Genomic DNA, 72,089 nt, shown 5'->3' on the forward strand with positions numbered 1-72,089 from the left:
TAGCCATCTGTTAAACGTCACATTAATTGTTAAGACTTTACCAAAAATGTTTTCATATTTTTGTTTCCAAAAATCTTGCAACAAATACACGTTACCAAACATGCTTTCACACAGTATTAAACACATTCCAAAACAAAAATATTGCTTCGGCTTCATATCAGAGTAAAAGCACAAAACAATTGTGGTTCCCAAACAGGCCTTTCTATTTTGGATTGTATTCTTGTAATCCAATGGCCAACTAGAGAAAACAAGAAGGTGGTGCAATTGACCACTTTTATGGGACCCTTTAGGTGGCGCCTAGCAATCCATTTCTGTTTCAAATCTATGGAGGTTGTACTTCCCTTGACTCTCTACTCTAATGAGAATCCATAACCATTTCTTGTACACCATGCCGGAATTTGCCTTTAATGTAATCATGCACCTAGGTAAGTTTGAAACTGGACTTCTATATTACAATGTGGTTTCCAATCTAGGTTTGTGGGGGTGGAGCCTAGGTCATGAGTGTCTTGATGATAAGGTCCAACACAATTATAACCTAGATAGAGTTTCGTTTCCATGAATGATTTTGTATGCACAATAAAGTGTGTGCATATATTATATGTGATCTAATATGAAATGAGTCTGAACCTATCTCTCTCTTAACATTTCATATGAGTTTTATGAAGGTGCAAGAGATATAGCACTTCCATAAATGAATCATGGTAATTGTGAATAGATTTAAGAGCTTATGTATTAGTAAATTGAATTCTCATAATACAAACATATTAATGTTATTGAATTTTAAGAAATACAAAAAAAAAAAAAAAAAAAAAAAAAAAAAAAAAAAAAATCCACTTTAATGTGACAACTTACTGAAGATGTCTATAACCGAATCTGAATTTGGAGTTGATGACAAGAAAATTAAACATACAATACCACTCTGTCCATCTCAAACTCTTAAGCTTGAAGCTTAATAAGCTTCTTTTGTACAACAACACTTTGCATCAACAATTAGTCCAAACTAAACTATTTCATGATACCATATCTACTGGGATGATGGAAGCGTAGATTCTATCGCGGGTCTTTCTTGCCTGCGAAAAGCAGAGCGCAGAAGATTAAAAGAAAACTATGCTGATTTAACTATCAATAATGATTTGATCAAAGGGAAGATTTGAAATTACTTGACGCTCCCAATCCATGTTCATGGTAATGGTTAAAAGCAGCAAGGCTTGGAGACCACTCCCACTTATGATTCCCATCCAAAGGCCCTAAAAAGAACGGACATCAATAACACAAGAAAGGCCACATATGCCCTAAGAAATTAAGATGGACATTTTAGTTTTTATATACCTTTCCTCCAAAGTGAAACACAAAGGTTAAGATGATTGCAGAAGGAAGGCCAACAAGGTAATAAGCTCCTAAATTCACAAATGCACCGATCTTCTGCCAACCACATCCTCTTGCAATGCCTATGAAGTTCTCGTGATGTTATAATTCAAGAAGGTATATGAATTTAATATAAAAACCCGAAGCACCCATGTTTCAGAACCATATAATGTCTATCAGAAAAACAATGTTCTAATTTAGAGAGGGATATATAATAGAAGCTCTAACCTGAGAGTACGGCTTGAATTCCATCCATGAAGTTGGAAATGGCAAGCACTGGCATAACAGAAGCTATATATTTTGCTACTTCCTCTTCATTGGTGTACAAATAGCCCCATAGTTCTCGCGCTGCAACTGAAGCTAAGCTTACCAACAGGCCCTCTACGATGGCCAGGAATATCACAACCTGTGCTGCAAGTCGGGCAGCCTGAGGTTTCCCTGTGCCTAATTTATTTGAGACTCTCGTGCTTTGAATCCAATAGAGAGGGAAGAATGTCAATGTATATAACGATATGTAGCTGATTAATGATGGGTGATGTAATACTGCTTTGTCAAACATACCTTACTGCACTGCCAAAACCAAAGGGGATTCTGAAGATCACTGAGCTTGTGTTGAGGCTGAAAAGATTATAGAAGTAAGAAATGGAGGATTTATGCTGATGGCATTAGAATCATATATAAGCTATTGGATTTGTCAACTTATGATAAGAAAGAATCGAAGTTCACAAGGCAGTGTTTTTTGTATTACATTTGTTCTCTGACATAGCTAAACATAACACCAAATCATTAATGCTCAGTTTTTTCTTTTTTTCTTTTTCTTTTTTCTTGAATTTAAATACATTTGGGATATTCTACTTCAACATGTTTTAGTATATATAGAGATGCAAACCATATAGACATCATCGATGTTTCTAGCTTTGGATTAGGCAGAATCCCCGACATGAGAACCAAAAACTGGTACGACCAAAATTCCAAGCTGATTCACAAGTACAATCAATTAGATTATTGTAGTAAACAACAAAAAATTACATGTACTTTATAGATAATTTTTGTCAAGTCCCTTAGAAACTTGACAAATTAACATGTATGTAATGTTAGGAAGATACTAGTTATGTAAAGGAAGATTCAAACTTACCAGACCATAAGAGCTGAAGGAATTCCCAATGAAAGAAAACAAACAAGATCTTTCTTACCCTCCTTAGAGAACCCTGTCCATGTTTTCTGACATGTCGGAGAGAACTTGATGTAAACTGCCAAAACCAACACATTAATCCAGTAGGAGATGGCAATCGACAGGGCAGCACCTTTGTTACCAAAGCCAACACCAAAAACCAGAGTCCAACACACCAAGACATGAACTAAACTTGTAATTCCACTGCTTATCAACAATGGTTTGACATTGTTTTGAGTCTGTAAGAATCTGAGTTGACATTGAAGGACGCCATAAGGAAAAATGCTAGGAATCAACCAAAGTGCATAGATTCCGGCCTGCGATGAAATCTCCAAGTCTTGTCCAAATATAGTGAAAATATACCCTGTGCAGCTCCAGAGGAATGCTATAGGAATACCCAGCAGCATAAGAACAAGCATAGCTCTCTGCATGTGTATTCCAAGCATATGATACTGTTTTGCTCCATAGGCTTGTCCACAGAATGTTTCTAATGCACTTCCCATTCCCAGCTAGTAAAAATAAACAAAAATAATAAAAAAAGTTTTGAGATAATAAAATCTTCTGTAAGCTATGATTAGATTCAATAAATGAATCTAAAAATTGTGTGCATATATGATCCCACGCATGAACATACATATACATACAGGGCATCTTAAGGTGGGTGTCTAAAGCATTGCATAGAAAATAAGGTCCCATTAGAGTTAGGTATCATTTTCATGCCAATTAGGTGGTCTCTCTATACTAATTGACATCAGAAAGTGTGTACCTATAATTGAACAATCTTCTTTGAGGAACCTTAACAGAAAATCAATGAGAAGATAAGAATAAAATGGAGAAACATACAAAGTAAATTAAAGAATAAATCATTTTTGTATTAAGATGAAAAATAAAAAATATGTCTTGGGATTCTTTTCTTATGCCTCTACTTGTATCAAGCCAGTTCTGATGCATATGTACAATGAATGTCCATGTATTGATATATAGGGACCAAAGATATGGTCATGAGGCGATAAACACCAGAAAACCACAGATACAATCGAGAAACGATGTAAAAAACATAAAATCATGCATCACAAAAATACAATTTTGGCAAAGAAATTTCACTATGCGAAAACCAAACAGAGATTACAAGTTCTCAAGAACTATTAGAGGATTTAAATATTAAATCCTCTAATATTTAAATGGTATAAACTGCCAACAATCACGGTGAAAATCGGTTAAAAATTTTCACTATGCGGAGAGCAAACAGAGATTACAAGCTCTAAAGCCCTTAACTATTAGAAGATTTAAATATTAAAATTTACAGCTTCTTTAACAGTTGAAGCTTTTAAGAGTAGATGATGGTTAACATGACATGACAGGTTCTATGTACGGTGTGATAATATTAGTTCTATCTCATTGGCCTCAAATCCTGTCTAGTTTGCCCGAACAAAACATCTCAAAGTTGATTATGATCATTGTGTATGATAAAAAAGTGTTGATTATCCCTGTGTAAGAGAGAAAGTGGTCAACAAAAAACTTGATTTTTAGTACTTCACTACAATTATTTAACTAAAGTACTTTCTCTAGTTTGTTTTCCATGCTTGTCCCATCAGCTTGTGAGGAATGATATGTTGGAAATAGTGGCCTAGTTACACACACAACACTATACTATTTGGAAGAGAATAGAAATGGAGGAAAATACTTTTTATTTCACTTGATAGAAAATGAGTACAATGCATGGGTTTATATAGGCTTCAAAACATAAATGTAAATGAAACTTAAAACCCCACTAACATATCATTTAGTAGGCAAAACTCCCACTAACCCACTAACATGACCATTTAGTAGGCAAAACTCCCACTAACATAGTATTTGTTAGGCTTAACTCTCGTGACTCTTTATTTTACATAACCTTAACTCCCACTAAGACAATTTACTACCCACTAACATGCTAAATTAACACATGCATCATGGATACAAAAGTACTTGAAAATACTAAATACTAAAATCAAGTTTATTTTCAACACCCCCCTTTAAACTTGATTTTGTAACTTGAAAAACCTTCTTATTAATTTTGGGGGCTTGATCAAAAGTTCGATAGTTGATCTTCAATTCCACCTCCTTCAATAGCTTCAATCTTCTTGGCCATTTCCATTGATGTGTAGGGTTTGTGAAACTTCTTCAAATGCTTGTTTGATGTCTTCACATAATCATATATCATCCTCTTTATACAAGCACACCATCGATCTTTTTTCTTCTTAAATTTTTTATGAATCTTCAACTTCACATATACTTCTTCTTTAGAGTCAAAAAATAATTCCATATTCACCCAACCTGTATCAATTACAAAATTCTCCAAACTATTTTTTAAAAAATAATATAAGAATTTCTTATCATCCTGGGCTTCAATCTCATACTTCTTTGGAACAACTTTCTTTAAGAGAAGTTCATCATTCTCCACAAAATAAGCATTATTTGATGAATATGAAGAAATAATAATTTCATCAAATAAGTCAAATATAACTTCTTTCAAGGTGGAATTTGTAACCATACCTGAAGATGTTAATTCACCAACTTGAACTTTTATCTCTTCTTTAGCACTTCCTTCTTCTAAATCTTCTATTTTCACTTCATCCTCCTTCACTTTTTCAATCTCTTCTTTAACACCTTTTCTTACCTCTTCCTTATTCACCATTTCAAATTCTCCTTCAACTTTTGAATCTCCAAAATCTTCAACTTCTTTTGCATGATACACCTCTTCATTCTCCACAACTTTGTCTTCAAGACTTTCATAATCATCTTTCGTAAACTCATCATTCTCAAAGCATTGTACCCAATACTCCATGGGTAGTGATTCACCCCTATGATTGGAAACGATGGTCTCGAGCATCTTCCAAATACAACTTGGAGTTTTGGACTCTCCAAAATACTCCCAAATTTCTTGATGTATTGCCTTTTGCAACACTACCAATGCCTTATCTTCTTTCTTTTCATGAAGCTTGTTGGACATGCCATTCTTTGGCTCTTCTCCAACAACATCCCACAAATCGCATGCTTTGAGGTATGAAGTCATGATGATTCTCATTCTCTTGTAATTAGATAACATCATCTTTTCACTAAGAAAATACATTTTCTCCCCTTCATCATCATCAAGGAGAAACATGTTTTTCTCAAATGTTGAACCTTCTAAGATCAACTTCGTCTGGCCTTCAGGATCGTCTAGGCTCTGATACCACTTTGTTGGAAATAGTGGCCTAGTTACACACACAACACTATACTATTTGGAAGAGAATAGAAATGGAGGAAAATACTTTTTATTTCACTTGATAGAAAATGAGTACAATGCATGGGTTTATATAGACTTCAAAACATAAATGTAAATGAAACTTAAAACCCCACTAACATATCATTTAGTAGGCAAAACTCCCACTAACCCACTAACATGACCATTTAGTAGGCAAAACTCCCACTAACATAGTATTTGTTAGGCTTAACTCTCATGACTCTTTATTTTACATAACCTTAACTCCCACTAAGACAATTTACTACCCACTAACATGCTAAATTAACACATGCATCATGGATACAAAAGTACTTGAAAATACTAAATACTAAAATCAAGTTTATTTTCAACATGATAAAGATAATCTCTAATAGCTGGCACCACTATTTTCTTCACAATTCTTCTACTCTGCTCAATCTCCTTATCATCTGTTATGATTTTGTATTTATTTTGTATATTATTATTGTTCATGGTTGTACCAGTGATTTAGTGTGTGAGAAAATATACTTGACTTACAAATCTTTCATTAACCCTTCTCCCTCATTCGACTTTCATTGTTCTCTCACTCACACTGCAAACTCTTGTATCTAACCAGAGACTAGAATTCAGGTCAATTCTAACGGGTGGGCGTTTGCCCATTTACCCAAAGTTCAAATTATTGGATAATGTTGTATACTCACCCATTTATACCTAATCATTTTCCCATCCGGATCCGATGTGAAACAAATAAACCCTTATAACATTAATCCACAACCAGCGAGACAAAAATGGATATAAAAAAAAAAAAAATGACATTGGATCAAGTTGTCACCGGATCCGAAATAAAATTCAGGTCACAACATCAACATTATGTAAGTACAAATGAGAGTGAGACAGCAAACAATGAAAGAACAAGACTTACCATGAGGCTGAAACCTGTGACTCCGGCAAACGAAGTAGCCATGGCAGCACTTGAAAGAGAGAGCTCTCCGAGACGGCCTACGAACATAACAGAAATCATCTGTAAACTGTACTGCAAGAAACCAACTACAATCAGAGGACCAGCCAACTGCAATTGCTCTTTCAGCTCAGCAATCTTCTCTGGCAAATCAAACTCAATACCCTTTTCAGGGCTTGGAATCAGAGGAGATCCAAGAAGAGTTTTGGAGTCTTCTTGGATCATCTCCCTGAATTCAAACGAAAATGGGGAAAAAGGACTCTCTTTATGCGAGAATGGTGTGATAGAACAATGTAAACAATTGCGTGGTATTCATATATATATATATATAGACATGCAAAATGCATGCATGCCATTTGTTGTTACATAAACTTTTATATATCTCTCTCTCTATATGTGTGCATATTTTTCTATTTATATATACCTCCACTTGTTTGTATGCATAATTATACAACTGCCATGATATCCACATTAAGCAACAAAGTTGGTTACTAGTCCAATAAAATAGTGAAAACTTGACCAAAAGTATTAAACATGACATAGTTAAGCACACAGTTATGCATGTGTGTCATGCTCACAATGCATATACGGGAGCACATGGATACTTGACCCATCCAAAAAAAAACATACTCTCATTGATGAGAAAGTATACAATATCTGGATATTTATTAAGTGGTATTCTCAGTCAATGCACAGTCATGCTTTTTCTTGAAAATTTTCTATTTTTATATTATCAATGCAAATTGAGAATTTCTATGACTATTCATTATCCCGGAGTGATACGTTTAAGTATCCCGGAATATTGTATACTTAAATCCTCAGTGAGTCAGTTTACATCTTCAATGAGTTTTTATAGTCATCATCTACACGCCACAAATGGACCATTGCATTATACAAGAATAACATGTGTAGTGCAATATGAGAGTGGCATTGTGTGCCGTAAAGGAGAGTCAGGCATGCTTTAAAAAAATGTAAATATGATTAGAATATTAAAAAACAAAATGTAAAAGCAATTCATAGCATAAGTGCTATGAGCACGAGTTTTGAAAATCTCTTTTGCTTCTCAATGCTTGCAGTATACAATAATAACATGTGTTTAGAAAATGAACACATTACCCAGAAATTGTCATTGATAACCATGATTTTACTTCACATTAGGACTGTTAATGTTAGTTCAAATGTTATGCATTGCATAATTTGGATTGAGTTTGATCTTTAGTTAATTTCTTTATGAGTATTGTTTTCATCATTCTAATTTGTGTATTCAAGGTTTTAAACAATCACATAAATCTCATTCAAGGTTATGTATATATAATGTATAAACGTGAAAGGCACCAACTAATGCCTTATTTTTCACCTACTACATATTTAGTCAATCTCTTAATGATATGACAAATTAAAAATGATTTTCTCACTAATATAATGTATTAATGTGAATGGCACCAACCAATATCTTTTCGACAATCATAATTCTCTAGAAAAAAAATTGCAGCCATGCATAAAACGCAGTAAGCATTCACATTAATTGTCAACGATTGAATGAGTATTTTTGGTACTCAACATTTCTAATTCAAACCCCAGGATTGAATTATTTGGATGAGAATAAAAAATTGAAAAAATAAAGAAAAGTAATCTGGTATTAACCAAGGTGACTCTCACTTCATCGCCAACCATTTTGAACCAAAGGATTTCCAGCCTCTAAAAGGTCCAACAGGACCAACACCACCATCAACAAAAAAATAAAAAAAAAAAAAATATATATATATATATATATATAGTTTGGCTGCCTTGAACCGATATAAATCTCAATACTAAAACAGAGAAAATGTATCATTTCACTAGTTTCCAATTGATGAAAAAACTATGGCCTACTTGAGGTACAAAATTCATATTCACCGTCATCACAGCTAGCCTGGAAACTATGGGCAGAACCCAATGTGCATGATAAGGAATGACTTTCATTATATGCTTACAGAACTGCACATACCATTTCAACATCCCAAACCGGGTAGTAGCATCGAACATCGATGAACCAGATCAACCTAATGAAGGTAAACACAAAGCTGGACCAGTATGTACACGAATCAAAGTCGCACAGGACCTGATACACGTATTCGAGAAACCTCCCATTCAGGCTTTATTTTGAACATTGATACCGGTCAGAAAGGAAAAATAACAATAGTAACAATAAAAAAGTAGTAACAGCAACCGCCACCAAACCACATGAGATCAAAAGGAGAGACCGTAAAAAGGTCTGATTCCAAAATTTGGAAAAATTCTTGTTATAAAATGTACAAACTATAAGCATCCTGCTTACACTACAAGGGTATCAAAAGAAAACAACACTGCATGATCCTTTGGCTGTTTATTTTCCTTTTAAAACTTATGAACATTTTCCAGAATTCTTCAATCTTCATCAGCTGTGCATGCCATCGAAAGGAAGTGGATTCTCAGAAAAATCAATCAGCAGAAAATGAAATCATAGCTGCTGATTAAGATAAGGGTCTACAGACGATTTTCCAACAGTTCCTAAATACCCAGAAACACCTGAAACAAAAGTCTTCAACCATGAGGTGCTTCGAGTTAAGTAATTGGTCTGCATCTGCTGCTCACTTACTTCAAGCATGCTCTTCTGTTCTTCCTCTAACAATATGTCAAGCCACCTCTTAGCCATAAAAACCTTGACAGCTTCAACCCCTTCAGTCACAACTTCGTTTGGAGGAATTACAAGAGGATTCTGCTCCAAGTTAAGCTTGTTCAGATTGTCAAGCCGACCAAATGTATCTGGAAGAGCATGGATCTGGTTGTTGCTGAGATCAAGTTCTTTGAGGTTGGTTAAGTTACCAATTGTATCTGGAAGTTCAGTTAGGTCGCTGAAATTACTGCTCAGATTCAGGACCTCAAGATTTGTCAATCTTCCAATCGCAAGTGGAAGGCCATGGAGCTCGTTGAAGTGCACATCCAGAAGGCGCAAAGACCTCATTCCACCAATAGAAGTGGGAAGAGAACGGATCTTGTTCAGATGGATTGAAAGCCTTCTCAGATTCCCCAGTTCATAACCAATGTTTGTTGGCAAATATGTCAGTCTATTGAAGCTCGCATCCAGTTCCACCAATGACCTGGAATAATCAAGATTCAAATAAACTCAATAAACATATGAAGGAGAAAAGAATTAATAGAGTTGGTTTTGCAATTAATAAGGTCTACCTGCAATAACAAATACTGTCAGGCAAGACAGTTAGCTTGTTTCCAGATACATCTAGGATCTTTAAATTAAGCAACACCCCGATGGAATCTGGCAATGACTCCAAAAGGTTTGATGCAAGATTAAGCTCCTCAAGGTTTTCCAGTCCCGCAATTGAATCAGGAACTACCTGTTTCACTCACACGGAGTATCGACATATCAGGAACAAAGTAAAAAAAAACAAACAAACAAACAAAAAGAAGCCCATCAACTAATACTTAGCCGAATCATAAAAAAGCCAATAAAATCAACATTTCATATTTCTTCTAATTTAAGCAATTCATCAACAGATCTATGCATTTGCACAACATCCACAAGGAAAACAAAAAGTTTCAGACAGCAAAGCCATGAGGTAGGGTTACAGTACCTTTTTCTACATAATTTTTGAGCTCATAAGTCCACTAGAAACAAATTAATACGAAAATAATATGCACACCATTTTGCATCCTCCACTAGAATCAGCTATACATGCAAAGGACACATCAAATTGATCTAGGGTCACAAGACTCACAACAGCTAAATAAAATTTACCATTTTTGACAGAACATCGATCCTATTTGCTTCACTAAAAGTATGGCAACGAAAGTATACTCAAAACTTAACACAACGACCTCAACATCACTATAGTAGTACAGATAATTGGGCTAGAGCCATACTGAAGATAATTTATAGCGAGGAAAAAAAAAAAGTTAACAAGAAGACAATTTTAATACTCATTAAATAAACACACACCAGGGCTATCATAAAATGCTAAAACCAAGCAACTTCTTAACTGAATCACAATGAGAAACTCAAAAGCTTTCCTTCATAAAATGTTAAATTCTGGTTAAGTGAAAATTAAACGACCTCTCTTATGTTTTCACCTTTTCATAAATGACAATGGCCTCTCTTGAGAGGTTATGAATTTTTTTTTCTTTTTCCAGATAAGTCTCTTGAGAGTTATGATTAGGTAACAGATTGTCCCTTCAATTTAATGGTCAACACTGGTCATCGTCAATTTTTGCTTATGTTGACGCAAATGAAAATTTTAGAATACCAACTTCGTCCTTAGAATCAGCATAAAGATAGTGGAGGTTTATAAGGGTAAAATAGTAAAATTATTTAAAGATGAGGGTGAAGTAGTAAATCTACAACCTTGGTCAACATCGTTTAAGTATGTGATTTGACATGGAAGGTCATTGTAATTTTTAAGAACACGGGAAAGATCTTTATATTTTCAGTTAACTAGAGGGGAGGTCAGTGTAATTTTTTAAATTTTATGATCCAAAATTTAAGTCCTTCATATCCCTTCCCAATAACCCCAACCTGGGAATGTTGCAATATTTCATATGGATGGTCAAAAAGAACATGTGCAAAGATGGTTTGGACATGTAAAGAAGACATATAAATGCGCCAGTTAGAAACAATGACACAATCCACATTGAGGGTAATAGTAGGGGAAGAGGAAGGCCAAAGTTATACGTGGTTTAGAGTTAGTAAAGAAGGATATGCTAGCTTGTGGTTTGACTGAGGCTACGGCCCTTAGATAGAGTGGAATGGAAACATAGGATTCATGTAACTGACCCCAAGTGGGTGGGAAAAAGGCTTCTTCTTCTTCTTCTTGTATAGTCAAAAGAAGATCAGCAACCAAAGCTTGTCAATTTGCAAAACTAATTATTTGAAACACAAGAACATCAGTTGCTTTTTTGGAAACACAAGAAGAGTAGACAATTGTGGCGACGAATTGCTTCTAAGTACCAACGAAACTAATTGATGAGCAAATGGCATGAACACGATAGAGAAGGTGTGGTATATGTGAAGCTTCTCTAGCTGGATAGATTAATTTATTTTTCATGGCAAGCAAAGAACCAATGGTGATCCTCATTCCCTTTTTTTCTTTTCTTTCAAAAAATAACAAGAACACAAAACTTGCAAAAATAAACAAGGAATATAATTTGGTGGGGCTTTACAAAAGAAAGACTTCCTTTAAAACTTATAAAGATTATTCAGGATATATATAATGAGACAGAGACTAGAGTTCTTACCATATGTAGAGAAAGTAATATTTTTCTACAAAAGTTATATGACACCAAGATCAGTGTGAAGCCCATCTATTCACAAAAGTATATTTGGAATATTTAGAATCAAATTGCAATAAATCCCTTGTATTATCAAAAAATTTCAAAATACCCCTCTACTAGTATTTTATTGTATTTTCTTTTTCCAACAAATACCTTCAATTTACCAAAAGTTGCAAATATCTCCATTAGTCAAATGCTGAAATTATGGTGTTAAAATGGTCAACTGTAACACACTTGACATAAGTTTCTTTTCAAATTTGTCACTAATTTAAAGACAATATTTACCCGGCAATACTTAGGTCAACAATAATCTCATTGCTGATGTTGATCAATAACAAATGAACATATCATCTTTAATTATAAAATTTTAAAAAATCAACGTATAATATTGGTAAATATGTACACTCTTATCATTTTTAATTTGGTAATTAAAGATATATCCCAATCATTTTTTATTTGATTCTAAATATTCCAAATATACTTTTGTAAATAGATGGGCTTCACACTGATCTTGGTGTCATATAACTTTTGTAGAAAAATCATTACTTTCTCTACATATGGTAAGAACTCTAGTCTTTGTCTCATTATATATACCTGAATAATCTTTTTAAGTTTTAAAGGAAGTCGTTCTTTTGTAAAGCCCCACCAAATTATATCCTTTGTTTATTTTTGCAAGTTTTGTGTTCTTGTTATTTTTTGAAAGAAAAGAAAAAAGGGAATGAGGATCACCATTGGTTCTTTGCTTGCCATGAAAAATAAATTAATCTACCCGTTCATGCCATTTGCTCATCAATTAGTTTCGTTGGTACCTAGAAAGCAATTCTGTCGCCACAATTGTCTACTCTTCTAACAGGATGGAGACAATCTAGCTGCATTCAATATGATATAAAATCAAATCAAATCAAATCAAATTAAATAATTAAAAGAATATTTTTTTATAGGATGCCTAGCAATCTGATCTGTAGCAGAGTGCTGGACCTTAAAAAAATTTAAGAAATAAATGCATTCATGCAGCTAAAATGAGAATGTTGAAATGAATTATAGGGCTGATTAGGAAAGAGAGGATTAATAAAAAAACATGTGAGAGAGAATAGGAGTAAGGCCAACTGTGACAGAACAAGAGAAAGCATATTCAGGTAGTACAAGAAGAAAAGTGTGGAAAGAAATAAGGGAAAAAACGATGAACATTATTTTTGTCACATACGAATTAGAATTGAAGAATTCCACACTATTGAGACCCTGTGTTCAAACCAATTAAACATGCAGCCATGGTTTGTCAAACCCAATTATAGATTTAGAATTTGAAGGGACATTAAGGTCATGTTGTATACATGGTTGATGCAGAAACAGTGTAGCGGACATGCATACTACTTATCAAAAAAATAATAATTTATCTGCATACTAGCGGATGTGCTGACTCGACTGAGTCCAAATGAACTCGGAAGAGACTCAGCCGAGTCCCAAGGGACTCGAACTCAGTCAAGTCCGTAATGCCTCAGCCAAATCACAAAGACTAGGCTGATACAAAGAACTATGACTTTGACTGCATGATTAAATGATCAAACTATTCTAATCCAGCACAATTCCACTTTGTATGATGACAGTAAAGCAAGTTCTCTTTTCTAGATAAGAGTATTGTAGCATGAATTGAAGCCAAACTATGCATTCTACCCTACATACGCAATCCTGTAATCTGTCCTATGTTCACTCTCTCTTTTATTACCTGCCTCTTACAGTTATCTAAAACCCCAAATCATTGCATAATGAGTAAATACAAATTCATCTTACTCAAGATGCAAGCTTCTTCACAAAAACATAGACTAGTACTTGAACTCAAAAATGGACGGTCGGGAAGTCTAATACCCTCTAGAAAGTAAAATGCACATTTGCTTTGCAAAATTATAATTAACAAGTGTGTCCAACAAGAAAGTCTAACATGCCTAAATTTTCACTCCACCCCGACAAATGCATAATCCAGCAATAAGTTTATTATCTCTTTCTCCCACTCAGCATTTTATATGCCTACAACCCTTGAACAATCAAACCCCAATTCCACATTAGCCAGGACGATTAGGATTTCCTTCACTGATTAAAGAAATCAACTTATTTAACAGGGTAATAAATATCAGGGCAGTCCAGCACTTACTGGTAGTAACATTGACGAAATTTTAACAATGAAAGAAAGCACAGAAACATAAGTAGGAAAACAATTTGTTTTGACAGCATGAAACAGGTAGTTTAGAAAACAACACTCTCCACCAGACAACTAGAGGAAACTCAATCAATGATACAAATTCAATGTCATATATGAGTTATTCCATTTCTAACTTCTCGAAGTGATTTACTTATCAAAAATAAATAAAATTCGAAGTGATTCCATTTCTAAATTCAAGAGTAGAGAGAGATAATTAGGCTAACCTCAAGCAGATTAGACGACAGATTGAGCATGACCAATTGTCGAATATGTCCAAATGCCTCGGGAAGAATACGCAACCGCCTACCGGACAGATCAATCCTCTCTATCCCCTTCCCGGACGCCTCCTGCAAAATCCCAACCACTTCCTCATTCATCTCCTCCGCCACTGGCTTATCCTCTGCCACCCCATTGACGCCCGCCGCGGCCGACTCATAAATCTTCACCAACTTCTCCTCGGCGTTATTCAACAGCTTCTCGTACGCGTCGTGCATTTCGTCCAGCTGAATCACCGCCTTGTACATCTGCTTCTCTCTCTCCGCCGCTTGCCGGACCTCCTTCTCCTTGTCCGCCAAGTGCGACCGCCACCCGAGGCGGTCAACCTCCGCCGGACGCGGCGACAGCACGATCCCTTCCAGCTGCTTGGAGAGACTCGACTCGATCTGAGCAAGCTTGGCCCTGGCAGTGTCGACGGTCTCGTGGTCGGGTCGGTCACCTAGGGTTTGGAGGACGGATCGGGTCTGGGCGACTTCGGAGACGGCGAATCGCATGGAGGCGATGACTTTGGGGTCGGAGAGGTAGGGCATCTGCGCCGTCAGTTCGAATGACGGTGAAGTCGAAGTGGAAGCATCGGACGGTGGTGGTGGCCGTTCGACGTCAAATTCATTGGCGGAGTGTTTGGGTCCGATACTGGGGAGTTTGGACAAGACGTAGGAGAGAATTGGAAAGGTTTTAGGGTTTGGATCCATCGGAATGCCCTAGAGAGAGAGAGAGTAAGAATTTGGAGAGAGAGATGGAGAAGGTTTAACAAGAATTTGGATTCTGGCGTCTATACAGAGAGAGAGTGTATTGAAGCTAACGAATTGAGAGTAACAGTTTTAAAGTAGTCGTGGAGTGTCCTACACTGTGGAGACATTTGGATAAGCATGTAACGGAGAAAGATAGAGACTCAGTCGCGAGGAAATAGATAAGGAATGGAAACGAAGGGGCAAGAAAAATGAATTGAGAATCTGTTTGTTTCAAAGGAAACGGATTGAGTTTTATCAGTTTGGTTGACGGAATTGTTAGGGGCTGTTTGGTTCTGCTTTTAATAACACTTTTTTATTTTAAAAAAATTGAAAATGTAAAATGCGTAATACTGTGGGCACTGTGTTTGGATTAGCACGCGACGGAGAAAGAGGGGGGACTTGTTGCCTTGTTGGAAGAAAAAGAACAGAAAAGAGGAAAGAGAGGGAAACTGGAATGAAAAAAACAGGTATCTGTTTGGTTCAACATTTAATAGTGATGCCGGAATGCAGATAGTCTAGCGAGGAAATGAAAGTGATTCACAAGGAATATCCTAGTGATTCGATTGTTGGGTGACCCTCAAACGTCATTCAAACAATTTCTTTAAACATTCTTTTTAATTTTTAATTCTCAAAAAATAAAAATTTGTTATCACAAAAGAACCTAACTTGTAAATTTGTTATCACAAAAGAAACAAACTTATAAATGATTTCAATGATGGGGAGAGAGCGCGTGATCCATATCTATTAGTTTAACTGATTTTATCCGAATCTATTATACCGCAATAGTAATTGTTATTGCGAATCATAATTCTCTATCGCAGTTTCATCAAAGACTTTAGTAAAATTTTCCAACAATGCCATCTTCTTGCCAAAGAAACTGCGTTCAATTTTGATGAAGCATGCGTTGAATCTAGTAAGAACCTCGGCTTGCACCCTAAACGACAGTTTCCGATCATAAAGTGACATAGCCCAAAATTAAAGTTAATGAATTATTTATATCAGTGTAAACTGATCGATACAGCCCACCTATTGAATTTGAAACAAAATCACATATTAAATAACCATTATGTGAGTATAGAAAGACTCCGTTAATAAAAATTTACAAAAAAGTCAAATAAACTACAAATATGGTAACACGTTAATAATAAAATATTTATAGGTAATTTTCCCTCCCAATACGATTGAAAAACGAATCTCCCTTAAAGTGGTAAAACGATTTCTTCTCAAGTACCAAAAAAAAAAAAAAAGGCATTCAACTGCTCCCTAGTGGAAACAAGTGGATAATGACGGTAGCAATTAGACATCATATTATATGGGTACTGTGCAAAAATAAAAATAAAAAAATCCTGAACTATGTTAAAATTTACAATCTCTTCAAATATATTTTGTTCATAATATTCTCTAAATTATTTAAATTTAATTATAAAATGCCCTAATATCTAATCTATTTTTCTTAATTATGAACAAAATATTCAAACTAATTTGACGATGACTTCTCCATTAAATTTGCATAAATTTATTTTTAATTTTTTAAATTAATTTTTAAATAAAGATCTTAAGTAGATTTTTATTAAACAATTTAAGTATTTTCTTAATTTTTCAAGAATATATTGCATAAAAAAAAAGATATTTTTTACTTAAGTAATTTATTCATTTTTCATGAATATATTGTATGAAAAAAATGTATTTTTACAGTAAAAAAGTTAAAAGTGAGTAAAAGAACTTTTATTATAAATAGAAAATTTTTAAAATAAGCTAATCATTTTATAAAATAAAAAAAATTAAGATAAATGGTATAATTAATATTTAAATAAGAAAAAAGATAATAAAAATAATTTAATAGAAAATAACAAATTTAATAAGAAGGAGTAAAATAGTCTTTTATGATCAATTTGTTCTTAATTGTAACAAATTAATAATTTAATGGGACAGATTGTTCTTGAATTTTTTTTATGAACTTCACCATATTATATTATATATATATCATACTTCGCCACATCGTCTGATAGATAACATATTGGTTGATATAAGATTTTTTTAAAAATTTGATATATAACCCGTCTCAACCAATTTATTAATTTTGTCCGAATGTGTTAAACTATAATTATAATTTATATCGCAATCATCAACCATGCTACAAGCCATATGACACGTTTATTTTTGATTGTGGTTTGAGTTAGTTCCGAGAGATCGATGTTGATCGCTCTTGATGTGCCATGACAAGGAAATATGACGTGGTGGATGGAAGTCAATTTCTTGTGGCAACTGGGAAAGTGATGACTCAATTAGATGGTGATTTTACAAGAAAATTCGACTATTTCGCCGGCTGGGGCATAGTCCTCTCCGTTCAACATTTTGTAACTCTATTTCTAATATTTAACCCCTTCTTATTTAAATAATAATATTGAATCGATATTTTCGAAAATGTAAATATTTAATCATATTCTTCACAGAAAAACAATTATTTATATATATATATATATATATATATATATATATATAATGAGAATAAATTATTAAAAAATTCATTCTCTCCCTTCTAACCAAAAATAAAATAAAACATAAAAATATCACCCCAATTAATTGTTTTGACTATTCTTAATATTTAATCAAACAAAAATGAAGAAAGGTGGGTTTGACAGGTGGGGGTCCAAAAATGCCTGTGAAAGCTCTCTCTAGCAAACAAAATTAAGGGTGGTCTAGATCAGATAGATTTTTCTGATAATCTTTTTCTATATTAAATTTTGTACTTTTGCTTACTTCCAAAACAAGATATTTAAAGGGAAAGAAAATTAACAAGTGGATTACTTGTTTTTCGTGTCTTATTTTTTTATATGAAAAGAAACTCAATTTTATTATTTTCACTTATTTAATAAAATGCCTATATTATACTTATTTTTTAATCTCCAATAATCTTTATGAATAAGAAGTACAATAATCAATTCCAAATAATTCGAAAAGGTAGATCATATTTGTACTCCCCTTTTCTACTGTTACACCCTAAGTTTTTTTTTTTTTAAGTTAAAATAAATGTATAATTTAGAGTTGTCGTTAAAACTCATTCAAAATTTAGATAGGGAGGCGATATTCGCACTCTACATACTTTTGTATAATTGTACTCCATTTATTTATTTTTATTTAAAAGAAATGATAAGAAAGTCCTTAAACTCATTGATGCGTCTTTCTCATTTTATAATACTACATTTATCATTTTCTCTACAAACGTTTTCTTCTTGTCTTATTTACTTTCGTTATAATTATTATTCTTTATTCTTTTCATAAAATTCATAGTTTTTTAATTTTATTGTCAAAAGAATTAGATCTTTATTTATCAACTATATTTTTTTTTTTCTAGAATTAATAGTAAATAAAATATATAAGATAAGAAGAAAAAGTTTAAAACTCATATCTTATATACTTTCTTTACTATTTTTTTTTTTTTTTTATTCTTTTCACAAAATCCATAGTTTTTTAATTTTATTGTCAAAAGAGTTAAAACTTTATTTATCAACTACTAGGTAAACTTAAATATTCAAATAAATTTTAAATTAATTCTTAAAAAAACACATACGAAAAAAAAATCAAATTAAAGTCAAAGCATAAAATTAAAAAGAAAATTTTAAAAAAACAAATTACCATTCCCATCACTATTATCATCATTAAAGGAGTTTAATGGTTCTTGAAGTTTTAATAGTTATTCGATAATTTTATGCTAACAAGATAAACTACATCATTAAACTTTGTTGTTTCTTCATTTGTGAAATATTTCATTATTATTTATAAAGATCAATATCAAACCCCAATGAGATAGAGAAGGGAGATTAATACAAATAGAGAAATAATTTAGAAAGGAAGGAAGCAAGAAAAGAAGAGGGGTTTAAAATAAAAAAAAATGATTGTGGTATTTGAGAAAAATAATTTTTAATTGATAAGTACTTAAATGTTACACATTTCAGCACCTAAGCTAAGGTCTTTGCCATCACGGTATACTCTTTTCATCATTTTTCATTATTCTCATTGCATATTGAGGACAATGTACAGTTTAAGTTGGGGGGTAAGGTCGATCATTATGATTCATTTTATTTTAAGTTGAGCTTTAAATGCATGATGAGATTTGAGATGTGTTTAGCAATAATTTCGAACTTCCAAAGCATAGTGCCTTTGAAAAACAAGTTGTTAGAGTCTAATACTTCTTGTATGCTCTAGGATGTCATTTAGGAGTAAATTTTTAATTTTTGATATTATGTTTGCTCTTGTGGTACGCATCATCTTGTTGGTTGAAAATGCTTTGAGAGTTGATTCTAGAATTCTACACTTGCACTTGCGCACATTAGCATTCAATTTGTAGGGTACATGCTTAGTTGATTATTGTCTTGATTTATCCCAATTGAGCTAGTATGCTTTGAAAGCTTTCATTCTTAATAAAATGACCTTGCAAAGAAGAGAAATAAAAGCACTCACCAAAAAAAAAAAAAAAAACTGTATTCTTTCAACATGTCAACTGATTAAAAAGGAAAACAATAAAAGAATGTAAGATGTATGATTAGTTTGAGTTTGTAACCTAGCCATTCTGAGTCATTACGCCCTTAGGAGTGTCTTTATACTTAACGCCTTAAGACCATCTGGTTTGGGAGTCGTTGGCTCAACGCTTGTTATATGAGGTGGTTAGAGAGCTTAAGGAACTTGGACATTGCACATGGTCATGCATATTAAAAAAAAAAAAAAAATGAAATCAATAAAAAAAAAAAAAATGTTTGATTGAATAACAAGGTTCATTCAATGTCTTGATGATTGGTATTATATTTGTATGCTAGTTTGAGGGTAAGGCTATGCCATTACTTTGATTTGTTAGGATAGCAACACATTTTGATGCCGATTCACTAAAAAAGGATGATAGAATTGATTCAATTTGCATGATTAACTTGCTTGATGTGTGGATGACCATTTTTGCTTACATGATGTTGAAATGTTGAGAATAGTTTAGAAATGGCAGAAATTTGCATACTTGAAGTAGTCTACTTTCAACATTTGTTTGATATGTGTCATTGATTCCCAAGTAAAAAGAGCTGTTGATGTTTGTAGGTATCATTTCTGGAAACCCTCACGAGACTTCACTCGTCCACTATGAGTAACCTAGGGGTTTAAAAGGCTTGTTGCATATGCTAAATGCAACCGTGATCCCTATGAAAGTGGTGTTATCTTTATTTGCTTTATTAGTTCATAGTTATATATATGTTTGTTTCATTTTCATACTGTAGTTCATTACTAGGGACTAGTAATATCAAAGTTTGGGGGTGTAATAAGGAGATATGTGCCAGAAAGTGAAGTTCCGAGCATCCTTGTGTTTTGTCACACACTTGCTTGTGGTGGGCATTTCAGTGGAAAAAAGACCGCTTTGAAGGTTCTTCAAAGTGGGCTCTTCTGGCCCACTATCCACCGAGATGCCTATAACTTTTGCAAGGTGTGTGTTCGGTGCCAAAAGTTAGGATGAATGTCAAAGAGAAACATAATGCCTTTAACTTCAGTCTTCGTAGTTGAAATCTTCGATGTATGGGCATAGACTTTATGGGACCATTCCCAATGTCTTATGACTTTCAATATATTCTCGTTGCCATTGATTATGTGTCAAAGTGGGTTAAGGCTTGTACTACCAAAAAGAATGACCACTCCATGGTAATTACATTTGTCAAATCAACTATCTTTGCTCGTTTTAGTATGCCAAGGGCTATGATAAGTGATGGAGGAAAACATTTCCGTAATCAATTCTTGAAGCAATTTTTCTTGAAATACTCTGTCACACATAAAGTGGCCACCCCCTACCATCCCCAAACAAGTGGGCAGGTCGAGGTGTCAAATAGGGAAATTAAGCATATTCTTGAGAAAACTGTCAATCCGACTCGAAAAGATTGGTCAAGGAAATTGAATGATGGTTTGTGGGCTTATCGGACAGCTTACAAGACTCCAATAGGCATGTCTCCATATAGACTTGTTTATGGGAAGCCTTGTCATCTTCCGGTTGAGCTAGAACACAAAGCACTTTGGACAATAAAAAGGCTCAACTTTGATCTTGATAAGATTGGAAAAGACTGTTTACTTCAACTCAATGAGTTAAAGGAATTGCGAAATGATGCCTATGATAGTTCAAAAATCTACAAGGAAAGGACAAAAGTATTTCATGATAAACATATTGTGAAAAGTCCTTTGAGGCTGGCCAAAAGGCTTGGTTATTCAACTATAGGCTCAAATTCTTCCCTGGAAAGCTTCGAACCAAATGGGAAGGCCCTTATCTAATCATCTCCATCTCACCTCATGGGGCGGTTGAACTTCAAAATCTGAAAGATGAAGGGACCTTCAAAGTTAATGGTCAAAGGCTTAAACCATTCATTGATGGACAAGCTTTTCAAATAAATGTGGAATCCGCTCTTTTAGTGGATCCCATTTACTTTGAAGATTGAGAGCATCTCACGTCTTTCTAGCGACGTTAAACACTAGTTGTATCGATTTCTCCATCGTTACATATTAATTTACATTTTATTATTATTTTATTTTTTTTCTTTTTCCTTTTGTACATTTATGCATTTTTAAATTTGCAAAGAAGAAAAAAAAAAATATAACAAAAAATAAAAATAAAAAAAAACAATTTAATGGGTAGTGTAGGTTAGTATTTGATTTTACTTCTATTTATTATTATTTTTATATATTTTCTTTTATTTTAGTATATATATATATATATATATATATATATATATATATATATATTAGTTTTCCTTAAATTAAAAAAAGAAAAAAAAAGTATTAGTTAATATAAATTGGTAAGTGATTTTATTTTAATTTTATTTATTATTTTAATTTTTATCTATTTTTTATTTTAGTGTATTTATTCTTTTTAATTTTGTTTTTAAAAAAAAAAATTTTAAAAGAAAAGAAAAGAATTGATTCCACAATGAGAGATCACTCCCATACTTTGGCAGAGAGCAACCAAAAAAAAAAAACGGCTCGTGTGGATCAATCCCCCAACCACAGGGATCAATCTCCTTTCACTTTTTCACATTACATAGTGAAAGGGAAAATTTTTTTGCATAAAATTAACGATCCCTCACTTGGTTGATCGAGCCCCTTAGCTTGCCCTACCCTCCATGCCTCCATGCCCAAACAAAATTTTCTTCCTTTCCCCGCGCATCTCTTCAACCCCAAATACATCAAATTTTTTTTTTTTCCTCCGAATTCCTCATCGGTCCAATTCCTTCATTCGTCATCACCAATTCTTCTCCTTCCCTGTGAAAACCTTACCCACCTCCAATCCAAATTTCTTGGTTCGCTCTCACTGTTCGCTCTTCTCTTCCGCGGCATGGAAGGTATTACATTCCGGCGCCATAGTTATCGTTCTTTCTCCGGCCGCCGGTTTAAGACTCGGCCTGTGCTTCGCCCTTTATTTTTCTGACGTCCCGGCTGGATTCTCTCTAGCGATTCCGGCTTGGTCCTCTCCGGCGAGTTTGTAGGTCTGAACAAAGAAATTAAAAAAAAAAAAAAAAAACAGTCGCATCTGGGTCGTTTTCCGGCGTCGCGGCTGCTTCTTCTCCAGCGATCGCGGCTGGGTTTTCCGGCTATCAAGGCTGGGTCTTTGCGGCGTCGTGGCTGGGTCGCTGTTTTCCAGCGATTTCGGCTGGTTCTTACTGGGTTCGTCTTCCGGCGTCGCATCTGGATCGCTTTTCGCCGGCGATTTTGGCTTCGCCGTTCTCTCTTGCTTGTCCATAAATAAATAAATAAATAATAAAAAGAAAAATACATAAAAAAAAATAATAATAATAAATATTAAATAAAAAAATACATAAAAAAAATTTTAATAAATAAAAAATTGAATTGTTTATTCACAAAAAAAAAAAAAAAAAAAAAAAAAATTGCATTGATGATTTTAAAAAATAATAATAAATAAATAACAGTTGAATTGTTGTTAAAAACAATTCCATTGATAATTTTGAAAAAAAATTTGAATTGATTTATTTTAAATAAAAAAAAATTTCCACTAGCATTCCGTCTTGCTAGAGACGTTAAATTTAGCCCATTGTATATACATGTTCTTTTTCTTTGTTTCTTTTTTTTTTTAAAAAAAAAAAAAAAAAAAAAAACAAACAAACAAAACAAAACAAAAAATTTCAAAAAAAAAATTTCAAAAAAATGTGCTACCGATATGCCCTTATGACTGGTTATGAATGTTTTCAGATTTTATCAAGGGTTTCATCTCATATCTCTTTGCATTGTGTTATATATTATTTTGAACTGTATGCATTGCTTATCCCATGTGATATTTGATGTGAGTTTGCTAGTATGGGTATACAGATATGTTTTTGCATCCAAGTTTTGGGGAGACATCTTTCCTACTGGATTATTGTCGGAATTCATAGTCTTTGCCATCACGGTATACTCTTTCCATCATTTTTCATTGTTCTCATTGCACATTGAGGACAATGTACAGTTTAAGTTTGGGAGTAAGGTCGATCATTATGATTCATTCTAGTTTAAGTTTAATTTTAAATGCATGATGAGATTTGAGATGTGTTTGACAATAATTTCGAACTTTTGAAATATAATGCCTTTGAAAAGCAAGTTGTTAGAGTTTAATACTTCTTGTATGCTCTAGGATGCCATTTAGGGGTAAATTTTTAATTTTTGATATTATGTTTGCTCTTATGGTACACATCATCTTGTTGGTTGAAAATGCTTTGAGAGTTGATTCTAGAATTTTACACTTGCACTTACGCACACTAGCATTTAATTTGTAGGGTACATGCTTAGTTGATTATTGTCTCGGTTTATCTCAATTGAGCTAGTATGCTTTGAAAGCTTTCATTCTTGATAAAATAACCTTGCAAAAAAAAGAAATAAAAGCACTCACCAAAAAAAAAAAAAAAAAAAAAAAAAAAAAAAACTGCATTCTTTCAATATGTCAAATGATTAAAAAGGAAGACAAGAAAAGAATGTAAGATATATGATTAGTTTGAGTTCGTAGCTTAGCCATTCTAAGTCATTATGCCCTTAGGAGTGTTTTTACACTTAACGCCCCAAGACCATCTGGTTTGGGAGTCGTTGGCTCAACGCTTGTTATATGGAGTGATTAGAGAGCTTAAGGAACTTGGACATTGCACAAGGTCATACAAAAAAAAAAAAAAAAAAAAAAATGAAATCAATAAAAAAAAAAAAAAAAAAAGAATGTTTGATTGAATAACAAGGTTCATTCAATGTTTTGAGGATTGGTCCTATATCCGTATGCTAGTTTGAGGGTAAGGCTATGCCATTACTTTGATTTGCTAGGATAGCAACTCATTTTGATGCCGGTTCACTAAAAAATGATGATAGAATTGATTCAATTTGCATGATTAACTTACTTAATGTGTGAAGGACCATTTTTGCTTACATGATGTTGAAATGTTGAGAATAGCTTAGAAATGGCAGAAATTTGCATACTTGAAGTAGTCTACTTTCAACATTTGTTTGATATGTGTCATTGATTCTCAAGTAAGAAAGAGCTGTTGATGTTTGTGGGTATCATTTCTGGAAATCCTCACGAGACTTAACTCGTCCACTAGGAGTAACCTAGGGGTTTAAAAGGCTTGTTGCATATGTTAAATGCAACCGTGATCCCTACGAAAGTGTTGTTATCTTTATTTGCTTTATTAGTTCATAGTTGTATATATGTTTGTTTCATTTTCATACTGTAGTTCATTGCTAGAGACTAGCAATATCTAAGTTTGGGGGTGTGATAAGTGCTTAAATGTTGCACATTTCAGCAGCTAAGTTAGGGTATTTTAGTCCTTATATCTATCTTACTTTCATGTTTTAGTTCTAATTTATATTTTTGTCAATTTCAGGTCAATAAGGTTCAAACGGACTAATTTCGGTTCATTCACTGCAAGAAAAACAGTTTTTTAGAACGCCCTTTTTACCACGGTTTTAAAAAAACCGTGGTAGAAAGTTTTTCTACCACGGTTAATGAAAAACCGTGATAGTAATTATACTTTCTACCACGGTTATAATAGAACCGTGGTAAAAAGTTAATTTATTTCACCACAGTTATAAAAATAACCGTGGTAGAAAGTGAATTAAATTTCACTTAAATTAATTCAGACTTTTATACCGTCTTTCTACCACGGTTAATAAAGAACCGTGATAGTAAGTTATTCTACCACGGTTCAGGCACCATGGTAGAAAGTGAATTTGGATTAAGGCTCAAGGCTGTAAATGGGTCTTATTCCCGCTACTTTCTTAAAATTTTAGGGCAAATTATTTTAGACCACACACACCATACCACACATGTTAGGGCAAATTATTTCAGCCTCCCAAATCGCCTCCATCTCTATTCTCGTTCTCAACTCTGAACTTGCCCTCTCTCTGTCTCTGCAACTGCAAACTTGTGACGGCCCTGGTTTTTAGGCCAGTGCGTCAGTGATGAACCGAAAGGATGATTCGATAACGGATCCGAATGCGTAAACGAAAACAAAAAACAAGACTCTAAGAAGTCAAAGTGACCTTCCACGAGGTCATGGAACTTAACAAGAACTGATGCGGAAGCAAAAGATCGAAAATATGACAAATAAGCCCCCAGGGGCAAAATAGTCATTTCTGAAAACTGTAGATTCGGGTGCCACCGAGCACATCGCTGGAAGAACAGCGAAAAACTAATCAAGATGGACTCAAGAATCGCATGATTCGGAGTCCAGACGAAGGAGAAACGACATGACGAAGAAAAATGAGCACTTAAGGCAAAAAGGGTAAACTGGTAATTATTTAGGAAGAACCGGGTGGAACCGAGCACACCGTTGGAAAGACAGCAAAAAATTAGTCAAGTTCAAAAAAAAATTCACTTGAATCGGAGTCCGGACGAAGGAGAAAAGCCCAAAAGAAGAATTGACATCGCGTCGGCTCGACGAGGGGCCATGACAGCCCCATGCGCGCGACCATGCATGCCACGCACGCGTTGGGTGCACACATGGCTGGCAGTAGCCCATAAAGCTGCTGTGTGGTTTTTTTTCAGAAAAATCCAGAACAGAGGCTGAATTTGGAGGCCTAGATAAATTTTTTTGCAAAAACACAAATAAGAAACCCCCCTCAAAATTGAGTTTTCTACGTGACTTTAGGAGAATTAAAAAAAAAAACTCACTGCAAAATGGCCTAAATGCCCTCCCAAGAAATCTGGTCAAAAGAGCTAAAAAACTGCTAAAATGAAAACTGGAAGCTGAAACTTCACAAGGGATTTCCGGTACCAAGATAATGTTTTCTGGAAAAACACGAAGAAGAAATCCTCCCTAAAATCACGTTTTCTAATTGACCATGTCGAAAGAAGAAAATAAAATTGATGTGATAGGTCTAGAATACCCCTAGATCAGATTATGCAACAAAACCTCAAAATGAGTTCCTAGGAGGCTCAAATTGCCAAGGAAGAGGTTTTTCTTGAAAACGACATGCACGTAAACGTAACTTACCTATTTGGACGCGCTACAATGGTCCATGGCTTAAAAATACCGCCGATGCAAAATCCGACCCCCCAACGGCTGAAAAGGCAAAAATGGACTTGAAATGGAAAACATGAAAACCAAAAATTGACAAATGATTTCAAATTACCGTTTGGCCCTTGGCCACACTTCAAACATGATTTATGAGACCCTATGAAAGAATGAAAATGGAATTCCCACACACGATGCAAAAGTTATGACATAATATTTCATGAATTTTCAATATTTCTATAATGAAGTTTGTAAGTAAAAGTGCATAACATATATAATATATGATATTGGCCTCCGGCCTCATTACATATACATCAAAATAATGTCAAAAGGTGCACTTAAGTGCACATTACGTGGCTTAAACAATAAGTACAAGTTTTGTCAAAATAAACAAAAGTAAACATGGTATGCTACCATGTGCATATTCAATGTCATAAAAAATACTTCAATACTTCTAGCATGTCTAAGAGTGTTGTGTATCCCACAACAAAGCTTTTTTACTTGCAAAACACCTAGTAACTTCGGGGTGAATAAACAAGTCTAACAAGTTTATTCGTAGGGGACGATCATGCATGACTCGATTTCTTTAAGATTTTTAGACAACATGAATCATTTCAAAAAGGGATCATGTCACCTAACGTCTATGTCAAAGATTAGATTCAGGGATGATCCTAAGCTATCTTAGATCATTTCTAGCATAAATTACATCATCTATGCAATTCAAATAATATGGAAGCATGTTATACAAAGCAATAAAATAAAGATTCTTAAAGGTATCAACTTGCAATCTAAAATACAGAAACAACTAAAGTGATCATGCCACCTAACGTCTATGTTCTAAATAAGTCTAAGGAATCATTCTAGACCATGTTGAATAATCAAAACATAAATTGCAATTTCAATGCAATCTAGCCACATAAAGGCATGTTATATAAAGCAACAAAATACAAATTCTTAAAGCTATCAGCTTGAAATCTAAAGCACGAAAACAACAGAAGTGGGTCATGCCTCCTAACGTCTATGTTCCAATTGAATCTATATGATCATTCCTAAACTACATTAGAACATCAAAACACAAATCACAATATCGATGCCATCTAACCAACATTAGAACTTCTAATACAACGCGTAAAATATGGTTTCTCAAAATAAACATCCTGAAACTTAAAATGAGAAAACAAGTAAAAAATAACAAGTCATAATATCATCTAGTTATCAACTTGAAATGAAATGCGAAATCAAATAAAGTGGATACTTGGACGTCACGCCGGATCAAACCGACAATGTGGTTACTTTAGGGTTACTAGCCCATGGGTAACCTCCCTATGTGCGTACTAGACTATATAGAGGGACCATCCCCCATACTAGAATCATGTCCTAGTCGTAACCAAACAACGACATCCCCAAGTTTCCAAAATCAACAAGTTGTGCAACAACGTATATATCAGTATGTATATACAAGATAATCAACTATCTACCATGCACAACCAAATTTGGAAACCTATACAATACATGCTCTAAGTCCACAATTAATGTGATATGATGAATGTCGAATCTTTAGTGTGCAATTCGTTACACGCTATGCATGAAAGATATTAAATACGAAATGTGCAAATCATTACACAAGGCAATAATATATATTCAATAAGGAAAACATATTTTCATGAGTATAAACATAGCAACTATGTTATTTAATGCTCAAAACATAACCAAATGAATATATAACAAGTCCATGTCCAAGATTTTGATATAGAAACGACTTTCAAACACAATTAAATCCATGGCTCAATTAGATAGAATTTAATTAAATAAAAAATAATTAAATTCCCTAAATTCTAATTCAATTCCAAATAACCTCAAATTAATACATATTAAAGAACATGGCATGGTCATCACCTATATCCATTCTAAAACTCAATTAGGTTATTGGAATAACAAAGTAGAACTCTAATTAAATCATGCTAATTTATTTACCAAGATTCTAAAGCAACTTCAAATGGTCCGCAATTAATATATATTAGTAAACAAGTCATGGCCAATACAAATATCAAGTTAAAATCTTAATTAAGCTAATGGGACCCAAAAATAGATTTTAATTAATTCTTTTGATTAAAATTTCTAGATTTTCAAACTTAACCAAATGCTCTCAATTTAACATATCTTAGAGAACATGCTAAGGACTAATGTAATATTACATTACAAGTTTATTTCATTTTATTTACGACCATGTGAATTAAACTTTCACTAAAATTAAATATAAAATAAAAGTTGCAATTCTCATGCAATTAATCCCAATTTAATATTTGTGAACAACCATACCAAAGCCTAATTTTCTAGCATGCCACAATTCAATTCCAAGTTGTATATCACCATGAGGATTAAATCTTAAACAAAGAAATTAATTAAATGAAAGGTTTCAAAACCTCACCGAATATTCTAAATCAAATATATGTGAAACTATATGGCATATAGATCAAGAAAATCAGGTCGGAATTCAAATGGAGTGAATAGTGCACTCGGGGCAAATTAATTAATCAAGTTAATTAATAATTACTAATTTTCAAAACACCTCCAATTACTTTCAAATTCAACTATGTTGAAGAGCATGCTAAGGCCAAATATAATATGCTATCAGACATTGATTTCAAGCTAGTTAAGGCCACATGAATTAATATTTTATTTAAGATAAATATTAAATAAAATCTTAATTTCTTATCCAAATGCTCCAATTTTAATATATGTTAATCAACATATCAAGGTGTAATATAATGTCAAGTCATAAGTTTAAAACATGTTATAACTCACCGGGAAAATTAAATTTCATACTAGAAAATAAATAATCAAAAAATCTAGATTTAATATCCAAGCATGCAATTGAGTTGAATAAGCATCACAAGCATGTAATAGAGCAAGAAAGTAAATTATAACACCCCCTACCTCAATTTGAGATGAAAACCTTAAAGGCCCACCGAAAAAAAAGTGTTCCGAATTCGCCGAAACCGAAGGGTTTTGTCGGGGACAACATGATCTACATGAATCCGAAGGAAGCTCCATGAAAATCACAACTTGACCTCAAACCCAAACTCAAGAAATGGTCGGAAATGAATTCTAATAAGGGAGAATGGTAAAACACGTTGAGGAGAACAAAAAATGTGAAGGCCGAAGACTTTTCACTTAGGAAAAGTAGATCAAAGGAGGAGAGAGAAGGTGGCAGCTCCATGGGCATCCATGGCTGCTTCAGGTCGTGCAAGAGGAGTGGGGAAGATGAAAAATGAAATATCTCATTCCTGTTTTATAGAAATCTCAAAAAGTGCCTCGAACCGGCCTTGCCTGGTCCGGAAAAGTGGATTTTGAGCAAACGCGTACAAACGGAAAAACTCTGTAAACAAAAAAGATTCAAAATGAGAAAATATGAATAACGGAAGAAACGGCGTCGAAAACCGAGTTCCGAGCAGGGAGTTATGACCTGAACAAGTTCGGCAGCAATTAGGGCCAAAAACCCTGAAACTGGAGAAAAACGACCAGAACGGAATTCTAGGAGTACACGACTCGACGAAATGTGAAAAAGAATCCTGTATGAGGATTCAGGCTCCAGACGAGATATTTTGCAATAACTTTTGTTAATTGCACAATGGCCCCTACAAAAAGGGTTAATTGCGAAACTGCCCCAGAATGAAAGTATCTTCCAAAAGATATTTTCTTGGATGCCGCTGACATAAAATATCTTCAAAAGATATTTATGAAAAAAACCCCAAGAAATGAAAAAGATTCTAAAGAAATGTGCATCCATACCCCTATGGACACCGGGAGCAACCAGAGTACTTTCTTGAAAAAGTAAAGATACGTATTTCGAGAAAACCACTGAAGATGAAGACACATGAAGTCAAAAGCTAACTCAGAGCACGAAAAGTAAGGTTGTGCCAAAAACTGACAAACAGAGATAAGACAGAATAAGGAAAAGGACGAAATAGTGCATAGTGTCCGAAAAGTGAAAATGCGAAAATGACTCGGTCCTCAAAGGAAGTTGTCAATCCACACAAAAGAGTCTCAGAAACCATTTTCGAGCACTCGAGAAGACACTATGTGACAAGAAACAGAGCTCAGAAAAGAAAATTAAATGAAAAAAATTTATCTGTAAAATTTCAGGAAAAATGAAAGGAAGGCAAATGACCGGGTCGTTACAACCTACCATCCTTAAAGGAATTTCATCCCCGAAATTAGGAACATACCAGAGAGAACATAATAATGACCGAACAAAAGGTCAAATCAAGGACAGCTCACAACGCACTGAAGGACAAATCCTGAAGTCTAAAGATTAACTGAAGGAACGCGAAACCATGAACTGAGACAACACCCCATACGAATCGGCACATTAACTCAACGTCAACTACCGAGAGAATCCCAAGACAACGAAACGTTGAAACATGATAGAAGAAGAGAGTGACAAGGCAGTACGAACAGTGACCAGAACCCACCTACACTTACTCGTCAGCAAGATAGCATGACAGTATAAGGCACTAGTTCGTAACATGCCCCAGAAGTGAACTTTTCGAAATAAATGACATCAATGTCAGAAACGATCATTACCAAAAGCTCTACGGGAACCAGGCATCTGCGAGAGTTGGGGTAGCTAATCCCAAAACTCTGACAACAATGACACTGGCACTATACGCTTAAGGCCTTAGATCTAGAAGCCACGAAGGAAAAGAAAATGAATCGCAGTCCTCTACGCTCACATGAGCCTTACTTGCATCGATTGACAGAACAGATAAGAAGGTTCCCGACATGGGTCCTTACAGAATGAATTTCTCCTATCCAAAGAGGAAACTCGTGAAACAAGAATGCATCCAAGGGATACGAAAAATCCTAAGAGGCAATGCCAAAACCAGACATAAAAGTAAACAGCTAGCATGGATCATAGCAATGGACTATCTACTCAAGGTGCCATATAAGCAAACATGTCAAACAAAGATGCTTTTAAACATATAAGCATATAAGTACGGAAAACATGTCATCACACCGAGCATGTTATCAAATGAAGCACGTAAACATGTTGTAATACCAAAACATGTTATCATAGGCATATAAATATATCAAGGTACACCAACAAAAGCATGATATGCACCCAAAACCCATCGTCCTAAAGTTTTTGAACCTATGAGCTTTGATACCACCTGTGACGGCCCTAGTTTTTAGGCCAGTGCGTTAGTGATGAATCGAAAGGATGATCCGATAACGGATCCGAATACGGAAACGAAAACAGAAGACAAGACTCTAAGAAGTCAAAGTGACCTTCCATGAGGTCGTGGAATTCAACAAGAACTGATGTGGAAGCAAAAAATCGAAAATATGACAAATATGCCCCCAGGGGCAAAATAGTCATTTCTGAAAACTGTAGATTCGGGTGCCACCGATCACACCGTTGGAAGGAAAGCAAAAAACTAATCAAGATGGACTCAAGAATCGCATGATTCGGAGTTCGGACGAAGGAGAAACGACATGAAGAAGAAAAACGAGCACTTAAGGCAAAAGGGTAAACTGGTAATTATCTAGGAAGAACCGGGTGCAACTGAGCACACTGTTGGAAAGACAGCGAAAAATTAGTCAAGTTAAAAAAAATTCACTTGAATCGGAGTCCGGACGAAGGAGAAAAACCCAAAATAAGAATTGACGTAGCGGTGGCCCGACGAGGGGCCATGACAGCCCCATGCGCAAGCCCATGCGCGCGCCCATGCACGCCGCGTGCGCGCTTGGTGCACACATGGCTGGCAGTAGCCCATAAAGCTGCTGTGTGGTTTTTTTTCAAGAAAATTCAAAACAGAGGCTGAATTTGGAGGCCTAGATGAATTTTTTTGCAAAAGCACAAAGAAAAAACCCCCCCTCAAAATTGAGTTTTTTACGTGACTCGCCAAAGAATTCAAAAAAAACTCACTGAAAAATGGCCTAAATGCCCTCCCAAGAAATCTGGTCAAAAGAGCTAAAAAGCTGCTAAAATGAAAACTGGAAGCTGAAACTTCACAAGGGATTTCCGGTACCAAGACGATATTTTCTGGAAAAACACGAAGAAGAAATCCTCCCTAAAATCACGTTTTCTAATCGACCATGTTGAAAGAAGAAATAAAACTGATGTGAAAGGTTTAGAATACCCCTAGATCAGATTATGCAACAAAACCTCAAAATGAGTTCCTAGGAGGCTCAAATTGCCAAGGAAGAGGTTTTTCTTGAAAACGATAATGCATTCAAACGTAACTTACCTATTTGGATGCGCTACAATGGTCCATGGCTTAAAAATACTGCCGATGCAAAATTCGACCTCCCAACGGCCGAAAAGGCAAAAATGGACTTGAAATGGAAAACATGAAAACCAAAATTGACAAATGATTTCAAATTACCGTTTGGCCCTTGGCCACACTTCAAACATGATTTATGAGACCCTATGAAAGAATGAAAATAGAATTCCCACACCCGATGCAAAAGTTATGACATAATATCTCATGAATTTTCAATATTTCTATAATGAAGTTTGTAAGTAAAAGTACATAACATACATAATATATGATATTGGCCTCCGGCCTCATTACATACACATTAAAAGAGTGTCAAAAGGTGTACTTAAGTGCACATTACATGGCTTAAACAATAAGTACAAGTTTTATCAAAATAAACAAAAGTAAACATGATATGCTACCATGTACATATTCAATGTAATCAAAAATACTTCAAGACTTCTAGCATGTCTAAGAGTGTTGTGTATCCCACAACAAAGCTTCTTTACTTGCAAAACACCCAGTAACTTCGGGTTAATAAAAAAGTCTAATAAGTTTATTCGTAGGGGACGAGCATGCATGACTCGATTTCTTTAAGATTTTTAGACAACATGAATCATTTCAAAAAGGGATCATGTCACCTAACGTCTATGTCAAAGATTAGACTCAAGGATCATCCTAAGCTATCTTAGATCATTTCTAGCATAAATCACATCGTCTATGCAATTCAAACAATATGAAAGCACGTTATACAAAGCAACAAGATAAAGGTTCTTAAAGGTATCAACTTGCAATCTAAAATACAGAAACAATTAAAGTGATCATGCCTCCTTACGTCTATGTTCTAAATAAGTCTAAGGAATCATCCTAGACCATGTTGAACAATCAAAACACAAATTACAATTTCAATGCAACTAGCCACATAAAGGCATGTTATACAAGGCAACAAAATACCAATTCTTAAAGCTATAAGCTTGAAATCTAAAACATGAAAATAACAGAAGTAGGTCATGCCACCTAACGTCTATGTTCCAATTGAATCTATAGGATCATTCCTAAATTACATTAGAACATCAAAACACAAATCACAATATCGATTCAAAATGAGAAAATATGAACAACGGAAGAAATGGCGTCGAAAACCGAGTTCCGAGCAGGGAGTTATGCCCCGAACAAGTTCGGTGGCAACTAGGGTCAGAAATCCTGAAACTGGAGAAAAATGACCAGAACGGAATTCTAGGAATACACGACTTGACGAAATGTGAAAATGAATCCTGTATGAGGATCCAGGCTCCAGACGAGATATTTTGCAATAACTTTTGTTAATTGCACAATGGCCTCTACAAAAAGGGTTAACTGCAAAACTGCCCCAGAATGAAAATATCTTCCAAAAGATATTTTCTTAGATGCCGCTGAAAAAAATATCTTCAAAAGATATTTATGAAAAACACCCCAAGAAATGAAAAAGATTTTAAAAAATTGTGCATCCATGCCTCTATGGACACCGGGAGCAACCAGAATACTTTCTTGCAAAAGTAAATATACGTATTTCGAGAAAACCATTGAAGATGAAGACACGTGAAGTCAAAAGTTAACTCCGAGCACGAAAAGTGAGGTTGTGTCAAAAACTGACAAACGGAGATAAGACAGAATAATGAAAAGGACGAAATAGTGCATATTGTCCGAAAAGTGAAAATGTAAAAATGACTCGATCCTCAAAGGAAGCTGTCAATCCACACGAAAGAGTTTTGAAAATTATTTTCGAGCATCCGAGAAGACACTATGTGACAAGAAACAGAGGTCAAAAAAAAAAATTAAATTGAAAAAATTTATCCATAAAATTTCAGTAAAAAAAGAAAGCAACGCAAATGCCGGATGGTTACAAAACTACAAAAATCTACAAGAATTAGATCAGTCTCCCAAATCGCCTACATCTCTATTCTCGTTCTCAACTCTGAACTTGCCCTCTCTCTGTCTCTGCAACTACAACCTACAAAATCTACAACAATCAGAACCCATATCGGCATATCATTTCAGATTGTTTATAAAATTAAAACCCATATCCTTCAGTTTCCGTCGCCCGCTGTTCCAGTTCAGGTTCGCCGTTCGAAAGCTTCAGCCTCAGGCCCATTGTCTCTCAACTCTCAAGCCCTCTCTACTCTCTCATAAGGATGATGTTGAGTAACGACTTGAAGATCGGCAATCGACCAAAATGTTGAGTAAATTTCTAGGGTTTTTGAGCCTTGTCTCACATGGTGATTGATTAACAAAAAAAACCCTAGCGATATCTGTTTTCTCTCTCTAGGGTTTTTATCTCAGATGGAAGGCGTCGATGATGATTTCGGCGATATATACGCAGATGTTGAATTTTTGCTTAAATATGACCTAGAAAATGAAGAAGCTGATGAACAGAGGATTTAGAAAGCCTTCATCCTCTTCATCCTCTTCTGTTTTTACTTCAATTTCCTTATCTAATTCTGATCCTCGTAACCTTCAATAGAGTTCGAACCGTTCTTTGTCTTCTACGTACCAATTCTGTTTGTGAACAAAGAATTTAGAAAGCCAGCAAGTTGGCGGCCAGGTGAGTTCAGTTGTTTCGCCTTCTTCAAATTGTTGAAAATCTACATCTATAATCCAAGAATATATTTATATATGTATCGTGTGTGCGTGTGTGTGTGAGAAAGATTATATGGTATATTTACATTCTATATGAAACAAGTTGTCTGATTCTTTCAATTTGAATACATTTTGTGAACCCAAATATTATTATATATTTGCACATTTATATAATGGAGTTTTTACTTTAAAACTGTGAGCTTTCCATCGGTGATTGTTCCTTACTGTTGTTTTTCCACATGTAGCATCAGAAAATTTTAGGGTTCTCTTTGTGTTCTAAGTACTCTGTTAATGGGTTGTATGAAACTGCAATTGAAAGCTGAAATTATTGTGTATACTGCCATAGACAAGTAATATTATTTCTAAAATTATTAGCGTTATATCAGTGAGTACTTAATTATGATAAAGGCATCTTTTATTCAGGTTGAATTTCCATTGATCCACCTAAATTACACTTTTAGGTGCCTCCTCAAGAGCATTGTTGTCGGCATAAACAAAACAACGCATAGAAGAGAACAACCCATCCAAGGAAGTACTATAACAGTTTATAACTGATCCGATTGCTATGATTGTAGTCTTACTCTATTGCCATTTACTCTCTCTCCCTTTTTTTTTTCTTGTAATTTAATGAAATACATTGTATGATTGTATTACTCTCTGTTATTATTATTACCACCAGGTTCACCACCACCACCCCATGATTGGCATTGCATTAGCTTTAGGCTTCTAATCATATATATACACTATCTCATTTTTTAGGCTATAGGCTAAAGGCCAGTAGGAAGGTGAATGGTAAGGTTATGGAAATGGGTTTTAAAGTTGGTTATGTAGTTTGAAGTTCCTATCTATGAAGTTGCATTCCTCTGATGTATATTTGGGTGCTTTCCATAAAATATCCCTTGCCCATGGATTTCAAATGCTCTTTAGGAACAAGACTGGCCAAGAATGGGTGGCCATAGGCCATGATAACCATAACCATAATCCATTCCTTTAGAGAGTGTGATAAGTAAAGATATGAGTCAGCATACTTCTTATTTTCTTTTTCTTTTTCCTTCTTTTTATCACAACTTGAGGGGGATCTTCATTGTAGTATTCTGTTTCTGCCCCAACTAATTCTGGATTTAATTTTGGTGCCTTTTCTCGATATTTATTTTAGTGTCTTATGATTCTATCTTGTGTGAATGCACGTCGTACAGTTTCAAAATGTTATCTTCAATTGATGAGAGAATTACTGGTTTATTTTTTGTTGTTCTTTATTCTTTCAACTTATTTTAAATAGAAGAAGACAAGCATAGTTTGATAATCCTTATAAAATTTAATTGTCATGGCAGGCTTCCTTACTTTCACTTCTACCAACGCACCTGCTGAAAATATCAGATGTCACAAAACTGACTGCAAATGCTTTGGCTCCGCTTGTCAATTGTGTATGGTGTTTTTGTTAATATTTTTTATTCTTTTGTTCTATTTTGTTATTTATTTTACCTTTTCTCTTCTCCTTTTGCTACTTTTTGTTTTCTATGTAGAGACCCTGTCTTTTACTGTTTTTCTCTATTTATTATTTGTTGTGCTTTTTTGCATCACTTGCAGTTTCATAATAATTTTCATATTAGAACTCCATGAAGTACAAAGAGATCATTTCATTCAGCCCTCGCATTTGCTCTTGAGACTCGTGAAGGGACTCCAAATGAGGTATAATTCCTAAAATGTAATTTATTTTTTGCATTTCCTTATTGCAGAATTTAAATTAAACATTGAAGGATGCATATAAACTGTAAGGGATGTAAACTATAAATCATCCGGCTGGTGTTGGACTTTCAGCTTGTTATGTCAGTTCTACAAATTTTATTTTATTTTATTATTTATTTATTTTTTTGTTAGGCTTTCAGCTTGTTATATCTGCTCTACCATTTGTTTTTAAGTGTTCCTCAACTTGTAGAAACAATATTTTCCTTAATGTCTCCCTACTTGTAGAAATTGTGCAAAATCATTTGTTCTTTTCGCAGCGCTTGCGAACAGCTTTCCTTCCTGTGGTTATCTGATTATGTATTTGCCTTTTTGGAAAAGAGTCTAGTTGCTATTTGCTGCACAAAGCGATTTAGTCTGTTGTAATGTACATGATGTTTTGGATTCCGAGGAAAACTTACATTCCTTTTTCTTTTCTTTTTATTTTTTATTTTGGGGTGCAGGTGGCTGCATTATCTGCTGCACTATTCAGAGCTTTGAATCGTACAACCCGGTACGGTGTTATAACAAAACTGAGAATGGTATTTTCTTTCTTTTTTTTTTTTCAACAATCAACACCTTTTTTTATTGTTTCCTTTTGTTGCTTTTGTTATTTTAAAAATTAGGTTTTGTTTTCTCTTTTTCTATTCCTCTTTATTTATTTCCTTATTTTCTGCATGAACATCTTGTCCTACACTGTAAGCAATGAGATTGCAGCATGAGGCATGCTTCTTCATACTTCTTTTTACATAAAGCTCATCTGGATATAGCATGTTAGCATCACTTACTTCCAATGTGAAAACGCTGTTTGCTCCATGAAACAAAAAGGGCTTTGATGTGATTTGAGTTAGAAAATTTACTAGGGTGTTTAAGGAAGTTAAATTGCACATATATATGGTAAGGCAGTGAAACCTCTTTGAAGAGGTCATAATTTTATTTTTTCTTTTTCCATCTATAAATCTTTACTGCTATATGAAGCCAATCTTTGCTTTAGTCTTGTCTTCTGCTTGTAGAATTTTCTAAAGTGACATTAGGCTTCATTTTGAAATCACTTCCACAGTTGCTAGGTTCACGTAGTCTCCTTTCTGTGACAGACCGACATGTTTAAGGTGTGTTTCTGTCTAGCATAAATATGATGATGAAGATATTGGTAAAATTTATTAAAATACTATAGTGCTATACATTGTTAAAATATGTGTATCCTTCTTGGCATTCTTAATGGATTATATTTTACCTATCGAAGAGATATATGTTAAAAAATCATATACAAATGATGAGATTTGAGAATCTATATCCTGTTATGCTCTTTCTTAAATTGTTACTATAGTTTAGGACTGATTTGCTTTTTAGATGTTGGTTGTTGCTGGTGCTCCTTATGATACAAGAGGAAGTTATTGGTATCAAAGACTCATGCGCTGGGTTCCCTGAAAGAATTTGGAGTGAACTACCGGGAAATTCCATTGATATATATATATATATATATTTGTTTAAACTATCGGGAAATTCCAGTAAATGAAGATGGTTGGGCAAGCTTGGCGGTGCTACTTCTTTTTGCAATCTTTTGTTAGCACTTGGTTTTTTTTTTATTTTTTTTTTTTAACAATGATGGAGACTTTGTACTCCAAATTATTCAATGAATGTTTTGGATTAATTTTTGGTGATTGTTCTTTTTTTAACAATGATGGAAACTTTGTACTTCAAATTATTTAATGAATGTTTGGGATTAATTTTAGGTGATTGTTGTATATATATGCCTTTGGCTGCAATTTGGTTGTGTATGTGGAGTAGGATATGAGTGATATATGTTGTTGGACGACAGGTTACCCATTTATATATATATATATATATATACACACTTTATGCTATGGGCTTAATTTAAGGTAGAAACTATCACATTAATTCTACCACGAGAAGAAAAAAAAGAGGCTTCATAAGGGCTAAATTATTATTTTTTAAAAAAATTATATAACATTTTTTACCACGGTGACCGTGGTAGAAAGAAAGACTTTTTATCACGGTGGGAAACCGTGGTGGAAAGAATCACTTTCTACCACGGTGCGGAACCGTGGTTGAAAATTGACTTTCTACCACGGTTCAAAACTGTGGTGGAAAGAACCACTTTCTACCACGGTGCGGAACCGTGGTAGAAAGCTTTTTTCACCGTGGTAAAAAGTTATTTTTTTTTGTAGTGATTAAAGTCTTTTGGAGACAAGCAAAGACAATCGGAAAAAGCTTAGAAAATGACAAAAAGAGGCCGCATCCCATTGTTCGTATAGTGCGCTTATCCTTCAAAAACGGTCAATTCTACCTTTTTCCGGGCCTTTGATGATGTTCCCAACGATCAAAAAGCAAACCGATTAGCCTGGAGCCAAAATGGAGTTAAATGAGGCTTAAAAGAGATTTCTAGCACTGGGGGATCGATCCCCCACTATTGGCAGAAAGGTGCAAAAAAATACCCCTCGGGGATCGATCCCTAAGGTTGAGGGATCGATCCCCCAGCCCCTGGCTGCATTGCAGGATTTAGCTTTTACTTGGCTACGGAATTTTCTTGTTTGGGCATATTTTGTGAACTATTAGCCTCCAATAATGTTGGTATTAAAGGAAAAACAAAGACTCATTGTAGAGGGAGTTTTGATTATTATTATTTAGTTTTTAGTTTTTCTGTAAGATATAAGGTTCACTCTGGAAAACACGAAAAGAAGAAAAAGTTAGGGTTTTGAGAAATATTTATGGAAGAAGAAAAAGGAGTCAAAGATGGGGATTGGCCTTGTTGACACCATGATCATCTCCTCCATGAGCTAGTTCTTCACTTAGGGCTTGGATGAGTCCTAAGTTCATATAACCTAAACTTTTGTATTTCTTTTCTTGGGGAATTAATATATTGTAATTAATTGTATGGCCTTGTGATTTATTTATATATACATGCTTGATTTGACAAATTAGGGCTTGTATTGATGAATTTTTCCATTGAAATCTCCAGTTGATTATATGTCTATGTATGTTTAATTAGGGATTTTATTCTTCATTAAATGATTTAAAATTAATTCTTTCATTAATTCTACATGTAATATGCATGTCTATGTGTGATTACTTTAGAATTATATTCTACGCTAGATACTTCTTGTATTTGTGTTTAGTGATGGCTATAGCATGATACTTATGTGATACAATTGTCAATTAATTTGATGGATGAAGGCTTAATCTTGATGAGTTGTTTTACAAATTAGCTTACTTGTCATTAGTTAATTGTAGTTAAGTAGGCAATTTGTGCTTGATTATGTTAATCCACGCTTCTAATTACAATTAGTATATCCTTTTGATTGATGCGTGCTCTTATTGGATACATTTGTGAATGTGTATGGTGGGTTATGACGTAGTCTTGAATGGGTTTTACACTTTAGTTTAATTGTCATTAGGTAGACAATTCATTCTTGATGTTGATAATCTATGTTTACAATTGTGATTTTTGATGATAATGTGACCACATCTATGATTACACTAATAAATTCCCCATTAATTGAAAGCATATAGTTAATTGCATGAGCTTAGTGGTGAATCCTAACCCTAAGACTCTCTTCCTATCTCGTTAATTCTTAGTTTAATTTAGTTAAATTTATTTGCATTGTTATTTCCATTTCCATATTTTTAATTTTACTTTATCTTAATCACTTCACCAAACTCTTTTTCTCTCAAACTCTCTCTCTCTCTCTTTCTTACCATTTCAATTTAATTAACATTAAAGTCAAGTTAAATTCCAACACGTGTTCAATCTCTTGGGACGATCCCTTCTCACTTCATACTACATAGCGGTTTATAAATGTAAACTATGATGCCCGCTTGATACAATTTCCAAAACTAAAGTGTTATGCATTATTTTGTGCACACGCTATGACCGCATCATTAATTTTTAAAGTTAATTTTTAATTTTTAATTTGAAAAGGATAGGCTTCTTAAAAAAAAGTTCCTATTTCTTGAACTATTAGATTATAAAGTCAACCTCTTAGCTAATCAGATTCCTATACTATATTTTACTACAAAGTTAACCCTTTTTTTTTTTTTTTCATCCTTGATAGCATTTTTGAAGCGGAAAGAAAGTGGGGGTCTTCCCTGTACAACGAACAGATCCTAATTCAGCTTATAGCTTTCAATTCCTTTTCTCTCTCTCTCTCGTCGATTTGGGAAGCAAATCTCTCACTTCAGTAGGAATTTGGCAGTCAAGGTTCGCCATATGGGCCGATATGATATAGAAACGTGCAAAATCCTAGTGGAAAGTCATGTGAAAAAGTAATAAAAATGGCAGAATGTGGACCAAACCGTTGTGGTAAGGTGAGCGCAAAATATGGAAACATGGGACACGTGTAGAATTTCTAGTGGAAGAATGGTTATTCCCAATCAGTGAAAAGTCATGCAGAAAATAGAAACATAGTCCCACACATGTAAACCTCATACAATAAGTGTCCTAACTCTATGGTATCTTTTGTTTCATTACTTATTGAACAATCACAAACACCTTTTTGATTATGGATCGACTACAAAAAAATTTAATGTGAATAAGAGAGACTAGACAAAATCTGATCAAATCCACGTAACTGCCAATGGAACTGCCTACAATAACTGTCATCAGAGAATTCTATAAATAGGCAACTTTGTTGTAACTATAAAGACCTGTTCAACACACAACTCAAACAGCATTTTCAATTCAATTCCAGCTATCTTTACATTCTCGATGTCATTTCAATATTTTTAGTTTTAGTCCACCACTTTGATACGTTTCAGTGCTTTACTTTCAAGCTAAGTACTTTAAGTTTAACCGTTGATAAATCCTAAATCCTTTTATGGAAGGCAAAAAAAAAAACTCAAGAGGCGTCATTCTGAATTTCTTCACAATTGCTTAATCTCACAACTTTCATTTTTGGAATATTATTTGGTCACTCCATTTAGACTTTCATGGTTCCTGGCACGCCCTTCCAGTTCCCTTGGAACTAACCATTTTTACGAGCCAAGCACACATGAATTTTGGAGTTTTACCTTTGAATTTGCATGAAACCTGTGTCAGTTAATTAACCTATTGTTTCATGCATTTTAATTGTGATCTTTAATGGATGTCTTTGAAGGGGGATTATAGGACATAGTCTGACTTTTGTCTAGAAAGAAGAACAGAAATATAGACAAAAAAAATCATGCCTCTCTTACATGTGTGAATAGAGAAGGGAAGAATCTATTAAAGATCTTTTCTAGGTGAGTAATCAAAGATTTGTGGACGAAAAAGAGATGAATTATGTGTTGTTTTAAGAGGTTAGATACCGTTATCATCATTCAAAAAAATTAATAATAATAAATTTCCTTGCAGTCCTTCAAAGTGGGTAATTGCTCAGTGTATGTAGAATGTGAAACTGCATGTGCTTGATGGTAAATTATGGAGAAGCCCGACACCACTATTTAAAAAAAAAAAATGAGTGTTTTGAGACAATTTGGATTCAGAACAGGGTATGTTATGAGGTAGAACATAGACTTTGACGTGTGGATACTGTACAGATCCAATCTTCCAGATTAAGCTTATTGTTATGTCAAGTCAAATGGATCATAAATAATTTATAAACAAACTTGTGTTGTTTGATAAAATCAAAAAGTATAAAATCTTAAGAATTGAATTTTTTAATGCTGAAAATTTTAAGTGCTAATTGAAAATTGAGAAATTTTGTTATACTTGCTTGAATTATCTATTACTTAAATTTTTATCGTATTTAAGTAAAACTTATTATTTTAGGTAATATTTGAATTGCAGTTTCATTATTTTTTTACAAGTAAATACTTAATTGTATTATAGAAATCCTCAGCCCTTGAGTCAAGGCACAGGATACTGTAGACAACCAAATAAGTTGTGAACCATGCATTGTGTTGAATTGGTAAGTTAAAGGGACTTATTTTCGTTACAAAACCTTGGTCTGATTGCATTTTACATTATTTCTCCACAGATTAAGTATGTCGGATATTGTATTTATAATAGTTCTCAAGTATATAGAATTTACAATTTTTTTTTTAAAAAAAATTAAATTTGTAAAAGTAGGTTTCATTAGTTTGCAAAATCTGTAAATTAATTTTACAAATTTAGGAAAATAATTTTGTGATGGGAATCTTTTCGTAGATAATTATTAGTATTATTATCCTTCTTTTTCTAAACTGCTTTTGGTTGGTCTAATCATAATCAGTTTGGCTGGCGCAATGGAGAAATTATTATCTGGTCCAATTGGGGGCTTTTGGCACTCAGATCAGCACTTAATTCAAAATTAATTGCTTATTAAATTAAGTGTATTTGATAAAGCAATTTGAATATCAATAAATACCACTTAAAATGAAGTAAATTTTTAAATGATAGGGTCATAACTTATCACTTAATTCACTGAAAATTCAAAACATATCAAAAGAATATTTATTTTATAATTACATGAAATTTAAGTATTTAATTTTCAGTTTTATCAAACAGTACCTAACACTCTAATCCACTAACCATTGTTCAGTAAAAAAAGAAAGAAATAATAATAATAAAAATAAAAAATAAAATTAACACTTTGACACATTAGCAAAAAAAAAGTGAATGATATTTCGACACATTTGCTGATGTGTCAAATGTTGATTAGCCTGATAACAATGGTTTCCGACTATGTAATAATTTATAACCCTACCAATTAATTTTAAAAAGAGAAGTAAACTTGGTTAGTCATACTTGTACCTGTTTATTGCAGTGAATTAATTTATGATTGATTAGAGTAGTGATACTTGCATCGATTTGTTATAGTAAATGGAGGGTCCCACTTCTTTATTTGTTGAGTAGATGGACCAATTAAAATATGGATAAATTCCACTTACCTCATCTGAAGTTTAGGCAAATCTCACATGAGTGTAGGGATGGCAACGGGGCGGAGTTGGCTAAACCCTACCCCGCCCCATTAAAAAATTCGTCATACCAACTTCGCTCCAATTCCGAGACGGGTTTATAATTGGCATACCATCCCTGCCCCTACTCCAGTTGACAAAATACCAACTCCACCTCGCATACTTCGTTTAATTGCGGTAAAGTTGAAACTGTTGAATTAATTCCTGAACTTGGGATAGAATACTAAGATCTTGAATCTTTGAAGATTGAATCACGTGCACAATTGTAGAATTTTAGTAAGTAGTGAGTCTAGCGAATATTTAGTCAAAATATATTAATAAACACTTAAATTATATATATATATATATATATGTAATCGGGGGCGGGGCGGGGCGGGGGTGGGGTGGGGTGGGGGCATCACTAAATCCGCCCCCACCCCAAACCCGCTTCGGGTTTTCAATTCTTTTACCATATCCATCCCAAACCCATTTATGGAGCTACCAAATTCGCCCCATTAAGAACGAAGCGGGGCGAAAACCCAGCGGGTTGGAAGAAATTGTCATCCTTACATGAGTGGAGTATTTGAACTTTATTAAGATCTTCCTTAAGACTATAAAAATTCAATTATACCCTTATATGTAATATATTTTTATAATACAAAATATATCTAAAAAAACCAATTATTCTATCTTATCTCTTTTATTATTTTATCTTTCCTCTCTACCACCATTGCCCTCTTCCAAAAAAATTCTTGTAAAAAGAAAAGTATAAAGACAACTTGAACTTTATTACGATCTTCCTTAAGACTATAAAAATTCAATTATACCCTTATATGTAATATATTTTTATAATACAAAATATATCTAAAAAACCAATTATTCTATCTTATCTCTTTTATTATTTTATCTTTTCTCTCTACCACCGTTACCCTCTTCCAAAAAATTCTTGTAAAAAAAAAAAGTATAAAGACAACTTGGTTATTTTAAGAATTCTTTTTACAAGTTTTAATGGAGAGGGGATTGTTGAGCATACATCCAAATTTTAAGAGAGACCAAAATAATAAATCTTTAATGCCAGTGAGATTTGTACAAATTTTAGGGGCAATTACTGTAATTTACCTTTAAAATAGAGCAGTGATATTTGTACCCTTAAAATAAGTCACTGTATTGTAATTTATGCACAATACAATTAAGTAGAGGGTGTCTCTTTTCAGTCTGAAAATAACAATTCCGTTAGGTTTTCGTGATTTCAGAAAGAAAGCCGTGTGTGAAGCGTTAGGCTTCGTGTTCGTGAGAGGCGTGAGAAGATTGATCGCGAGTTTGCGAAAGGTACAAATTTTTTTATTAATTTAAATTCTAAAAAATGATTGTATTTTTTCAACTGTTGTTTGAAAGGATTTTCTTATGGAAACAATTATAATAATAATTATTTTTTTGGGTTCTTCGTTGATTGTAATATCTAAAGTTGGGACGAAAACTTGAGAAGATCGTTGGAGTCTATTCTCGGTTGGACCCTAATCCTCTTCAGTGAAATAGTTGTTGTCCAGCTTGTAATAACATCCTAACCCTTTTTATTCCAAACACGATTTACTGTTCACATGAGGGGATTTTCTTCCATTTTCGAGTTTTTTTTTTTTTTTTTTGAGTAAATGATTACTGCATCTTGTTTTTCTTGTGTTGTTTATTTTAATAATTGATTTGGTGGTTTATCTAATTGATTAATTTTGGAGTTTTTTTTAAAAGTAAATTATTACTTGTTTTTCTTGCGTTGTTTATTTTAATCATGGATTTGGTGGTTTATTTAATTGATTAATTTTGGATTTTTTTTTTTTTTCAAGTAAATTATTACTGCATCTTGTTTTTCTTGCGTTGTTTATTTTAATACGAGTAATTGATTTGGTGGTTTATTTAATTGATTAAATTTGGAGTTTTTTTTAAGTAAATTATTACTGCGTCTTGTTTTTCTTGGGTTGTTTATTTTAATCATGGATTTGGTGGTTTATTTAATTTGATTAATTTTTTCTTTTCTTTTTTTAAGTAAATTATTATTGCATCTTGTTTTTCTTGCGTTGTTTATTTTAATCATGGATTTGGTCGTTTATTTAATTGATTAATTTTCTCAGCCAGCAAAACAAGGAAGAGATGAGTAGTCCTAGTAATGAAGAAGAAGATCTTTTCAATAGACTTCCAGATATTATTATGACCAAAATATTCTATGAACTTGATGATGAATCAGTCTATCAATTTCGCATTGTCTCCAAGCGATTCGCTTCCATTCTCTCCGAAATTATAGTCAAGACCTTCTATGGAGTTCCCCAAAACTCCGTGTGTCAATGTCTCATGATCTCTAAGCGATTCAATCCCATTTTCTCAAGCAGCCTTAGCTTTTTCTCCGTCAGCTTCATTAGACTACGCATCCAGGATTTTGAATTCCGTTATACACATAGCCCTGCCGAGATTTCTCGCACTAAATTTCTGCGAATTCCTTACAATGCTCGGCTCATTCTCAACTATCTCCGCGAACACCCTATGGGTGTCCAATTCTTGAGAAGGGAATTCGATGCGTTACAGTCTCTCCACATTGATTATCCCTTTCCTTGCCTCCTCCATAACGTATCAGAAAAAAGTAACTCTTTTTGACTTTCTCAAATATAACACATCAGGTAACTGTTTCGAATTTTCCTTGCCTTGCCACAAAAACAACAGATTTGTCAAGTGGGAGGCCGAGTTTGGAGCCAAACTCGACAATGTTGTGATTCTGTCATCAGCTTCATTACATAAATTGGAGGAGGAACCGCAAAATTTGACCATAAAGAGAACAATGAAATCAATTTTTCGCTCTGTTCTTGATTGCTTAGAGTTGGCGGCTTTGAGGCATTCCATGTTGAGAATGGTTGTCTCGGAGCTTGCACCTTTTAATCAGAAGCTCCAGAAGGTGCTTGTTACGGATTTGGAGAGGGAAGGAAATGTTTGTGTGAGAGGAGATCACCTTGCTCAGTTGATAAATTCAAAGATCATGTATACTGAATGTTCCACACTGGGTAGCCTTCATGTTCCCAAGTATGCGAAGCTGTGGTATGTTCCTTTGTTACGATTATCGTCATCAGGGTATGTGATGAAAGAGGTCTCAGTTGTGTTGATCAAACGCACCGAAGTTCGAAAGAAGTTCAAAGGGGTTGATGCTAGAATATTAGCAAATGGAGAGAAACGCACCAAAGTTGGGAAGAACTTCAAAGGTGTAGATGATGCTAGAATATTAGCAAGTGTAGGAGAAAACATGTATTTGTTTGAAGATGGTGATGATAAGGACGATATTAATTTAGTACTTAGTGCTTTCGAAGATGAAGAGAGGGTTTATGGAGAGGCAGTGAGAGATTTTGAGAAATGAAAATACAATTAGAAGAATGTTCTCAGCATGAATATGGGGTACTGAACAAGGGCATGTCTATTCTTAGGTTTTTGTTGTATTAAAGGAACCATGTTTCTTGAACCGGGACAAAGATACCTTATGCTAAATTTTCTTTTCTTTTTAGTTGTTTTCAGTGATAATATATATATATATATATATATTTATTCTGTCATTAAATTGTTTTTGTACAAAACAAGAGAAAAACTATACTACCATGCAGAAGCTGAGAGAAAGGCACAAAGCCTAACTCAACCAACGTATTGTGTGTGGCTTGGACAACTCCAGAATGAGGGGAAACAGAGACATTTTGAAAACTAGTACTCTGCTCCATTTGGAATTGACACTGACATTATTCAATTTTACAGTGATCTTCTCAATAACAATGAGGTTGCTATTTATCTTTCTGATTTCATTACACTGCCACCAAAGGTGCGTTCTTCCCGGTCCTCTCGTACTAGGGAAAGGTCATCTCAATGCTCTAATGCCCACACTGGATATGGACCGAACTGTCTCATGATGTTCTGAACTCAGCTTACGTGCCGCTCTAATGGGCATACATTCCAACCCTTGGAACATACTTCAACCCAGGTGACGAAGAGCCAACATCGAGGTGCCAAACCTATCCGTGGATGTGAGCTCTTGGCGAAGATCAGCCTGTTAGTATTAGTTAGTGATCCTGGCTTAGTGAGCTTTCTTCTGTGATGAATGGTTGGCACTAGTCCTACATTTTGTCTCTGTGGATCGAGGAGAAAGGCAGGAAGCAAGGAGGTCCACCTCTTTCAAATAAATATACAACATGGATTCTCGCAATGCAATGTAGTTGAACTCTCATGTCGAGTCGATCCGAATGAATCTTCCTTTCCACGGAGGTAAATATTTACCTACTAGCCAAGAGGATGGCAAGTTAAAAATTCTGTCTCGGTAGGCCCCACATTACCGGTTGATAGAGAATCAAAATAGATTGCCAATGAATCACGAAATGCTATGGTTCTTACATATGATTTCCTAATTTATTCATAAGTAATTTGCGAGAGCATACACCTTTCTTTGCTAGCTATAACGGAAAAAGTAGAGCTTATGCACACACTCCCTTTCCAAAAAAGATACAATACACCAAGCACTAAGCTTAGATTTATTGGATTTGTCGCTAAAATATCGGTATTAAACCCGAAACCCCCGGCAGATGGCCAGTGGCCCAAGGAAACGAAAGAATCGGTTACATTTTTGATATGATCTCCTATTATAGATAGACTAAAAAATTGAACAGAGTTCTTTTTGTATCACTCTTTTTGTATCACTTCGACAATAATGGAGATGACGATGGAAGCTTGATGACCTAACACAGTGCTAGGGTCTATTTTAAACTTCGAACACCTGTACTCTTGAGTTTGATGAGTGCTCTATTGTGCTAACATGGTTTCGAGCTCTTGTTCATTCAAAGTGCCACTTAAGCTATGTTTCTACTTTTCGACATGCCACGTGGCTGGCACTTTCTGACACCTACAAGTTCTAAGATTTTTCATGTCTCTTATACAGGTGTGGATAGAGAAGGGAAGAGAAACTAATACCGGGTAGATCAAGGTTCTTTTTTAGGTGGGTATTCAAAGATCTTCTCCTCCAATTCAAAATTAGTGCTCTCAGAGAATTTGGATTTAGAACAGGGGATAGGTTATGAGTAGATTAGCATTTTTGGATGGTCTGCACTTCCAATCCTCCATACCAGGCTTGTCGTTTTGGATGAAGCATATTTTTTAGTGTTTTTGACGACGATGGTGGGATGGGCCTCTTACAGCACCTTATAATCTACTCCTATCCCACTTGCACTTGGCATCTTAACTAAAAACTTTTCGGGTAGTGGTCCAAACCTTTTAACATATCAATTCAAATGGTCATAAATATCCTCGTTGAACAAACTTGAACTCTTTGATAAAGCTAAAAAAAAAAAATTAAGAATTGAATTTTTGTGTGCTGAAAGCTTTCAAGTGCTAATTGAAATTTGAGAAATTATGTTATTTAAAATCTTCATTACTTAAAATTTTCCTATTATTTTAAGTGATGTCCAAATTGTGCTTTCAAAATTGTGTGAATAAAATTCTGTCATTTTAGGGTCAAGAAACACGTACACTCTAGACAATCAAATAAGTTCTGAACCATACATTGTTTTGGTTCATAAGTTTTTACTTAAAGTTGATGTTAGGAATTTTATAATTCTTGTTGATGCAAAAATCCTCGCAACTCGGAACGACGGCGTTTACCTGTAAAACAAAGGGACGTCACCTGGAATGGCACCGGTGGGGTGCCGGCCAAGGACTCTCCGACGATCAAGTTAGTATTTGTAGTCGTATTACATAATAGTTACATATATATATTATTTAGGAGTTTTTTCTCGTACCTTCTTTAATGGCTTGGTGCCCTATTTATGATTGTCGATTGGAATCAAATTGGTTCTGCCAATGTCGATGGTTGATCTTATCTCTTGCTTGTGAGAGATCATAGGAGATTTGTTGCCAGATTTGTCGGGAATATATTTTAATCCTTTTGACCTCCTCCAATTATAATAGGATTATTCTTACCTGTTGAACCACGTCAGATTTCATTGTCATTGATAATGAAATCTAATCAATCTTATCGAGGGTAGGGTAGGTTTATATTTTTCCCTACCAGTTGCCCCCCATTCCCAAGCTTGCACTTCTAGCTTTGGGAATGTAATAAATAAAATATTATTATTATTTTTTTTTAACCCCGGTGAACAGTACCCGCAGATACTATTCACGTGAATAGTAACTCAGATTTTTTTCAACCCTTGTGAACAGTACCCGCGGGTACTATTCACGTGAATAGTAACTCATGAAAATTTTTTTTTCCCAACCCCTGTGAACAGTACCCCCCCGGCGGGTACTATTCACGTGAATAGTAACTCAGAATTTTTTTTTTTTTTTTTTCAACCCCTGTGAACAGTACCCCCCCGCGGGTACTATTTTTAGTATTGTTGGGTACTCTGCCCCTGGGTACTCTTCCCTTTAGTAAGGGAATAAATTGTACGAGCTTCCCTCAGGTCTTCACTCCTTTAATAAGGAATTTTATTGACTATCCCTTATAGTACGGGGATATTAATTACGGGATTCATTCAGCCCGAGTCCTTGTAGTACAGGATATTTATTTACTATCCCTTATAGTACGGGGATATTGATTACGGGATTCATTCAACCCGTCCCTTTAGCAAGGGAATAAATTGTACGAGCTTCACTCAGCTCGTCCCTTTTAGTAAGGGAATTATGTTTACGAGCTTCACTCAGCTCGTCCCTTTAGTAAGAGAATTAATTACCACATAAGTATAACACGTGAGGGGGAGGATCGTTTTTTGATTTGACCTTTGTAGGTTAAGTCCTGATCTCTGATGACCATGCAGTTAGGCCCTGGTCTTGGTCTCTGATGACCAGACTTGGGGTGACCGGGCACTGATCTTGGATGACCGAACCTTTGTAGATTTTGGGTAATCAATTCTTAATCTTGGTTGACTAGGCCTTGGTTTTGGATAACCAAGCCTTAATTTATAATAACCAAGGGTTGTACCCTTCCCGGTGTGTAGAGACTAGAAACCCGACTAGCTCGATGTACCAAGGTACGTCAATCTTCTGAACCTTGTCATCGTATATAGATTGACGATTGATATCGTGTGATCCACTATTCTGCCCCCGATGTTGGGATCTTAGGTGATGACCCATTCTATAGACGTTTATGCAACGGATGGGGTGTCTGGTACTGCAAGGGAAGAAAGCGACGACTGTCGTCCGGTAGGTAAAAGCTTAGTGTCCAGCGACTGGCTTGATGCCTGGTGGATAGAGGCGTGGTACCCAACGGCTGATAGATGACGGTCTGGTGGTCAATACCAGATGACAATCTGGTGGCCAGTACCTCGTTGGGTCCAATGATTGCCCTTAACTTAGGAACCTCTTTGGGGATACAGACCTCATTGGACATGGGATCTTAAGGGACATTGGACCTCCTTGGACTTGAAGGCCTCGATACCTTCTTGGTTGTAGAAGGCCACCTTGATAGCACGAACAAACGGAGTAATGAGACTCCGTTGCTAGAGACATCATCAATAGTAGAGGCTTTATTAGTAGGTAGAGACCCCCTTGTTGGTAGTGATCTTTTTGATGGGTGGAGACCGACCCATTTATGTAGGTGCAGAAGGACCAGGCCTTAGTCTTCACCAATCAGGCCTTGGTAATTAGCTGCTGCCCGATATGAGATAGAGTCTGGTCTTAGACGACTAAACCTCCATAGTGAGGGGACCAAGCATCATTAGACGGAAAACACCACAGTGGACTGCCTGGGTCAACGTGCCAAATTATTGTCATCGTACACTAGGTAGCATCACGTAGCCTACCATTTTGCCCCCAGTATGTTGGACGGGTCATCAGGATGTAGAGTCCCGTCCGTATATAAGAGCATGGAAACCCGTTGTCAACTGATGACTTTGGGATGGTTTCCATAATCGGAAACTTTCGTCTTGCCGTCCGAGCCAAGTCGCGCCAGGATTATTATTTCTTTAGAGAACTAATCGTTCCCACAGACGGCGCCAACTGTTGATGCAAAAATCCTCGCAACTCGGAACGACGGCGTTTACCTGTAAAACAAAGGGACGTCACCTGGAATGGCACCGGTGGGGTGCCGGCCAAGGACCCTCCGACGATCAAGTTAGTATTTGTAATCGTATTACATAATAGTTACATATATATTATTTAGGAGTTTTTTCTCGTACCTTCTTTAATGGCTTGGTGCCCTATTTATGATTGTCGATTGGAATCAAATTGGTTCTGCCGATGTCGATGGTTGATCTTATCTTTTGCTTGTGAGAGATCATAGGAGATTTGTTGCCAGATTTGTCGGGAATATATTTTAATCCTTTTGACCTCCTCCAATTATAATAGGATTATTCTTACCTGTTGAATTACGTCAGATTTCATTATCATTGATAATGAAATCTAATCAATCTTATCGAGGGTAGGGTAGGTTTATATTTTTCCCTACCAATTCTAATTAATGTGATTGACAAATTTCATGTGACAAAACTCACTAAATTTTTAATAATTATATGTATGGTCATGTATGGTCGAACTTTGGCAGTGGATGGCCTTCACTGGGCGCATCTAGGGGGTGGGCTTGAGCCCATCCCAATTTTTATTTATTTATTTATTATTATTATTATTTATACTATTGGCAATTTTACCCCAAAAAAAAAAAAAAAAAAAAAAAAAACATATATTACCAGTATTAGTCCACTCAAAAAAATATTAGCACACCCCATTGACAATTACTGGATCCGCCAACCCTTCACGTTCTTAGGTATGCCAAGCCGTGGTATGTTCCTTTGTTACGTTTATCGTCGTCGGGTATGTGATGAGAGAGGCCTCGATTGTGTTGATCAAACGGACCGAAGTTGGAAACTACTGCAATGATGTTGATGCTAGAGTATTAGTGTACAGACCATTTTGTATGCTTAAAGTTATCACATTCCTTACATGCAAAAAAAACTTATAAAATTTTAATTTCGTGTAAATAGGTCCCTCTAACAAATTTAAATCCTAAGTTGACTAAATTACTCTTACTGAACCATTTTATAAAATATATAAAAATAAATAAATTTATAAAATGACCGAAAATGACACAATTAGAGGACGCCAGTAATGGACAAGTAAAGATAAAAATATAAAATAAAAATAAAAGTTTAAAAGAATAAAAATAAAAGTATAAAAGAAAAGTAAAGATAAAAATAAAAAATAAAAAATAAAAGTAAAGTGCAAACTAAAGAAAATAATGATATATGATTAAAGAGGCCTTGATTGTGTTGAACAAACGCACCGAAGTAACATCATACAAAAGGAATGATTCTGATCTCCAATAGTGTTCTTTTCGGTCATTTTATAAAATTATTTATTTTTATATATGCTATAAAATGGTTCAGTAAGAGTAATTTAGTCAATTTAGAGTTTAAATTTGCTAGATGGACCATTTTACATGAAATTAAAATTTTAGAGGTGATTTTTGCACGTGATGAATGTGATATATCCTTTAAGCATACTCAATATGGATGGTCTGTACAGATCCAATCTTCATCGCACAAACATTTTACTACGTCAACTCAAATGGGTCATAAATATTCTTAAACAACTTTACTGGTGTAGATGTAATATTTTGTTAACAAGTGATTTGAAAGAGGAAGAAGGGCATGTTTTTCTAGAAGACTACGTGAATGGCATTGAAGATTGTGATGATAATCGTGATACGAATTTCTTAGCAAGTGCTTTCGAAGATGAAGAAGAGAAGGTTTGTGGAGAGACAGTGAGGGAGATTTTCAGAAATGAAAATACAATTACAAGAATGTTGAAAATAATTTCATTATAACCAAATACGTGTTAAAAAATAACTTTTCTTTTTTCATTTACTTCACTTTTCTTTTCTTGCTTATTTCTATTTAACCAAATGAAGCCAGACCGATATTATGAGTCTTGCCAAAGTTTTTGGATAAAAGAGTACTGATTAATTTATGCTCTATATTAAGATTATTACAAAAATTACCACTATCTTATTACAATTGCACTCTAGAAATATGAAAAATCAATAAATGTCTCATCTTTCTAAATATTCTATCAAATATCGACAATTGATCTAAACAAATTAATAAATGTTGTTTCAACAAAGATACACTTGCTTTTTATATTTTGGTAGTGTTCAATATAAATTAGGAACACTAAATTCTTTTATGAAAGAGTTTCAAAATACATAAGGCCTTGCTTGATTTGAAACTCTCAAGAACAGTTTTCAGATAATGAGAATAGAGAACAATTTTCACTTTTTTTCAGTTTAAAAATCTGCTTGGTTGGGAAAAGTACAAAACAGTTTTTAGAGAACAAAAAACTCAAAAAATTGTTTTGTTGTCTAAAATTAGTTTTTGAACTTAGAAGGAAAAATAAATAAAAATTATTGTTGCATCACATTTAACATCAATAAATCAAACTTAGCTATATACATACATATATTTTAAATCTTATGTGATTATGTCATTGCTATTAACAAAAAAAAAAAAAAAAATCTCATCAATGAAAGATTTTATTCAATAAACAAAGCTAAATACGAGCAAGTTCTACAGCTCCCAGTAGAGGATGAGGGAAGGAATTTGAAAAATACATCCTTGTTCTACATTGTAAAGCAAACGTAGCTAATGTGTGATCACAACCATTCCTTTCCCATAGAAAAATTAAACAGTCAAGGAATCACAAGCTCTAAACATTCAATAATGTCATCCAATTAAACCTTCAGAGAAACTGCAAAGCTGCTTACAATTCACAATTTGAACAAGATTTAGCATCCATTTCTATCTGAAAACCTAAGTGAAACTCCAGCTTTGAAGAACCAATAATGTCATTCTGCTTGAGGATAGCTTGGAAGAGAAAAATGTAGCTGCATCACCTAAATTTCATTGTGGTGAGAAGTAAGGCACCACCAATCTATGCTTTCAAAAATACCAGACCAAGGCTCCCCAACACTTTGATATTCCAGAAGTTGATCAACAACAACATATGAATGATAAACTGAACAGACAGTTGATGATGACCTATTTCTCTCCATATACAATTTAGTTCATATATCTCTATATACATATATACTAGAAAAAGTAGTGATGCGATCATAGAAAAGCCAAAGAAAATTCAACAAGCTTGCCTTAAATTACAATTGTTGAGGGTAAAATTCACGCGATCCGATACGACACCGTTTTCCTGCAAAGAATAGAATAGAATAGAAGATCGATGAACCTTGACGGCACCGGTGTGGTGTCTGCCAAGAGCTTTCCGACTATCAAGTCAGTCACCAGAGGTCTAAAAGAAAGGCAGGGATTTAATAATCATTTTTTGTCGTACCTTTATTCACTAGTAGGATCTCCTTCTTATAGTCACTCTTCCTCAGCTCATTTGCAGGATCAGAGGAGATCCGCTTGTACGAGATCAAAGGAGATCCGCTTATGCGAGATCAGAAGAGATCCGTCCGTTGCCATATTTGTCGGGGATATGATTTAACCCTTTTGACTTTCTCAAATCGTGCCAAGGTTATCTTATCCTATTGAACCACATCATCTTATCTTTTCCTTGATAATAAAATGTTATCATTCTTATCCAATGAAAATATCATTGTTTGAAAGTAGAAGAGATCTTGCGGTTGGTCAACACTTAGTTGCCTCTATCGTTAGGTCAAGGTAGGTTAGGTTTATTTTTTCCTATCAACAATCATTATTTGCAATCGAACAATTTTAATTTCAAATTGCCCTAAATTGCAATCGGACAATTTCTGAAATTTCCCAAATCACAGTCACACAATTTCTGTAATTTGACTTCTAATTCATTGCATCGGTTACTCCGAATTCATGGCAATCACTATGAACTTTGTCTTACATCGCATCGCATATTGTTAACGTCGTAACACTTCGCATCACGACCTCTGTGATCAACTCACATCATCTGCTCTGACATAGACATACCATGAAAAAAGAGAAGAATCCGACCAAAATCAATCAAAAACCTAAGTCAGACCAGCTTCGCAACACTGAAGAAGTGAAATTAATTATAGCCATGCCATCATCTTTAAACCCAAATTGAGAGAACTTGATCTGATGATTGAAAAAAAAGGTAGGCTACATTCCTTGAAGATGAAGCCCAAGTTTGAGGGAGAAAACTCATCAACATGGGACGGAAGAGAGCAAACAACCAGAGAGAGAGGGGAAGGAAGAAGAACTTACAGTTTAAAGGGAAGGTTTTAAACTACACCTCGTTAGCGTCTTTTTTTTAAGTGACTATGACGTCTCGGATTTTTTCCATATTTTTCGGGCATTTTTCTTTTTTATTTTATTTTTTATTTTAGTTGTGCACAGGGATGCTTGTCGTAATGTTTCGAAAGTTGTTTGGGATGTTTATTCAGATTTAGAACCTTTAGAAACTCATTTGGGTTCATTTCTGGTGCTTTCGGTTTTCGAGTCCAGGAGGTGCCTGGTGGGCCCTATAGTAAATTTTCGTGTTCAAAATTTTTTTTGACATCACTGTATTCTTTGTTTACATTGAGATTATCTATTTTGCACTGCGTTGTGTTGTTTGCAAGTGTTCGGGACTTAAATGGGTTGTTTTAAGCGTTTAAGTGGGAGGCAGGACTCGCGGTTTGTCAGTTAGTATAAAAGGAGTCTTATTCCATTTTAGCCACACATTTTCATTTCATTTCTTTCCTTATTTCAGCCGTGAACTCTCTCTCTCTCTCACCATTTTCTTTTCTTTTTATTTTACTATTCATTTTATATGCTTCAGCATGCACTTAGATCTAGCACTTTGAGAACGCCATAGAGGGAAAGTTCGGCCAGCTTGATGAGGGCTTCAAGATTATGGTTTCAGATTTCGAATTGGAGCATTTTTCAAATTTTGGGTGAGGCCCAAGTTTGAATTTTGGAGGTGCCATACGTAGAAGGATTATTTACTCTCATTCACATCCTCTTCCATACTTCAGTTTCGGTGTAGTTAGGATTTTCATCCTAATTTGAGGTAGGAGTGTCTAATTCATGGAGTCTTAGGTTTTTTTATGACTCTTTATGTGTTAAATTTATGTTAAAGCATGCTATGGTTACCTTGTTATAGGAGTTTGATTGATTTTATGAAAGTTCAAGTCATTAATATGCCTATTTGGAGTTTAATTATGGAAAATTGCATGCCTTCTATGTGGAAATGTGATTAGCATGCTTTGTACGTTGTGGATGTGATAATGGTGTGCCATGGTGTTAGCATGGACGATTGCAATTATGTTTTAATCATGGAAATTGTACTAGAATGATAATTCATGAGAAAAAGATATAATTGAAAAGCCTAAATGTTTCGTGATTTAAACGAATGTCTATTGAGTGTTTGCATGTTTGATGTATGATAAAATGACACTATGAAAATGATTGTTGTAGTATGCAAATTGACATTATATTGATGAATAATGCATTCATGTTGTGGGCATGGCGGTGAGAATTGGGATGGTTTGTCAAGTGGATTGTGTTTTCAAGAAGTTTATCAAAGGGTATTAGTAATAAACCAGATACTGCGAGTTCGATGCTAATTTGACCTAGAGGGAGCATGTACTAGACTTGGGCGTGTAAAGTTGCATTAACTAGGCCCCAAATGGTTATCAAATTTGAAATAGGGATAGTTAAGTAATCTCGCCATGGAAAAGTTAATTAGCGATTTTCGGTATGAGTTGTGTCGGTTTAAGACTGGAATTGGGATTGGAATGCATTTCATGGCATGAAGCGTAAACATTAGCATGAACATTGATTGTGTTGATGAAAATTGTGATGAACTTGTATATACGAATGTGGTTAAGTGGATGTATGGCTAGTAATGCCTTGTATTGACAGTTTCGTGACTTTTCATGTATGAGCATGATCCCCTTAGACCTCCCTTTCCTTATGTGCTTGCTCACGGCGCTTTAGGAGCCATACCTTAGGCACACTCTACTAAGCGGTGGTGCTCACCCCTTTCTCTTTTAAACATTTTCAGGATTTGAAGGCGAAGTGGCGCTATTATCTTTGTGAGATTATACATAGAATCTATTTCATTATTTTAGTAGAGTTTTCGGTATATATTGTAAAACTTGTAAGTATTTCAATGGCATTGTGAAGGCATTATTTTGATGATATAAATTGTCAAGCATGTTATTATTTTGAGTATAAATAGACATAAATGTTTCTAATGCTTTTTCATGAATGTATGAGAAGAAGTTGTTACACGATTTTCAAATTCAAAAATGGGTTTTTATGTTAATTATATGTACAACCAAAGTATTTTTGGTCATAGAGACCTTGCCATTGTAGTTATATTCTTTTGGGCTACACTTTAAGCATTGGAAGTATGTTGGTAGTGGTACACGTATTGCCTTGTACTTTGGGCATGTAACACATAAAGTTTATTGTACATCAGTGTGTGTGTGTATATTTATATATATATTGTGCGTATTTTGGGAATGTAATTGGATTTAAATTTAGTAAACATTTACATATGGACATAGATAGTGTATTTCATAACGTGTATGTGGATAACCCTATAATCATATGGACGTTGTTTTGTTTGAGTGTGTAAGAGTAAGGGAATTATTTGGGTTTTGTTTTCACGTAAGTATATATATATATTTTCAGTGTAGTCTTTAGTAGTGTTTTTTGTGGTGTTTTAGTGGTATTTTAGTTATTGTATTTTGGAGTGTTTGAGTGAATTTTGATTGAACAAAAAAGTAAACAAAGATTATATCCCAGGCAAGTTTCAGTGGACATATAGCGTCCACTTGTCGACCGGTATCTCAAGATTTTTTGGCAGTATACAATTTCACTGTGATAGCTCCTATTAGTCGATGTGAAGTAGTCATATGTCGACCGAGTGTCCCATTTCGGTCAACGAGTAGTGTCTACACGTCAATTGGTTCCTGTAACCCTGTAGTTTTTATTTCTATTCCCATTTGGCCATTTTGCACCCTTTATACGATATAACCACGAAGCATGTGATCCAGTAAAACGCATTAATTGTATTTTAACCATAAGAACGACCATATTACTCTCAGACTTTATCCTAATCATTGTATGACTTTAGTAAATGACTGTTCTACCCCTTTTAGGTCTTAAACCATTATAATTGTGTTAAATGACCATTTTGCCCTTGTTGGACCTTAAAGTATTAATTAAATTTGAAATGACCATAGTACCTTTGCCTGTTCTCGGGTTTGGGTAAAGACCCGGTTAGTGATTCGGATTCAGCCGATTTGGGTGATGATGTGGCAACTATTATATGAGTGAAGATCAAAGCTGATTTAGATATAATTATCTTTGTTACCCATAAGTATTGAGAGATAAAGAAGGAAAATATCAATTAAGGAGACAATTATACTGAATTTGTGGAGAAGAAAGCTTACACTGGAGTAATTTTGGGAATTTAAATATTCCAATAGCTTAAATTTAGGAAGTAGTTTGTTTTATGGCTCTTTAATTTTCTATAAATAGTTGTAGTATCAATCTTTTTGTAAAAGGTCCAACACCTGATAAGCGCCGAATATTACATATATAAGCGTCCTTTCTTGCATTAGCTAAGTCCATTATTAGAGGATAATGTATAGTTTTAATTCATTTGTGTATTTCTTTCTGATTTCAGGTATTTTGCCCGAGAATGATCAAAGAAGCGGTTTTGACATCATTTGTGTTGAAATACGTGCACTGTGTCGGGGAGTCATCTTTTGGATCAAACCTCTTCTATTGCCGTCATTGTGAAGGCATGGCTTAGTGTTTCATAGTGGAAGTGTGTCTTCACTCCAGCCTAAAGAGGCTTGCAACAAAATAAAGCCTTAATGAAATACAGCTGCAAGCTCCCGCGGGCGCTCGCCGAATTCCACACCTCACTGCCAGGTTTCGCGGATCCTTGCTGAGCTCCCGCAGAAGCCCCCGCAAACTCCCGCGGGCGCCCGCCGAGCTATCGCAGGTGCCTGCCAAACACACCGGTAGCATACTCGCAAGGCCAAGCCACCGCGGGCGCCCGCGGAACGGCAGAAGGCAGTTCAATTGCCCCTGATTTCCAGCTTTTTGGTCCCCTTATCCTTCTTTTGTGTGGTCTAGCTTCATGTAGAGGGGGGAGCTCGGGATTGTGAGTATAGGGAGTAGGTTTTGGATGGATAAAGGGGGGAAGGTGATCTTATATCACATATCTAACATTTTTTGGGAGATCTAGGGAGAAGAGAGAAGTGTTCTTGGAGCAAGGGTGCAGAAATGGAGGGATATTCTTCTTTTTCTTCATTCCTTGTAGCATTAATGGGTAACTAAACCTCCATTTAGGGAGGTGATGAAACCCTTCCGTGTAAGCATGTTTAATTTTTTATTTATTTTGGGGAATGAAATGTATGTATGGCCAAGTTCCATAATCTAGAGCATATTACAATTTGTAATGAATGTTTTTAATTATAAATGATCATGTTGAATCAAATGTTCTTGTCTTAGATTATTTATTCTCATGGTTGTATGGCTAGTATTTCCATAGTGATAATGGAAACAAGATTATGGAATGGTTTTAATGGCATGGTTTTTGAGAAATTTGTTAATCCATAGCTAAAGACTTTCTTTTGATGGGTTAATCTTGCATCTTGATTCCATGTACTTTTACCATTTAATTAAGGGTTTGATAATCTCTAGTTTAGCGAGCATGTCTAAGGTTACACCATAGTCTAGGTAGCTCAAGCATGTGAAGCTTTGATAGGTTATTCTTATATTGTGATAAAATGAATTTCTTGAAGATATTGTAGTAATTATGTGTTACTATGTATCATGGTCATGTATGTACATTAATTCCCCAAATTAATCATATACTTAGCATGTGTAAAGGATATGAGTGGATTCACTTCCCTAGACCTCTCTATCTAGATCTTTTCTTTCTAAACTCCTTGCAATTTACTGTTTTATGTATTTCTCAATTCATAGCTTAAGTGACAAACCAACAAATCCTCGTTACCCCTTTATCATTCTAAAAATGATTTTAGACACCTAAGTTGCCATAAACTAGCAGTCCCAGTGGTTCGACTTACCCGACTAATAGCCCTATTTTACAATGATTTGTGCAATTGCAAAAGGGTTGAATTATAATTGATAGTCCAGCCTTCGATTAATTTTTGGCGCAGTTGCCAGGGAATGTACACGGTTTAGCAACCGAAGTTCTAGGGTTAATTTTGGTTTGATTGTCAATATTGTGATTTGTGAATATTTCTTATGTGTTTTTGACCATCTTGGTGTTGAAAGTTATTTATAAGATTCTAGGGACTTGATGCTCACTGAGGGAAGGCTAGCAAATTTATAAGTCTAGAGGACTTCAGGTAAGTCTCTTGGCCTTCTAGTTTTGAAATTGTTAATATTGTGCATGTGTTAAAGTTGGTGATAGTTAAGTTGTGAAGCCCTTGTCGAGGCTATTGTCTTGTTTATTTTCAATTACAAAGCATCGGTCCTTGTTGTGGCCATTTAATTTCTGTCTTGATAATTGAGGAGAAAGGGAATATCGTATGTGGAGTTGATGGTGATGAATTATTGTATTGATTGTGGGGTGTGTTGTTAATGTTTGGCCGTAGATCACTCTCCCTACCAACTCTAGAATCGCCACTTGACATAAATTCTCTTGAAAGAACTCTTAGACGAAACCTTAGGGAATCTTCTCATATAAGAGAGCTTGAAACTGAATTTAACACAATGGATGAAAATGTAGGAAATGTCAGAAATGAGGAGATTAATAATGATAGGGCCGAAATTCCAAATGTGGTTCCCATGACTCTTAGGGACCACTTCATCCTTACCACTTATGCTTCTCCCTCTTACATAGTGATGCCAAATATTGAGGCCACTCAATATGAAATCAAATCTAGCACCATCCAAATGCTTCCATCTTTTCATGGCTTTGAAAATGAGGACCCTTATAAGCACCTTGATGAATTCCTTGAAATATGCTCTACCATCAAGCTGAGGGGCTTTCCTGACAATGCTCTCCAATTGCATCTCTTCCTATTCTCATTAAAAAAACGGGCAAAGTATTGGTTGAACTCCCTTGCTGCAAATTCCATCACCACATGGGCTCAACTGCAGCAAGAATTCTTAAAGAAATATTATCCAGTGAGTAAAACCAATTTAATGAGGCTTTCCATTCTCAGCTTTTCACAAAGCGAGGGGGAACAACTCCATGAGACTTAGGAGAGATTTCAAGACCTCTTAAGGAAATGTCCGCACCACTCAATTCCAAAATGGCAATTGGTGCAAGCCTTCTATGCTGGGTTAACCGACCCACGTAGATTCATGGTTGACTTATCTTGTGGAGGGATGTTCATGTCTAAAAGTGCGGATGAGGCATGGACTTTACTTGAGAATTTGAGTGAAAACTCGTTGCAGCATAATTCTCGTAGTGGTCCAACCTTAACGAATACAAAGAACACCAACCCTTGTTAACCAAAAACAATGAGGGAGGAATCTTCCCAGGTGGATGCCATAGCTCATAAATTCTATCAATTGATGGCACCACATCTCTCCCCCTCTTTGTCTCAAAATTTGGCAAGTGCGGTTTGCGCATCATGTACTAGTCTATTCCATCTCTCGGAAGATTGTCCCACACCAGAACAATTTCCTAATTCCAATCAAGAGTAAGCAAATGCAATGTTCTTAAGACCCGAAAATAATCCATATTCCAATACTTACAATCCGGGATGGAGAGATCATCCGAATTTCTCGTGGAGGCAACAAGCCCCACAAAATTCGAGTTTTCAAAATTAAGGGCAACAAAATCAGCCCTCTTCTCAACTTCAAAATAGGCAATTTCAGGCCTCCTCAAGCTATCGTCCTCCATACAATCCAAATGTCTCCAATCAACCCCATGTGCTCCCAACTGATGAAATCGTGGCTGCAAACAAGCAAATGATGGATTCCAACAAGCAACTCTTGACATCTTTGCAACCCACTCTCCAAATGGTTCATTTTCATACTCAGTCCATGGCTAAGCTTGAGAATCAAGTGGGTCAAATAGCTAACTCCATGAATCAATTACTCCAAAAAGACAAGGGTAAGCTTCCCGCTCAACCATTTGAAAATCCTAGAAGGATGCATGTGATTGACGAAACCCCTCCTCTGAGTGGGCTAATTCATGAACAAGTCTAAGCAATCACCACCCTTAGGAGTGGTCGAGTTGTTAACAACAACGTTGATGGAAACAAGGATGACGAAAAGTTTCCTTCAGAAAATCCAAATCCCAGCTCTTCCAATCCAAAAGTCACTCCTAAAAATCCAAATTCTAGCACTAATGAAAATCCCAAACTTGTTAACCCAAATGTGGAGACATCTTACGAGCCTAAGGCTCCGTTTCCTCAACGTCTCCAAGAGTCGACACATTTTGGGAACAAGAATTGCAAAATTCAAGACATGTGGGAAGTTCTCAAGCAAGTAAAGATCAACTTGCCTCTCTTAGATGCTATAAAGCAAATCCCTCCCTATGTAAAATTTCTCAAGGATTTGTGCACTCAAAAGCGCACTTCCAAAAATCATTTGCCAAAGAAGGTGAGATTAACTGAAAATGCGAGTGCAATCATTCAACACAGTGCTCCTCCAAAGTATAAGGATCCGGGCGCCCCAACTATCTCGTGTGTCATTGGCAACAACAAGATAGAAAGTGCCCTCCTTGACTTAGGAGCTAGTGTAAATTTGATTCCATATTCAGTTTACTTATAGCTTGGGTTGGGAGATCTAAAGCCAACCTCTGTGGTCTTGCAGCTTGCCGATAGATTGGTCAAGCACCCATGATGCATTCTTGAGGATGTCATTATCAAAGTGGACAAATTCTACTTTCCGGTAGACTTTGTGGTTCTTGACACGAAACCAGGCCATTTTTAGCTACGGCTGACGCTTCAATTAATTGCCGAACCGGGGTGATGGATATCACCTTTGGAAATATGCAAGTCAAACTCCACATCTTCCATGCAACTCAACATCCTTCCGATAAGGATGATTGTTTCCTTATCGATGTGGTAGATGAAGTGGTCGAAGAATCTCTCCCCTTCATTCTAAGCAAAGATCCTTTGGAAACTTGCATGTCTCATTTTGACTTCTCAAACTTTGATATTGACCAATCAATCCAAGAAGTAAACTCCTTGCTTGACATTAATACTGTCATGGATACTCCTCCTTGGAAAATTCCAAAAGAATTGCTTCCTCAACTTTCTTCTACTCCTTCGGTCCCTTCCTTGAAGTCTCCTCCACAACTTGAGCTAAAGCCGCTCCCGGCTCACCTCAAGTATGTGTTTCTTGGTGCAAATCAAACTCTTCCAGTCATCATTGCTTCTGACCTTTTAAAGGATCAAGAAACTAGCCTTTTAGCAGTGCTACAAGAGCACAAAGAAGCTATTGGCTGGGCAGTGGCTGATTTAAAAGGAATCGACCCTTTTATTTGTATGCATCACATCCATATGGAGGAGGACGCTAAACTTTCCAGAGAGGTGCAACGCCGGTTGAATCCTAACATGAAGGAAGTGGTCATGAAAGAAGTGATCAAATTGCTAGATGCGGGAATCATCTACCCCATCTCCGATAGCAAGTGGGTAAGTCCTACTCAAGTTGTTCGTAAGAAATCCGGCCTCACCGTCGTTGAAAATTCCGCGGGAGAGCTCGTACCACAACTCACCACCACCGGGTGGCGTGTGTGTATTGACTATTGGAAACTTAACTCTACCACTACGAAAGATCATTTTCTACTCCCATTCATTGATCAAATCTTAGAGAGGTTAGCCGGCCAAAGCTTCTATTGTTTCCTTGATGGTTATTCCGGCTATAACCAAGTGGCAATTGATCTACAAGATCAAAAGAAGACCACATTCACATGCCCCTTTGGAACCTTTGCTTATAGATGTATGCCTTTTGGGCTATGCAATGCACCGACCACATTCCAAAGATGCATGATGTCCATATTTTCGGATATGGTTGGTTGAAAAATTCTTAGAGGTATTCATGGAAGATCCTCTTTTGACTCGTGTCTCCAACATCTATCTCTTGTACTTCAAAGGTGCAAGGAAACAAATCTCATTCTAAGTTGGGAGAAAAGTCACTTTATGGTCCAAGAAGGCATCGTTTTAGGATATGTCATTTCAAAAAGGGGAATTGAGGTTGACAAAGCCAAAGTGGAGTTAATCTCTAATCTCCCTCCTCCAAATTCGGTCCGTCAAATCCGTTCCTTCCTTGGATATGCCGGTTTCTATCGTCGCTTTATCAAAGATTTTAGCAAAATCTCTCGGGCCTTGTGTAATCTTCTTGCCAAGGACGTTCTATTTAATTTTGATGAAGCTTGTATGGAAGCTTTCGTGAAACTTCACACTCTTCTCTCATCCTCCCCAATCGTGAAACCGCCTAATTGGTCTCTTCCATTTGAGATCATGTGTGATGCATCCGATTATGCATTAGGTGCGGTTTTAGGCCAACGTGTGGAAAAACTTCCATACGTCATCTATTATGCTAGCAAGACTCTCTCCGATGCTCAGTTAAATTGCACCACTGAGAAAGAATTGCTAGCTGTGGTGTATGTCTTGGATAAATTCCGTTCCTATCTTCTTGGATCCAAGGTCATTGTCTTCTTGGATCATGCCGCTCTTAGGCATTTGCTCGCTAAAAAAGAGACCAAACCCCGTCTAATTCGATGGATACTCTTACTTCAAGAGTTTGACATTGAAATCAGAGACAAAAAAGGGACCGACAATGTTGTCGCAGACTATCTCTCTCGTTTACTCATTGAAAATATTTTGAATTTGCTGCAGTCCGTGATTCCTTTCCGGATGAGCAACTTTTTCAGATTTTCCATTCCAGTCTCCCTTGGTATGCGGATATTGTCAACTATCTAGCAATAGGCAAAATTTCATCCAATTGGTCCAAGCAAGAGAAAGACTGGTTCTTTTCCCAAGTTAAGCATTTCTTTTGGGAAGATCCGGAGTTGTTCAAATATTGCCCGGATCAAATCATCTGGAGATGCATTCCCGACAATGAAATAATAATTATCCTAAATTTCTGCCACATTCTTGCTTATGGGGGACATTTTAGTGCCAAAAAGACCGCCGACAAAGTCCTTCAAAGCAGATTTTATTGGCCATCCTTGTTTCGGGATGCATACAATTTCTATAAATCTTGTGAGCGATGTCAACAGCTCGGATCCCTGTCCCGAAGGGATATGTTGCCCCTCATTCCCATCTTAATCATAAAATTTTTTGATGTGTGGGGGATCGACTTCATGGGACCATTTCCATCTTTTTATGGCTACGAGTACATCCTTGTAGTGGTGGATTATGTTTCCAAGTGGGTTGAAGCCGAAGCTACCAAAACTAATGATCATAAAGTAGTGATCAACTTCATTCAGTCCAACATTTTTAGTCATTTTGGTACGCCCCGAGCAATCATTAGTGACGGTGGATCTCATTTCCGAAATCGTTACCTTAAATTCGTCCTCTCCAAGTACTCCGTCCTTCACAAGGTTGCCACACCTTACTATCCTCAAACGAGTGGTTAAGTGGAAGTATCTAATCGGGAGATTAAGCACATCTTGGAAAAAATGGTTTGACCGAACTGTAAAGATTGGTCATTAAGATTAAACGATGCGCTTTGGGCTTACCGGACAGCTTATAAGACACCCATTGGCATGTCGCCATATCTGATAAGCGTCGAATATTCCATATTCAAGCGCCCTTAATTGCATTAGTTAAGTCCATTATTTGATTATTTTATGTAGATTATCTTTATTTGCATATTTTTATATATTTTTAGGTTCATTGGCCAAAAAAGGAGCAAAAATGATGTTTTGTTGATTCTTTGAATAACAATGTGCTTAAGGCTGAAGTTCTGGCAACAGTGAGTTTGACTTTGCTCGCCATTTTTGACCTAACAAACTCAAGAACTGGACTTCTATTAAAGTATGGCATATTTAGAGCTTTGAATTAGCTGTCCAAATCTTCAAACGGTTCATTATTTGGAGTTCGGAGCATAAAGTTATGGCCATTTTACCAAAGTAGTGCAAAGCAGGTCAAGAGAAGAGAGCAAGCTGATGGAACTTCGAGCGCTCGAAGGGCTTACTTCGAGCGCTCGAACTTTGGGTAGAATACTCTCCGGGATCCATCACTTCAGCCCACTTGCTCCTTCCTTTAGAGTTTCCATGGGTAACTAAATCTTCTTCTAGGGAGGTGATGAAGCCCCTCCCTTGTAAGCATGTCCTAGTATAGTTCTATTTTGGGGATTGTAATGTATAATCTTTGGTCTTTTCATGGTCTAGAGCATTTTGCCTCTTGTAATGGATCTTCATGTATTTAAATGATTAATGTTGAGTCAATTATCTATCTTAGATGGTTTATTCTTTTAATCATGTTGCTTGCACTCTCATGGTGACAATGGTAGTGAGATCATGGAATATTTTTAATGGCATGGAGTTGGAGTACTTTGATAGATCATTGCTTAGGTGAAGCCTTTGATGGTTTATGCTTATTTCTTACCTTCATGTGCTTCATCATTTTATCTAGGGCTTGATAATCTTTCATTCAAGTAAATGTGGTTAAGCTACACCTTAGTTAGGTAGTCTAATGATAAGCGCCGAAAACTGTATATTCAAGCGCCCTAAATTACATTAACAAAGTCCATTAATTGATTATTTTATGTAGATTATCTCCATTTGCATGTTTTTGTACATTTTCAGGTTAAATTGCAAAAAGGAAGGAAAAATGATGCCTTGTGGAATTTTGAACAAAAAGGGTGCCAATTCTGAAATTCTGGCAGCAGTAGAACCTGACTTTTGTCGCCATTTTCGACCTAGAAAACTCAAGAACTGGACTTCCATCATAACATGAAAGATTTAGAACTCTGAATCAGCTTTCCAAATCTTCAAGCAGTTTGTCATTCAGAGTTCGGAGCAGAGAGTTATGATCTTCTTACCAGAGGTACGCAGAACTGCCTGGCAGCACTGAAGTGCTGCCTTTCTCCCCATTTTCGACCAACCATACTTGAGAATTGGGTCTTCATCAAAACATGAAGTTTTTAAATCTCTGAATCAGCTCTCCAAATCTTCAAACAGATCATCATTCAGAGTTTGGAGCACAAAGTTATGGTCATTCTTCCACAGTGGGTCAGAGATGGGCAAGAATTGCATGTTGCTCATTACACTAATTTCGAGTGCTCGAGACCACCCTTCGAGTGCTCGAAATTCTGGCAGATTGCACTCGGAAATGGCTCAATTTCAGCCACTTGCACATTGGTTTCCTCAATGCCATCTTCCTTCTTTATGAAGTGGTTGGAGGTGTTCCTTGGAGGAGAGAGGGCCTTGACTTGAGCTTGATAAGAGAGAGGGAGGACCACATAGATGTTATCATTCATTCTTACAAGATTAGAGGAGAGAGGAGAAAGCAAGGAAGAGAGTGTTCTTGAGTGCTACAGTAGAGCTCGAAAATGAAGTTGTATTCTTCGTCTTCTTCTTCCATTTTTGTATCAATGGAGAGCTAAACCTCCATCTAGGGAGGTGATGAAGCCTCCTCTTTTAATCATGTTCTAGATTAGGCTATACTTTTGGGGACTATAATGTATAATGTATGGTAGTTTCATAGTCTAAGAGCATATTCTTTCTTCTAATGAATTTTAACGTGTAAATGGTTGATGTAAGTTCATTGTCATATCTTTGATGATTCTTGGATCAATCTTATTGCTTTTATTTTCATAGTGACAATGAAAATATAGACTATGAATGTTTTTCAAGGCATGTTGATTTTGAAACTTGATATTCCATTACTTAGGTACCTCCTTTGATGGTTTATACTTGATTCCTACCTTCATGTGCTTCACCATTTGATTGAAAGCTTGATGGTCTTTTGCTTGAGATAGTGTATTTGATTCTACACCTTAGTTTAAGTAGTTCAACTATGGTAGCTTTTGATGGATCATTCTTGTTTTGATTAAGTGAACTTCTTGATGATTATTAAGCAACGGAGTTGCTTCATATTTCTTGACCATTGCATATATGCTATTTATCCCCAAATTTAGACCTAATCTAGCATGTACTTAGGGTGTAGTGTGGATTCATCTTCCTAGTCTTTTCTACTTGTATCTCACTTCTTTAATTTCATTGCAATCTATTGTTTTATGCATTTTAATTTCTTAGTTTAGTGACAAACACACAAACCCTTTATAAACCCCTCATCACTCTAAAATGACTTTAGATACTTAGGTTGTGGATAATGAATTGCTTTGTTGATTATATGCTGTGCTGTTGATGTTCGGTCGTAGGTCACTCTCTCTACCCACAATCGATTCCCCCATTGATATCAATTCTCTTGAAAGAACTCTTAGAAGAAACCTTAGGGAATCTACTCTTACAAGGGATCTTGAAACTGAATTTAATACAATAGGAGATAATATAGGAAATCCGGGGAATGAAAGGGCTGAAATTCCTAATATTGAGCCAATGACTCTTAGAGATCATTTCATCCCTACCACCTATGCTTCTCCTTCTTGCATAGTAATGCCAAACATTGATGCAGCTCAATATGAGATCAAATCAAGCACCATCCAAATGCTTCCATCATTTCATGGCTTTGATAATGAAGATCCATATAAGCATCTTTATGAGTTCCTTGAAATCTGTTCGACCATCCGGTTGAGAGGTTTTCCGGACAATGCACTCCATCTCCATCTTTTCCCATTCCCCCTAAAGGATAGGGCAAAATATTGGTTGAACTCCCTCGCTCCTAATTCCATTACTTCTTGGGCTCAATTGCAACAAGAATTCCTTAAGAACTATTATCCGGTGAGTAAAACCAACCAAATGAGGCGTTCCATTCTAAGCTTTTCTCAAATTGATGGAGAACAACTCCATGAGACTTGGGAAAGGCTACAAGATCTTCTTCGGAAATGTCCTCATCATTTGATCCCAAAATGGCAATTAGTGCAAGCTTTCTATGCCAGCTTGACCGAAACCCATAGATTCATGGTTGATTCTTCTTGTGGTGGGATGTTCATGTCCAAGAATGCGGATGAGGCTTGGACCCTACTTGAGAATTTAAGCGAAAATTCACTTCAACATAATTCTCGTAGGGCTCCGACCTCAACCATTGCAAAGAACACCAACCCGTGTCAACCAAAATCAATAAGGGAGGAATCATCTCAAGTGGATGCCATAGCTCATAAATTCTACCAATTGATGGCACCACATCTTCCTCCTTTATTGTCTCAAAATTCGGCAAGTTCGGTTTGTGCTTCATGTACTAGTCCATTCCATCTCTCGGAAGATTGCCCCACACCGGAGCAATTTCCCAATCCCAACCAAGAGCAAGCTAATGCCATGTTCTCAAGGCCCGGGCATAACCCGTATTCCAATACATATAATCCGGGTTGGAGGGACCATTCGAATTTTTCGTGGAGGCAACAAGCCCCACAAAATTCCCAATTTCAAAATCAAGGGTCTCAAAATCAGCCCTCTTCTCAATATCAAGGTAGGCCTTTCCAAGCCTCTTCAAGCTACCGTCTTCCTTACAATCCAAATGTTTCCAATCAACCTCCTGTGTGTCCAACTGACGAGATAGTAACTGCAAACAAGCAAATGATGGAATCATTGAACAAGCAAATCATGGATTCCAATAAGCAACTCTTGACATCTTTGCAGCCTACTCTCCAAATGGTTCATTCCCATACTCAATCCATAGGTAAGCTCGAAAATCAAGTGGGCCAAATAGCTAATTCGGTAAACCAATTGCTCCAAAAGGACAAGGGTAAGCTTCACGCTCAACCTTTTGAAAATCCTAGAGGAATGCATGTGATTGATGAAACCCCTCCTCCGAGTGGGCCGACTCATGAACAAGTTCAAGCTATCACCACCCTTCGGAGTGGTAGAGTGGTTGACAACAAGGTTGATGGAGACACAAGTGAGAAAAACCCTCCTTTGAAAAATCCAAATCCAAGCTCTTCTAATCCAAATCCAAGCTTTTCCAATCCAAATTCTTGTCCAAATACCATTCACGGAAATCCCACACATGTCACCCCAAATGTGGAAACTACTTATGAGCCAAAAGCTCCGTTTCTTCAACGTCTTCAAGAGTCGACACATTTTGGGAACAAGAATTGTAAAATTCAAGACATGTGGGAAGTTTTCAAGCAAGTGAAGATTAACTTGCCTCTCTTGGATGCTATCAAGCAAATCCCTCCCTATGCAAAATTTCTCAAAGATTTGTGCACTCAAAAGCGCACTTCTAAAAACCATTTGCCAAAAAAGGTGAGGTTGACTGAAAATGTTAGTGCTATCATTCAGCACAGCACTCCTCCGAAGTATAAGGATCCGGGTGCCCCCACAATCTCTTGCGTCATTGGTGACAGAAAAATCGAGAGGGCCCTCCTTGACTTAGGAGCTAGTGTGAATTTAATTCCATATTCAGTCTACCTACAACTTGGTTTGGGAGATCTTAAGCCGACTTCCGTGGTTTTGCAACTTACCGATAGATCTATCAAGCATCCATGAGGCATTCTTGAGGATGTTATCATCAAAGTGGACAAATTCTACTTCCCAGTAGACTTTGTGGTTCTTGATACGGAACCGGTCCATGATCCAAAAAAGCACATTCCCGTGATCCTTGGTAGGCCATTTTTAGCCACGGCTAATGCATCAATTAATTACCGAACCGGGGTGATGGACATTGCTTTTGGAAACATGCAAGTCAAACTCCACATCTTTCATGCAACTCAACATCCCTCAAATGAGGATGATTGTTTTCTTGTGGATGTCATTGATGAAGTGGTCAAAGAATCTCTCCCCTTCATTCTAAGCAAAGATCCTCTTGAAACTTGCATGTCCCATTTTGACTTCTCAAACTTTGATGTTGATCAAGCCATTC

The 72,089-nt window shown here is 35.5% G+C and overlaps 3 protein-coding genes and 1 long non-coding RNA gene across 8 annotated transcripts; 2 read left to right on the top strand and 2 right to left on the bottom strand.

Moving 5' to 3' along the window:
- Positions 1-794: 794 nt before the first annotated feature.
- On the bottom strand, positions 795-8,801 carry LOC132282707 (protein DETOXIFICATION 16-like). Its single transcript, XM_059784460.1, has 8 exons — positions 6,703-8,801; positions 2,501-3,045; positions 2,255-2,341; positions 1,927-1,983; positions 1,594-1,832; positions 1,330-1,448; positions 1,161-1,247; positions 795-1,070 (listed from the first exon to the last, which is right to left on the bottom strand). Exons 1-8 carry the CDS (start codon positions 6,961-6,963, stop codon positions 1,011-1,013), a joined length of 1,455 nt encoding a protein of 484 aa, XP_059640443.1. The 5' UTR covers positions 6,964-8,801; the 3' UTR covers positions 795-1,010.
- Positions 8,802-8,964: 163 nt separating this feature from the next.
- On the bottom strand, positions 8,965-15,669 carry LOC132282706 (plant intracellular Ras-group-related LRR protein 1-like). Its single transcript, XM_059784459.1, has 3 exons — positions 14,461-15,669; positions 9,946-10,112; positions 8,965-9,857 (listed from the first exon to the last, which is right to left on the bottom strand). Exons 1-3 carry the CDS (start codon positions 15,202-15,204, stop codon positions 9,218-9,220), a joined length of 1,551 nt encoding a protein of 516 aa, XP_059640442.1. The 5' UTR covers positions 15,205-15,669; the 3' UTR covers positions 8,965-9,217.
- Positions 15,670-34,740: 19,071 nt separating this feature from the next.
- Positions 34,741-39,006, top strand: LOC132283153 (uncharacterized). Of its 5 annotated transcripts, none has more exons than XR_009471958.1 (5): positions 34,755-35,588; positions 36,047-36,155; positions 36,955-37,047; positions 37,211-37,312; positions 37,810-39,006. It is a non-coding gene; the product is annotated as an uncharacterized LOC132283153 (long non-coding RNA). The 5 variants fall into 5 exon arrangements; XR_009471959.1 differs by having other exon boundaries at positions 34,758-35,588; positions 36,085-36,155; XR_009471955.1 differs by having other exon boundaries at positions 34,741-35,588; positions 36,047-37,047.
- A 6,401-nt stretch (positions 39,007-45,407) lies between these two features.
- LOC132285429 (F-box protein At4g18380-like) lies at positions 45,408-47,750 on the top strand. Its single transcript, XM_059787621.1, has 2 exons — positions 45,408-45,547; positions 46,342-47,750. The coding sequence occupies exon 2, from the start codon at positions 46,779-46,781 to the stop codon at positions 47,604-47,606; it is 828 nt and encodes a 275-aa protein (XP_059643604.1). The 5' UTR covers positions 45,408-45,547; positions 46,342-46,778; the 3' UTR covers positions 47,607-47,750.
- The last annotated feature ends 24,339 nt before the right edge of the window (positions 47,751-72,089 follow it).

The sequence above is a fragment of the Cornus florida genome, unplaced genomic scaffold (genome assembly GCF_030987335.1).
Source record: "Cornus florida cultivar Cherokee Brave unplaced genomic scaffold, ASM3098733v1 CherokeeBrave_3.0.0_Hap2_Chr11, whole genome shotgun sequence".
Lineage (NCBI taxonomy): Eukaryota > Viridiplantae > Streptophyta > Magnoliopsida > Cornales > Cornaceae > Cornus > Cornus florida.

Bases quoted from the DNA above. Each gene is read 5' to 3' on its own strand.
- LOC132282707 (XM_059784460.1), bottom strand. From the start codon at position 6,963: ATGATCCAAGAAGACTCCAAAACTCTTCTTGGATCTCCTCTGATTCCA. The intron at 3,046-6,702 runs GTAAGTCTTGTT...TATTTTTACTAG, and splicing joins TCACAGGTTTCAGCCTCATG to CTGGGAATGGGAAGTGCATT. The intron at 1,248-1,329 runs GTATATAAAAAC...CGTTCTTTTTAG, and splicing joins TGTTTCACTTTGGAGGAAAG to GGCCTTTGGATGGGAATCAT.
- LOC132285429 (XM_059787621.1), top strand. From the start codon at position 46,779: ATGCGTTACAGTCTCTCCACATTGATTATCCCTTTCCTTGCCTCCTCC.
- LOC132282706 (XM_059784459.1), bottom strand. From the start codon at position 15,204: ATGGATCCAAACCCTAAAACCTTTCCAATTCTCTCCTACGTCTTGTCC. The intron at 10,113-14,460 runs GTTAGCCTAATT...TGAGTGAAACAG, and splicing joins TGTCGTCTAATCTGCTTGAG to GTAGTTCCTGATTCAATTGC. The intron at 9,858-9,945 runs GTAGACCTTATT...TGATTATTCCAG, and splicing joins GACAGTATTTGTTATTGCAG to GTCATTGGTGGAACTGGATG.